The sequence below is a fragment of the Schistocerca serialis genome, chromosome 1, assembly GCF_023864345.2.
Source record: "Schistocerca serialis cubense isolate TAMUIC-IGC-003099 chromosome 1, iqSchSeri2.2, whole genome shotgun sequence".
Taxonomy (NCBI): Eukaryota; Metazoa; Arthropoda; class Insecta; order Orthoptera; family Acrididae; genus Schistocerca; species Schistocerca serialis.
The window spans coordinates 759,275,361-759,347,449 of NC_064638.1; positions in this window are offsets into that span (position 1 = coordinate 759,275,361).

Here is a 72,089-nt window from a genome sequence, read left to right on the forward strand (position 1 = left end):
AAATCGCCACGGCACGCCGCCAGAAACCACGTGCCGCCAAATGTGCGCCGTGCTCTTTGTCTGCCCTCTGCCTTGCTCACGTCACTGACTAGTTTAGAAAAAGATATCTACAAAACGTGAAGCACCTAGAAGACATGGTCAGATGTCAAAGTAACTTTGTACACTGTTACATCTTCAGTTGCCATGCAAGGAAAAGTAAAGGACTCCCTGTAATTTCAGTGTCGTCCTGCACCATTGGTCAGAGACTAGTAGCAGATGGACTAGCGACTTACGGTCCCATGCGTAGGCTGCCATTAACACCAAAACAACATCGGCTGCGTTTGGACTGGTGCCTGACCCAGTTGCGGGACAATTTATCCAGAAACAGTGTCAATAGACTTGAAAATCAGTAATGAAGCCACTATTTGATCAGAATACGTGACTTACATCGATAAAAATGATAAGCCACAATACTAGCTGTCGGTAAATAACTAACACAGCCTTGTTATTCTCTTACTGTCAGTTCACATTTGCAAGCAATGTAGCTCTGTGAAAATGTTGGAAGCGCCCTGAGTAACTCTGTAAAATGTCTGGGCATCTGTAAGTGAGGGCAAACGCCCGTGATAAATGCCTGTGCAAATGCCCAAAATTCATAAATGCCCTGGCATTTATACATTTTAAAGATTAATTGATAAGCGGCGGTTATAAAAATTTTAAGCTGATATTTTCTATTGGAACAGGTGTTTTGCAAGACTGCTTGTTTAGCGGTTCGATACCCTAGTTGAAAAAAATGCTTGAAAGGTAGGAGAGACTTATTAGGGGAAATAAATTGGACTGTAAACATGACTTTTTACATCTTTAATGGAGTCAGTTTTTAGGGTAGTGCATAATGAAATGAAGAAATAGAACTCAACTTTAAAATTAATTTTTGAAATAAAGTGTAATTTATATTAAGTAGCTTAACTGTGCTAAGTATTTTTACTTATACTATACAACTGAAAAAAACTAGAAAACTCTTCTCAATCAGTTTCTTGATCTTTACGAGTTGAAGAAGAGTCATGAAGTTCCGACTCTGCTTCAAATCTCCTGAATCTGATTCCTCACGGACTACTGGGTTCCCTTCCATTTTATCTTTGGTAGGACTGTTCAGTATGGCGTTTTCCTTGGGATCAACAGGCTTATGTCGTGTTCCTGTACCACTCATCAACTTCCAGTTATAGGACACGTAGGTTAGATTTGCAGCTCTCTCTGAAGTGTCTCAGTTACCTTTTATTACTGTGGATCCGTCCAAAAGTTCTGAAGGAATGCTCTGTAGCAGTAGATGTAACTGGTGCGTCTAGAATTTTTACACCAACTGCTGCCAATTCACAAGTTGCTCTTAAACTACGCTACCACAAAAAAGGATATACAGGATGAATTTTATTTTCCTGAGGCTTAAGACGTATTTCTTCCCACACAAACTGTCTGAACCAAATTGCTTGTTTGTCCCTATAATCACCCAAGTTCTCTCTAATCTTAATAACATTTAGTCCAGTGTTTTTTGCTGCGCACAAACAAAGCTTATTGCAGCGAGCATCTTGATAGGCTTCAGGTTACCACCTTGTACTGCTGGACCAAGAATATTAGCTGCAAGGTGCATCGATTCTTTCTTATTAAATCATTTTTGTGTTGCTCTTCTCATTTTATCTTTACAGCAGTGCAGTCATACAAAAGTAGCTAAACAAAGAAGCAGAATAGAAAACAATAGCCTGTCTCAAATATCGCTACATCTGATAATAATGCTTTTTTTGTTGTTGTTTTTTTTAATTGAAAACAGTTAAACATTTAAGAATAAATGTATCATCACTAACAATTTTGTTACCAATAGTCATTCTTCAATAATGTTCATTGATTTGAGACGGATTATAAAGTGTGTTACATTACAAAGCAATGACTTAAGGATAATGATTTTTATACCGGCTTATCACAACCTAGCAGTTCAACACTGTGTGTGTGTGTGTGTGTGTGTGTGTGTGTGTGTGTGTGTGTGTGTGTGTGCGTGTGTGCGTGCGTGTGACTGAGCGAATGCTACAGAGACTGAGAGTGAAGAGTAGAACTAGTAACATTATAGATGATAAGTAGCTTTCAGCAAAACGCGCCTTTCCTTGGTACAGCAAGTTGGAATGCTAGTATAAAAAAGCACATACTTCTTTCTTCTTTCCTTTCATTCATGGTAATAACGTCGCTGAGTGGTATAGGTAGGCTTAAGTGTAAACATTTACTAACTTTTAATATTGAGAGTATCGTCCCATCCCGTCCCAACCCTTATTTTAATTAGTAATTTATGCATTCCAGCAATAAAAAACTTTAAAAAGTACTTTTGTTATAAACTATAAGTAATGTTCCAGTGTCACTGCGTATAACATTTATTGATTATTACGACAGCTGTTCCGGAAGATTTCCACTTTCAAGTACGTCTACGTTGTCCTGTGGTATACACAGGGTGAGTCACTAACTGTTGCCCGCAAGAATAATTCCGAAAGTATGATAGGAGCTGAAAAGTTTGTGGGACAAAAGTTGCATGGGGTCATAATATGGAGTTGGTTTTTTGTTCGTAGGTGGGATCGCTTCAGAGATATGAAGGTCAACTTTGTTTCTTTTTTTATGGAATGCTATAGTTTGGTACCTATTTTCTGATACCGGCTATCCAGACGAATCCAATTATGTGTAACAGTAAGGTCTTTGAAGGCCAACGAAGGTCAACGAAGGTCAAAAAGGTGGCATGAACGTCCATTTACAGAAGGTGTTCGAAGTGATGACCACTGGTACTGCAAACTTCTTATCATGGATTGAGTGGTATTCCTTATCACAGCGGCACTTATCGAAGCACATGTTCTGACAATTCTCTCTCGCATATTTTCAGGTGTAGTTGGTACGTCTTTATAAACAATGCCTTTTAACGAATTCCCACGAGAAAAAATCCAGAGGCGTCAAGTCTGGCGAACGAGCTGGCCACAACACATCTCCTCCGCGTCCAGTCCAACGAGTTGAGAATTGTCTCTGCAAGTCGTTTCTACCCATCAGCGGAAATGTGCCAGACACCCATCGTGTTGATACCACATTCTGTTCCTTGTTCCTAAAGGTTTATTGCAGGAATGTGGTGTACTTCCTACCATTAGGATATCTTTCGATGAAATAGAGGCCCATAATTCGTCCTCCAGAATCTCACACCATACATTCACTAACCACTGTTTTTGGTGTGCAACTTGCCACACCCAAGATGGATTTTCAGTTGCCCAGTAATGCATATTAAGCAAATTAACATTTCCATGGTTCGTGAATGTAGCCTCATCAGTAAATAAAATCAAATTAATAACTGTGTCATCCCTCTGAATCTGAAGTTGAGCCCATCAGCAGAATTCAATGCTATGTATACAATCCGTACCAGTTAATTCTTAGTGGAGAAATATGGTAAGGATGATATTTATGGCGATGCAGAACACTAACAACACTGCTCTGGCTCATGCCAGATTCCCTTGCGATTTGACGCGAACTACTACAAGGATCTCGAACCACAGTGGCAAGAGTACCAATTTCTGTTTCCTCGTTAGTAACTTTCCTTTGCCACGTAACGCATGCTTCCGATGCGTTAAAGATCCAGTTGTGCTCAATTATCATACACATATTTAAATGTACGACGCGTAGGGTGAGTACGTTGAGGATATCTTTCAGCGTATAAGTCTCCAGCTCTCATTGAATTTCGTTGGCATTATTCGTAAATGAGAAGCATATCGACTTGTTCTTCGACGGAATACATCATTCATATTCGCTTGATTCGACGATACTAGTTTTACAGTTCCTATTAATGCTGTATTACGAACCCGTCTAATGGTGTTTACATGTCAATGGCACGTTAGATGGCAACACTGTATTCGGCGAATACTTACTATTTGCACGATATACGAGAGAGAATTGTCAGAGCATGTGCTTCGATAAGTGCCAAAGTGCTAAGGAATACCACTCAATCCATGACAAGAAGATTGCAGCACTGCATTGATACCAATGGTCATCACTACGAACACTTTCTGTAAATGGACGTTCATGCCACCTTTTTGACCTTCGTTGACCTTCAAAGACCTTACTGTTACACATCATTGGATTCGTCTCGATAGCCGCTATCAGAAAAGAAGTACCAATCTATAGCATCCCATTAAAAAAAAAAAAAAAAAAAACCAAAGTTGACCATATCTCTGACGCGACCCCACCACCAAGATGCTACTCCAAGCGGGTGTAAAATGAATGTACGCAACGGAAAATACTGAACGCGAAAATGAAGATTTGGCTTTGTCTGACTACCCCCTGTAGCAGATCTTAGGATGTGTTAATGGTGATATTATCTCCTTCTTTTTGCTCTTTAACGTATAAATTACAACATAAACATAAATCAATGATTAAAAGAACTAGTAACTACAAAATGATAAATGCTGATTCTGCTTATACATTTATTGTAGATTAAAACCCCTTTATATATTACAAATATTTGCATAACAATGTCCAATGGACATAAAGAGATATAAATGAATTTCCCAACTAATATGATTGATCCGTTGCCCAAATCTGCCCTATCTATGGCTACGCAATCTAATATAAATAACGCGATATGACCGACATCATCCTCGTACCTAACATTAGAAGGCACTACTTTCAAAGATGATCTACAGTGGTGTGCAACCTCAGTGGAAATAAAATTTACGTGATCACAGCTGTTTAGCTTTATACTCCTAATAAGCTGAAGCAATTGGCAATAGCACCGCATGTACTGCGTTCGGTGCGTTGGTGTGATGGTTCTCGTACACGTCTGTGACGACGGAAGAACTCCAGCCACAAAATATATAAAAAAAAACCTCATTCAAATACTAGGACGGCAGAAGACCTCTGATTAGTATTATCCAATACTGTCTTCTCCTCTCTGTGTTCTACAGACCAGAAACGCGAACACCCAGCCACAAGGACAGAATTCTGATAACGTCTCAACGTGGGGATAGATTGAAGAAGTGCTCTCAATCACTGAACGCTGCGTACTCATCGACGACTCCCAACCCGGAGGCGAAGTCCAGAATGGTATAAGTTCGCAACGGTACAGTCCTTAACTGTTCTAACTATAAAATCTCCTGAGAGCAAAGACAGCAAGCAACAAATCTGATACTGAACGACTGTCAGTCACGGGCGCTCAAAACTTAAGACCTCTTTTTCTTCACCACTGGCTTCCCAGAAAAGCTCGGCTCCCATCCCTTGTAAATGCAGAAGTCGAATCATATTCTCGAAACCACGGAATTTTTTCCCTCTCTACAGATTCTTCCAAATGTGACCAACCATATTTTAGACTTTTGTCATCCAGCGTGGAAATTTTGCGAGGAAATACCTATACCTGTTAATTTGGAATTCATACAATGGTACTTTTCTCAGAGTAAAAATCCTCGGAAATAACCCAACTTGCGGGATTTCCAAGGTAACGCTTCCTCATTCCTCTCTGTGGCGTCCAAGATTTTCAGAATTTCTGAAGTATTATCCGGTTATCCTTCTGGCCCCGCTACAACAGTGGGCGGCCGCTGCTATATTGTGCTTCAGAGCTCAGGTGCCCCAACCGTCCGTCTTGGGTTACTTCCTGTGTTAAGCAGGACCAACACACTTGTGCGGGCTTTTCCACCCAGGGCCTGAGTTACACCTGCCGTTTCATTTCCACTGGCGTTCCAACCTCTGCTAGTATAGGCAATCATTCATTACCCTTTTTTGATAATAAAGACAATCCATCACCTTTACATCTACACCTATACTCCGCTAGTCACCAAGCGGTGTGTGGCGGAGGGCACAATTCGCGCCATATTCCCCCACCTCTGTTCCACTCGCGGATCGCGCGAGGGAAAATCGACTGTCCGAACGCCTCTGTACGAGCTTTAATTTCCCTTATCTTTGAATGGTGATCATTGCGCGATTTCAAAATTGATGGTAACAATATATGCTCTACATCCTCGGCGAAAATCGTATTTCGGAATTTAGTGAGCAGCTCCTTCCGTCTGCAAGTGTGTCCCACTTCAAACTTTCTATGAGATCTGTAACGTTCTCGCAATGGCTAAATGTACCAGTCACGAATCTTGCCGCTCTTCTTTGGACCTTCATGCAGTAAGCCTTAACAACTATTTACAAGGTGTATCTGACAATGCCAGTCTTCTTTAAATATTCGTATATACAATGTACAACCTATCAAATGATACCTGTATAACATCTGCAAAACTATTTAGAAAAAATATCTGAATGGTGCGAAAAGTGTGAGGTCATCCACATGAGTACTAAAAAGAACTCGTTAAACTTCGGCTACACGATAAATCAGTCTAATCTAAAAGCCGTAAATTCACTAAATACCTAGGTATTACAATTACGAACAACTTAAATTGGGAAAAGCTAGCCAAGGCTGAGTTTTATTGGCAGGACACTTAGAAAATGTAACAGACCTACTAAGGAGACTGCCTACACTATGCTTGTCCGTCCTCTTTTAGAATACTGCTGCGCGGTGTGGGATCCTTACCAGATCGGACTGACGGAGTACATCGAAAAGGTTCAAAGATAGGCAGCACGTTTTGTATTATCGCGAAATACGGGAGAGAGTGTCACAAAAATGATACAGGATTTGGGCTGGAAATCATTAAAAGAAAGGCGTTTTTCGTTGCGACGAAATCTTCCAATCACTAACTTTCTCTCCCGAATGCAAAAATATTTTGTTGACACCGACCTACGTAGGGCGGAACGATCACCACAATAAAATAAGGGAAATCAGAGCTCGTACGGAAAGATATAGGTGTTCATTCTTTCCGCGCGCAGTACGAGATTGGAATAATAGAGAATTGTGGAGGTGGCTCGATGAACCCTCTGCCAGGCACTTAAATGTGATTTGCAGAGTATCCATGTAGATGTAGATGTAGATGTAGATAGTGTGATTGTATCTGGTGACTGTTCTAGTTATAGTTCATGCGAAATTCCAAAATATCGATTTCACGTCAATGTTGTGGTTTTGTACGGTTTGGCGTAATATTTTGATATAATATTGGATTTATTCCCTGTAATTTTTGACAACTCACACCATAGTTTTTTTTTTATTAATGTGCAGATTTGCCGGCCGGTGTGGCCGAGCGGTTCTAGGCGCTTCAGTCTGGAACCGCGCAGCCGCGAAGGTCGCAGGTTCGAATCCTGTCTCGGGCATGGATGTGTGTGATGCCCTTAGGTTAGTTAGGTTTAAGTAGTTCTAAGTTCTAGGGGACTGATGACCTCAAAAGTTAAGTCCCATAGTGCTCAGAGCCATTTGAAACAATCTTTTTCTTTTCTTTTTTTTCAGATTTAGAAGTGCTTTGGGCAAGTTTCCAGTCAGATGCTTTGGGCGATGAGAAGGGGCACAGACCCTCTAGAGCCCATAAGAGACAGTGACTCTCAGCACCAGATTCTTGGAAGGCCGTACGGGAAGGGCCGACGGTCACTGGCCACCAACCAGCAGCTTTTGCTGTGTGGAACTGCAGTGGGGTATCAGGCCGTTGTATAGACACACAGATGCAGCTTCCCACAGAGCAAATTCCTGGTGAAAACATTTTATGACCAGGGAATGGAGTGAGGAGACTTGCCTTTTTAGCAGGCAGGCACCTTTGTACTCGTGACGCAGAAAGCTGGCTCACAGAAAAGCACAGTAAACTAAAGACAATCATCTAAATGACTGATAGGGGACACTCGGTCCTGGGCCTCTGAAAACATGAGGAATCACCAAACGCTTTGAGTTTGCAAAAAAAGGAAAAAAAGTTATTCAATGTAAAATGTAAAACCCACCATTATTGTCTAATGCAAATAAACTGTAAGACAGCAAGAGACACCAGACGGTCATGAGGAAGAGCCCCTCATTGGCTGAAAAAAGAGACGGAGAGAGTGTGCTGTGACTTTTCCAGTAGAGGATGGTAGGACGCAAGTCGATGGTTGATCATTCAGAGGAAAGAGCGAAGTGCTTTTGTAAGGAGCAGTTTGATCGTTCTGCACTCGAAGATCCGGGGCCCAGCCGATTAAAATTCGGTGACAGACGAAAAATGTTGCAATGCAACGTTTCCTTTCAACTGACATTCGGTTGGAAGTCAGATCAAGATCAAGATCCGGAGACTTCGCCACCAGACCCTGACAGTGAGAGCCGCTGCAGAGCCGCCTGAGCAGATGCATTGGGAACTTGGAAACATTTCGGGCTAATGCGGACTCAGCCGCTGACGAGGGTCGTTGGTTTCACCAGTGATGATTTCTGAAGCCACCACAAGCAATATTATTGTGAGATCATGCCACAACTGCGAGACAAGGCGCAGGGAAAGTAGAGTCACTTTTTCATAATACAGTTACTTCAAGCTTCAGTCTGAGGATGCATTTTACAGCAATAAACAGTTTGCTATCCAATTCACCCACAAGTGCGACGTATTCTCTCCTGTAGTACTTTCTACATCCATTAACTTTACCACAATCACTAGGCATTCCATGATTATAAGTAATTTTGCTGCACAATGAGCCTCTGTGTCAGACATGCCAAGTATTTCATGTTGCCACAAATAGCTATTTCTTTATCTATGAGTTTATCATTTTAATGTTGCCACAGGTCCTCACATGTTTAATAATTGTTTGTATTGTAATAAATCAAAGTTAATATAACCATTGTTTCGTTTAATAGTCGTAAGTTTCCCTATCCAGAACTTTGGAGGGTAAATTTGCATATGTTTATCGACACCTCCCATAATTCCTCTGCATTTTCAACACCTTTCCCCAGCACATTTTTGGTCGAAGCCTGCCAGGATTCTGTTCACTGACATTGAGCGTCCAGTCTGCAAACTCCAGCGCCCTTCTGCAACCGGAATGAATTGTGTCACATAGCGCTCAGCGATGAATCACGATTCTACTCTACCCCGGATGACCACAGCAAGAGAGTTTGATGGCGACCTGGGGAGGGATCCCATACTCCCAACGTTTTAGAAAAGCTCAAGTGTGTCACACCTTGTGTCATCCTGCATTGGAGCCTTTACTTATGACTGCAGATCACAAGGCTTGTACAAACTGAGAGAAAAAATAGCACAGTGGCATGCCATGGACATCTTGCGTCGTAATGTATTACTACTAATGCAACAATACCATGGTACCATTAATTCACAGCACAATACTTGTCCGTAGAGGGACACTTCTCTGTGAACTGTTGCATGAGGTCGAGATACGTATATGGCGAGCATGACACCCCACCCCCACTCCATTTCCAACAGTTGTGAATCAGGTTGCCTCAGGAGAGGATGCAACAGCTTTATGACAACCTTCCAAAGGAATCAGTGCACGCATCCGGGCGAGATGGGGTGCAATGTCATTTGGACAAGTGGGGTCGTACTGCCAAGTTCTTTGTAAATTTGACCTAATTCCATAATCACTGCAAAACCACATACCCTTTCGACTGGTGAAGTCACCTTCCATTTTCTTCTCCCCTTTTGGTTGGCTTCAGTTTTTTTCTTTTTTTTTCAGGCAGTGTACTTAACACTGAGGTGTATGATTGAGTGGTGTCGGTCCTGTCGTACGTAACATATTTCTGTAAGAGCGCGACGGCTCCTTGACGTTTGTTTCAGCGCAGATGCTCTATTATCATCCAAACTCCCACAGGAAACAGTAATTTAGGAGGGATAATGGATGAAGGAAGCTGCATTGCTGCTTGCGATAAGTTGGAAATTAGAGGCGTTCATGGACCGCGTCCAGATAGCAGAAGCGGTGACTCCAGAGATGGCACAGTGAATGCAGTCGTTCTTAGGTTACATCGTAAGTAATGGACAGCTCTTCAAGATACGATACCCTCACCCTTCCCCTCGCAGCAGAGGACTGGGACTTATTCACCGTTCGAGCGCGTGCAGCGGCTCTTTACATCAGCACCACGCTCAAGATGTCGACCCATCGTCGACACAGTTTCACCGGTCTCGTTACTGAACTGGCGCGTCTGTGCTACCTGCTCCCTGTTGCACTCGGTCACATCGCGCCTGTGCTCTCCCACATCAAATCATTCTTCCTCGATTACATCAATATGCACACGAATCTTCCCAGTAGGAGGGCACTTACGGCGCGTGATGTGTACTGCCAGCTGATGTCGAATCACCTTCGGAATGGGGTTGAAAAACGCCACCCAGGAGTGGCATGGCCTGCAGTGTGGCCAGCGACGGAGATCCGACCCACCTGGTACCTCGTGGTCAACGATAAGTTCAAAAATGGTTCAAATGGCTCTGAGCACTATGGGACTCAACTGCTGAGGTCATTAGTCCCCTAGAACTTAGAACTACTTAAACCTAACTAACCTAAGGACATCACAAACATCCATGCCCGAGGCAGGATTCGAACCTGCGACCGTAGCGGTCTTGCGGTTTCAGACTGCAGCGCCTTTAACCGCACGGCCACTTCGGCCGGCAATGATAAGTTTCCGACAAGACTACACAACATTGCTCTAGCTGATTTCGCAGTGTGCATGCAGTGTCGTGGAGTACACACCGATGGACATCGCCTGGAATGTGGAACTTCTGTGGATCGGGGCTTCTAATTCTGAACATGCTTCCCTGCTATCTCTGAGTGCCGCCCCACATGGTTGAGCCCGGAATGCTCCTACATCCGGTTGAGACCTACTCACCGCAATTAAAGATACAAGTGATGAACTGGTGATAGGACTTTCTATGTACTACTGTTTTTAGGATGGTCTCAAAGATGCGTTTCACTGTTGGACTTTCTTACAGGAACGACACGACCAATGGCAGTGCAATTCGAGATATCGTCAGACTTTTGCTAACTACTTAAACAATGTATGGTATTCAAGAACCTCTGCCCCACAGCGTGGGTGTACAGCATAAGAGACGTTGATTCTGGTGAACAGTCATTCGAATTCGAAGTGGACCAATGAACAAGACTGTATTCCGAGAAGACTTAGCCAGGTCCCCAGTGTGTAGAGTTCGGCCCAGAGAGTTTGAAAAAAATGGCTCTGAGCACTGCTGAGGTCATCAGTCCCCTAGAACTTAGAACTACTTAAACCTAACTAACCTAAGGACATCACACACATCCATGCCCGAGGCAGGATTCGAACCGACGCGGCTCAACACCGAAAAGGATTTTGTTCAAGTAGTATTTAATGAGTTTTAATTGGGAATATAGGGTATCAGCGGTGGCCCTGAAAGCGATTTTCCTCGATAAACTATTTGAGATATTGAAACTTCCTGGCAGATTAAAACTGTGTGCCGGACCGAGACTCGAACTCGGGACCTTTGCCATTCGCGGGCAAGTGCTCTGCCAAACTTTTTTTTAATTTTTTAATCTTATTTTGTTCGCTTTTGTTCGTTGCATCTGCTTGGGGCGGACGTCGTAAGACAACCGTTTTAAGTTCGTTATTGATCGAGTAACTGAGTTTTTTTTTATTACAGAGGGCACGTAACCCTCTGACCGAACACGCTGAGCTACCGTGCCGGCTATGAGCTACCCAAGCACGACTCACGCCCCGTCCTCACAGCTTTACTACTGCCAGTACCTCGTCTCCTACCTTCCAAACTTTACAGAAGCTCTCCTTGCCCGCGAAAGGCAAAGGTCCCGAGTTCGAGTCTCGGTCGGGCACACAGTTTTAATCTGCCAGGAAGATTCATATCAGCGTACACTCCGCTGCAGAGTGAAAATCTCATTCTATTTGCGATATTACCCAGTTATTGAGCTGACTGCGTAGCAGTTAAGCTTGCGTTGCTGCCAGCAGGTGTGTAATGTAATGGGCCGGATGTTAACCTGAGCAGCTCTTGGGAGTGACCCTCGCGGAGGCCGGCCGGAGCGCAGCCGACCGCTGTACTCGCACGGCAGCCGTGGACCCCGGCAGTGGGCGCGTCGGCGGCGGCCGCTTTCCCCGCTCATTAGCATCCCGCCGGCTTTCGCCCGCCTGCCGCCAGACAACGGCTACGCGTCTCCCCCTCCGCCGCCTCCTCCTGCGGCGTCGCTTCCCTGTGGCCCACGCCCTTTGCTTTCCTTCACTTACGGCCGCTCTCTCGTTAACACGCACGTGCGCGCATTGAGGAGAGGGCGCTAGCGTACAGACAGACACACCCAGAACCAGAGGTGGGAACTGTATCCGTGGCGGCAGCTTCTAAGCTCCTTTATACTAGAGTGACGCCTGCCTTCGCTGCGTTTAGCTCATTATCACAACAAAGCGTCGCTAGGAACTTTTTTACGTTTCGTCAGTCCTTATTAGGAATGAGTAAGTGCTGGATTTTGAAAACACTGATAATTGTGAGCTAACAAGGGTGATGTCTCAAACTCAGTCAGCTACACCTCTGATACTTCTTGTTTAACCAAACGAACCTAAATGGTTCCAGAGACCTTTCAAGTTCCAAACATCTGTGATATATATATCTTGTAGTAGAACCAGTAAAACATTAATTAAGAAATCGGCATACATTACACCATTTAGATTGCCATCGACAAAATAAGGGCCAACTAGATGTCCTTAAAAAGAAGAAGTCCTATTCGTTGTAATAATGAAGGTTCTTGTAAATTTACACTGAGGTCATAAAAGTCATGGGATACCTCCAATATCGTGTCGGACCTGCTTTTGCCCGGCGTAGTACAGCTACTGGACGTGGTATGGACTCTAAAAGTCGTTCGAAGTCGCCTGCAGAAATATTGAGCCATGCTCCATCTATAATCGTCTACAACTGCTAAAGTGATGCCTGTGCAAGAACAGACCTCTCCATTATGTCTCATAAAGGATTCGTGTCGGGCGGTCCGAATGCCAAAATCATTCGCTCGAACTCCCCAGAATGTTCTTCAAACCACACGCAAACAACTATGGCCATCTGACATTGAGCATGGTCATCCATAAAAATTTCATCGTCGTTTGCGAACATGAAGTCCACGAATGGCTGCAAATATACTAAAGCTTTAACTACGTTATTTTATAGATATGGGTTTATATAATTATGGAATTATGGTAATTTATGCTTCGGCTAGCGTAAATTGTAATGGACGTAAAATAAGCTTAAGTATATTCATATATTTGTAATAATTCGGCAATTGAATAAATATTTCAAACTAATTATGTCTCTAAATAGCAGATTGACGAAATCTCAAGTTCTTATCGTAATTGGTACAAATTAGCATTTTGTGATCATTAAGCAGAATCTTTTCAGCCTAATGTGTCCCAATTATTCTTAATTTTTTTTATTTTTAAATATGAGCATGAGACTGGTTATTTTTATTACTTAAATATCACACACAACTATTGGAACGTGGATTAATTAGAGGTATCACTTCTTATCATTAACTAAAAGTAAGTTCAAAATGGTTCAAAGGGCTCTGATCACTATGGGACTTAACATCTGAGGTCATCAGTCCCCTAGAACTTAGAACTACTTAAACCTAACTAACCTAAGGACATCACACACATCCATGCCCGATGCAGGATTCGAACCTGCGACCGTAGCGGTCGCGCGGTTCCAGACTAAAGCGCGTAGAACCGCTCGGCCACACAGGCTGGCAAAAGTAAGTGAATTAAGTATTTCACACACGCCACTTTTTAGCTTTTAGAACAGAATTATTTTTATCAGAAAATTCACACAATACTATCGAATGCATAAGATGATCATTTCACTTCTTAGTTTATTCTACTCTTTTTGATCTTTTATTGCTTTAAGTGAAGGTCAATAGACTTGTAGCGTGCTGTAAAGTGTTTAATTTGTGTTTTTGTAATCTCAAGGAAATTTCTAACTAGCTTCTCGCCTCGCAAGAGATTCAGAATGATTTAATTTAATCTCGTGGGTATCGCGTTGGCATCGTAAGAAAAAATGTAGTAAAAAAACATCCATAACATTTATACATTGGAAATTCGTGATTGCTACTACGAAATGGGGAAACGTTAAATTAAACAATTATTATTTAACAAAATAAGTTTTTTGTACTGAAATCTAACATTTTGTGAATAATTCTCACAGTTTTGAACATAACAAAGAATTGTGCCGTATTTCGGCGAAATACTTGGAAGTTACAATAATCTTAGCTCAACTCTGCAGAGAAAGAAGAAAGTATTCATAATAAGATCCTATCAGCAGTCGCAAATGGCGACAATAATGGAATGATTAAATAAATTCCTAACAGGAATACAAGTTTAGTTCATTTAAACAAAATGGAAGAAAATAGGAGCCTGTTAGCATAAGACGCTGTCGGAAAGGCGCGAGATTAAAGAAGGAGAAGAAGAGCAAGAAAAGACGGGCGCTAATTCTTATATAGAACAAAACACAGATAATAATGATACGACGCTCACATTATTCTAGGCGTACATATTCGCTGACTGCCAGCGCAGTTCATTGACTTAGTGCTTAAATTATGTCGTTAAATCTTAATACTTCGATAGAAAACGAAAATAGTATGAAATTACGTCGTGGGCAGGGCACAATATTATAAAATGGTCTCCAAGTAGCCCAAAATAACTATTTCCAGTCAATGATCAGTTCAATTGGACCAGAGCACCCAAACCATTCCATGTAAATACAGCCCACACCATTATGGGGCCACCACCACATTACACGGAGTCGATGTTTTCGGTCTATTGTTTCGTGGGGTCTGCGCTACGCTCAAAAACTACCATCAGCTGTTATCAACGGAACTCGGAAATCGTGTGACTAGGTCACAGTTTTTTAGTCGGCTAGTCAACCGATGCGGTCACGAGCCCAGGAGAGGCGCTGCAGGCGGTGTCGCGCTGCCAGCGAAGGCACTCGCGTCGGTCGTCTGCTGCCATAGACCACTAACGCCGAATTTCACCGCACTGTCATAACGGATACATTTGTCATACGCCCCACATTGATTTCTCCTGTTTATTTCATGCAGTGTTGCTTCTCCGTTAGCAGTGACAACTCTACACAAATGCCGCTGCTCTCGATCGTTAAGTGAAGGCAGTCTGTCCTTGCGTTGTCCGTGGTGAGAGATAATGCGTGAAATGAGGTGTTCTCGGCACACCTTTGAGACTGTCGATCTCGAAATATTGAATTCCTTTACGACTTCCGAAATGCAATGTCTTATGCGTCAATCCACAACTACCATTCCGCGTTCAACGTCTGTCATTTTCCGTCAGAAATGGTTCAAATGGCTCTGAGCACTATGAGAATTAACTTCTGTGGTCATCAGTCCCCTAGAACTTAGAACTACTTAAACCTAACTAACCTAAGGACATCACACACATCCATGCCCGAGGCAGGATTCGAACCTGCGACCGTAGCACCGTCAGAAATCTTTTCACATGAATCACCCGAGTGTAATTTCAGTGAGCCGTCCTGCGACTCGCGTTAGTGCTGTTTGTAGGTTTCCGCCCTCTCTTGGAGGCCAGACAGTATCGTTTAGCTGGAAGAGTTGCGGTCGTTTTTCTTCTTCTCGTGTTGAGAGGTGGTTATAGATATGTAGTAACTGTTACCGTGTCTTTGGGGACGATGTCGTTGCTTTTCCGGGTCGTGTGAGTAGGCCAATTTGGTTGGGGGGACAGTAGGAGTCAGGTCGTGCAGTGCCAGAACACGCCAGGACCGCTGGCGGCGCGTATGGACTGCTGGGTGGAAGGGCTGTGGTCACGAGGGTGCACGACCTCGTCGTAAACCGGATACAGCTAGCGTTAAGATGAGTGCATTTCAATCCAAGTAGAGAAACATCCTCCATTGTGATATTTCGCGATTCTCCAGTGACTTGGGTTCGTGTTGCTGCTCGTAGTGTCGGCGAGGCGAAGAGCAGCGATTGGAGTGCTTGGGGAAGGTGTATCTGATTAGCTTTCCGCGACTTCTTGTTACTACAGTACTGGCCATTAAAATTGCTACACCAAGAAGAGATGCATATGATAAACGGGTATTCATTGGACAAATATATTATACTAGAACTTACATGTGATTACATTTTCACGCAATTTGCGTGCATAGATCCTGAGAAATCAGTACCCAGAACAACCACCTCTCGCCGTAATAACGGCCTTGATACGCCTGGACATTGAGTCAAACAGAGCATGGATAGCGTGTACAGGTACAGCTGCCCATGCAGCTTCAACACGATACCACAGATCATCAAGAGTAGTGACTGGCGTCTTGTGTCGAGCCAGTTGCTCGGCCACCATTGCCCAGACATTTACAATTGGTGAGAGATCTGGAGAATGTGCTGGCCAGGGCAACAGTCGACGATTTTCTGTATCCAGAAAGGCCCGTACAGGGCCTGCAACATACGGATCAAATGAAGGGTAGAGCCACGGGTCGTAACACATCTGAAATGTAACGTCCACTGTACAAAGTGCCGTCAATGCGAACAAGGGGTGACCGAGACGTGTAACCAATGGCACCCCACACCATCACGCCGGGTGATACGCCAGTATGGCGATGACGAATAAAGGCTTCCAATGTGCGTTTACAGCGATGCCGCCAAACACGGATGCGACCATCATGATGCTGTAAACAGAACATGGATTCATCCGAAAAAAAGACGTTTTGCCATTCGTGCACCCACGTTCGTCGTCGAGTACACCATCACAGGCGCTCCTGTCTGTAATGCAGCGTCAAGGGTTGAGAGGTGGCACGAGCCCCCTCTCATATTTCTATCTTACGATTTTCCTCTCTAATTGCATGCGGTGGAAAGTTGCTATTCCTTCACACGCGGACTTCCCACGCAGCGTCTCTCGTCACCCAGGTGGTCCGGTGACAGGCGGGCTCTGCTGACTTTGAAAGGGTGTGAGGGAGTCGAGTGAATGCTTTCCAGACGCCGTCATTGTCAAAAGACACGCCCGGAGAGGCCAGAAGTAGCGGCTGGGCTAGAGGTTCCGTTACTTCGCAGAAACTTAGCGAAAATACTTTCTGGCGGGCTACCAGCGAGGCGTGGGAATGACTTGTGTACCCAGGCAGTTGTGGCGGGAAAATTCCCGCGCTTTCTGCAAAATAGTAACTGTGATTGGCTTGCTCAGGGCATAGCTCCGTGACGTAGCAAAATCAGCGCAGAAATTGGCGCCAAGGATCTCCATTGGTGGAATGATAGTGCTCCGGCAATGAAGTGGAATTTTCCGCCGGTTTTCGAGTTGCTGATTGAAACGTTTAACCACGGCCACTGTCGTGGGGGCGGGAATGTTCGGTGTTCGGCATTGTACAGGTGCTCTAGGGTAGTCGGCTCTCGCCTGTCGGTCGAGGACTTCGAAGCAACCAGCCATCGCCTCCGGTACGCCAGATTCTGTTCTGGCAGTTAAGAAGACAGTTTGGTAATGTATGTCCGCAGCACCGGCAGATAGGGATTTTCCTAGGTGATAATCAGAGCTCAGCAGAGCGCGCCTGTTCGTCTTTTTCTAACTTTGTTCTGTCTTGAGTAGCACCAATTAATGTTGGGTTAGCTGTGTGTCCCTCTTAAGATTTGAGTGGCAAGGAATTGGCTCCACATACCACTTCGTCTTACACCTCACAATCTAGTTTAGGGACAACTTCACCTTCACAGCGTTTGTTTGAGTATCCAATTTGAGCCAATTTGATGTATTATAAATGTATCATTTGGTTTTGTTTATTATTTTGTGTTTAGTCTTAATAAATCATATTGTTATTTTGGACACAACTTTCATTCTGTTAATCGGTAGAGCAACCCTATCATTCCTCACTATATTAATGAAACCTTCGTTTATTTAACTTATTTATCAAATTAAATTATTGCAGGTGCCAAACTCTCTTCTACTCCACTGGCAGGGTTGATTAGAGTCAGTTCGCGTATTTTTTTTAATCCTTGTGCAACAGCAAAAGTCGGAGTTAGAATAGGGGGGGGGGGGGGGCTTAGAGCATCATTTACATATGTAGATTCTAGAAGAATTTAGTGTTAAATACACTGCTATCCCCGGCACCTCGCAGGGTAACCGCAGCCACGGTCTACGAGCTGATAGTCCATGCTGCTGCAAACGTCGTCGAACTGTCCGTGCAGATGGTTGTTGTCTTGCAAACGTCCCCATCTGTTGACTCAGCTATCGAGACGTGGCTGCACGATCCGTTACAGCCATGCGGATAAGATGCCTGTCGTCTCGACTGCTAGTGATACGAGGCCGTTGGGATCCAGCACGGCGTTCCGTATTACCCTCCCGAACCCACAGATTCCATATTCTGCTAACAGTCATTGGATATCAATCGACGTGAGCAGCAATGTCGCTATACGATAAACCGCAATCGCGATAGGCTACAATCCGCGCTTTATCAAAGTCGGAAACGTGATGGTACGCATTTCTCCTCCTTACACGAGGCATCACAACAACGTTTCACCAGGTAACTCCGGTCAACTGCTGTTTGTGTATGAGAAATCGGTTGGAAACTTTCCTCATATCAGCACGTTGTAGGTGTCGCCACCGGCGCCAACCTTGTGTGAATGCTCTGAAAAGCTAATCATTCGCATATCACAGCATCTTCTTCCTGTCGGTTAAATTTCACGTTTGTAGCACGTCATCTTCGTGGTGTAGCAATTTTAATGGCCAGTAGTGTATTTACTGCGTTCAACTTGTTACAAAAAGATGGTTCAAATGGCTCTGAGCACTATGGGACTTGACATCTGAGGTCATCAGTCCCCTAGAACTTAGAACTACTTAAACCTAACTAACCTAAGGACATCACACATATCCATGCCCGAGGCAGGATTCGAACCTGCGACCGTAGGGGTCGCGCGGCTCCAGACTGAAGCGCCTAGAACGGCTCGGCCACAACGACCGGCTCAACTTGTTACAATTTGTTCAACAAGCGGAAATTTTTCTTGCCTGGTGGCCGCTAACACCCCAGTTACTTGGCCTGGGGGTTCGTGTATGTAACGGCAGTGTATGTTTCCTCGCCTTGCCGTTGGTGTCCGGTAAGGCGTGTAGTTTTGACAGCTTTCTTTATTGTAGGCCGGTTGGTGATTCTTCTACTCTGGTGGTAGTGACTCCTTTCTCGTTCTGGGCGCTCTAAACACAGTATTCTGGGGACGTGGTGCAGACCGCCAGTTCCGGCTTTGGCGTATTGTTCCATCGTTGCATTTGGTTTATCGGACGTCAGGTAGCTTCAGCAAGATTATCATTAGTCATTCGTTAGACTGCCACTAGTCTGAGTTACCATTATGTGAAGTGAATGCGACTCTTGCCTGCCTGTCTCATCGCTCGTGAAAGTGTTTGTTGCCGGACCTTCTCAGAGGTCGATTCTTGGAGCACCGTCTGTGGTCCCTTGGCTCTTGTAAGACATGTGTGTTCTAAAAGGAGGTCTGGTGGCCAGTAGTTCAGTGTAACGCTCCTTCAGCCCACGCCTTCTGCGGGTATAATCTGCCTCAGTACCCTTTAGGGAACTAATGTACTGGTAGGGTTATATATTTTTAGTTAATAGTTCTGGTCGCCTTCTGGAATAAATCTAGCAGTGTCGTGTTCAGGTTAATGGTTGTGTTACAAAGTTTACCGTCATCTTATTTCACTCGTTTGGTGATCAGTTGCTTGTTTTTTTTCTTTTCTTTTCTTTTTTTTAATTAACCTTTGCTATTGTATTTACTGTTTTACAGTAGGTTTCTGAATTTTTTATATTATTGCCGTTCCTGACGTGTAAGGCCTTCAGCCGTGATTGTGGTCATTTGCTTTAAAATTCTAATTTGGTATTGGTATTTCAGCAGTAAGCCTTAAAACCTTATTTACTTCCATTCCTGGCGTCTGTTGCCTTCTGCTGTGTCGCCGGCCGCTAGGCGCTCAGTCCGGAACCGCGCGACTGCTACGGTCGCAGGTTCAAATCCTGCCTCGTGCATGGATGTGTGTGATGTCCTTAGGTTAGTTAGGTTGAAGTAGTTCTAAGTTCTAGGGGACTGATGACCTCAGATGTTAAGTCCCATAGTGCTCAGAGCCATTTTTGAACCTTCTGCTGTGAATGTGGCGACTGACCTCTAATATTTCAATACCGGTAAGTTGTAAATTGCAAAGAGTTTTATGCATTTCTTAATTTATTGCCATTCATGTCGTGTAAGGCCTTCTGACCAGATCACAGTGGCTTGCTTTTAAAACATTATCTGCTGTACCTGTATTTACTAGTGATTTGCTAAATTGTAACTCACTGCAAACACTATTATTTACACAGTTCTTTATTCCTTCATTAATAACATGTGGCATTTTTATTTATTGTTCAGTCTGGAATTACTGGTTTAAAATAAATTGTGTGTAACCGGAAAAGGCAACCAATAGTAACTGATTACGGCCCCGACCACAACCATAACCGAATCAGTCAATACATTGTACCGTGTGCGCGCTATACTATCGGCATCTGTATATGCGCAAGTCGCTATCCCATGACTTCTGTCACCTCATTTTAATAATATTTTAAGGTACTTATTCAACCAGTATTATCACTGAACTATTTCTCGACTGGCTGAAATGTCTTAAAGGTAAATATTTGTACATAAAGAAATACTACAAATTTCCATCTTAATTGATTTACCTTACTTTTTCCAAACGTCATATCTAAGTGGGGTTTTAAGCACTTGACCGCAACTCCCAATAACACACATGTTGAGGTGTCTCAATATTAGAACCCTTGAGGAATTTAAAAATCTAAATTTATTAGAATGTACACTATTTGCTGCCATATGGTTCAAAAGCGATTTCTGTGTGTGTATGTGTACATCTGGGTTGTGCAATCAACTCATCAACTCTACTGCTTTACTTGTAATTTTGTGTGAACATAATTAAAATGTCTGTCTCAAACATTGATTTTTTGTTGTTTAGAAAATATTCAAAATATCAAGACGACAGTTATTTATATGACGTCACTGCAATAAATGTCCTTCTTCAAGTTTAAGCAGCCAACTGGCTCATCCAACCTCATTGTTAACGGTACAATCTAGATGCATAAGATAAATGACGACAAAAAATGTATACGCATATCTCTGTATTTTCAATCGTCTGACAGCAAACAGATAAAAAAATCAACAAGACATGAATTGGAGAAAGGTATATGGAGATCGCTCCCAACCATTTGTTGAATCAATTCATTCATTCGTCCGGGACACTTGTCAAGTAGGGTTAACTGACGCGATAGAGAAGATTATTAGAAGAGCTGAACAGTTAGACTCTTCTTTGATTAGTCAAGCGCTCGAAGTACTCCTGCGAAAGACGCTAAATAAAGGCTTTGAAGGTCGCCGAAAAATTGGTGCCAAATTCCCAAGAAACCAAATGCGACTTAAGAAACGGACTGGTTCCTCCATACAAAAAGGGCTGTGCTATGAACCCTTCGGCACACTACACGGCAGGGTTCAAAGTACAGAATATGAAGAGGAAGAACGTGCTAATGCATGCCCGCGTCATTTTTGTGTTATTTAGGAAGGCCTGAGAATACCGAAAGCCACACTGAACAATATCTTTAAAAACGTAGTTCTTAGAGGAAACCACTGCGAGTTGTAAACATCGCGTCAAATGAAAGGCTTATTTAAGCGAGACAAGTTTCGGCCCGAAATCCATCTAAAGACGTTGGCATAAATTTTTCACACAAGCTATGGGATGTTTTTCCCACAGAGATAACTTGACTTTAATTCGTGCAGAAGAATTACAGCCCATTTAACTCGAGAGACGGTAAACTATGGCAAATGTCTAGTATTTTAGTCTCCGTGTGAAGACGGGGTTACGCTTGAAACTACACCAACGAAAAAAAACTTAACACCTCGTCTCTCACCTTCCAAATGAAGGATGTGTATGGGGCTGAACGTCTGTCGAAAACCGCCCGTGTGGCATGGTGCGCCAAGTTGCGTGCTGGTCGTGGTTGACACGCACGTCCCCATATCGCAGACCATAACGCAGAATACTCCAATTCGACTGAGAGGTAATAGAACAACCGTCCTATGCCATGACTCTCCCCATGCAATTATCAAGCCTTCGGTCCCTTATAAAAGGCCTTGAAGGGTCGACGATTCCTGTCGGAAGAGGGCGTGCAGCAGGTAGCTGCGGAATTCTTCACCATGCAGGACACGGTGTTTCACCAAACTTGTATTTTCAAGCTGGTTTGTCTGTGGGTAGGATGGTTGCCTCAATGCTGACGGCGATTTTTCCTGATTAGCATACCGTTTCTGGATTGTACGGCCTTCGAATGGAACCGTTTTGATAGCCTCTTATGATTATTTACGTCCTTTATTCGACAAAGTTTCTGCTGACAGCTTTTCTCATAAGTGTAATTACAGTACGAAGTTTTCCAGGCACCACGGAAAAATTTAGTTTTAGTATTGGGCCGATTAGAATCAGAAAGGGAAAATCACCAGGCCGAGTGAAGTGGATGTCATTGCTCTCCAGCGTTCAGTATACGGAATAAAAGAAAAGGAAGAAAAAGAATCGAAGAAGAGGTCATTAGAGATGTCTTCCATACCTATTTGTGCAAGTGACAGAGTAAATCATTAATGATAAAGAATAGAAGAAACAGGAAGAAGTTGTACCTCACAATACGGTGTGGGCGATGCTCTGAACAATAAAGGCCTGCAATTACCGTCTACAGTAGAGAACTACGTCCATGAGCAGTACTCGCAGTGCTATAAAACAGTTCCGCTGATGTAAGACGGCGGAGGTACAGTAATTAAATGCAACAATGTGCCTGAGCAGCATGCGCAACGGTGCACAGTGTTTCCGCTGATGCAAGTTCGCGAAAGTACAGCGAGTACTTACGTGTCGTCTACGTATCAGACGTGCAGCATTGTGTTGCTGCAGGATGTGTGTCAAGGCGGAGTGTGACAGACGTTACGCTGCCATTGTTCCAGAGGAGCGCCTCATCAGCATCACGAAGAGTTGGTTCCTGACAAGCAGTTCAGTGCAGACAGATCACGTCTTCGTTGACGAATACCGACTGGCACTGAGTGCAGTTCTTTCACTGTACTGCATGCGTAGCGTGATGTTATCCGTAATTTAGAGTAGAAAGTTTCGAACTGTATTTTTCACTTTTCAATATTCGCTTAAAAACATTGAGCTGAGATCTCGGCGCGACTTTTTCGTTTTCTAATTGCAACGTGACAATGAAATCTTACGAAAACTGTGCTGTTAAGTTCCATATGCTTGTAAGCCGCCATTCTGTTGCGATTAGGTGTGAGTGTTTATGCAAAGTGATGAACGCCGGAGTACCAACTTAAATTGTTTGCTGTAAATCGTTTATAAAACAAGAAATTGTAATAGGGAATGCACGTGCTTTGTGACCACGATTTAAGTCCAACATAAATGCAACAGGCACTCTACCCCAAGAAAGTACGCGTGAATTCTGATAGGGAGGCGAACACAAGTGGCTGAAATTGTGATACCAAAAAAAGGTGTGGGTTAATGAATTCGAGAAATCTAAGAGCAAGGCGAGCGGTTCTAGGCGCTTCAGTCCGGAACCGCGCTGCTGGTACGGTCGCAGGTACCAATCCTGCCTCGGTCATTTATGTGTGTATGATGTCCTTAGGTTAGTTAGGTTTAAGTAGTTCTAAGTCTAGGGGACTGATGACCTCAGATGTGTGCAGGCCGGTGTGGCAGAGCGGTTCTAGGCGCTTCAGTCTGGAACCGCGCGACCGCTAAGGTCGCAAGTTCGAGTCCTGCCTCGGCCATGGATGTGTTTGATGTCCTTAGGTTAGTTAGGTTTAAGTAGTTCTAAGTTCTAGGGGACTGATGACCTCAGATATTCTCATAGTGCTTAGAGCCATTTGAACCATTTTGAGATCTAAATGCTGTTGATAAACAGTATTAGTACCACCAGATTAGTTATGCAATTTCGCGACGAATAAACTTCGTGTAAGAGTTAGAGACCCGAAACAACCTCTGCATATTCGCCTTAAACCCACCACCGAGGCCTAACACGTCATCTCCTTGTGCTCGGACGCTCGATTGGCCCCTCGTCACTTAAGTCTGTTGACGGGTATGAGCGAACTCGTTCCGCGTAGAAAGGAGAGTGAGTCTAATCTCAGACTCGCCGCATTCCCGCGAAGTACGCAACCATTTTGGAAGAAATTTCCGCCATTAGACTATAAATTACATTTCATTTATTTCATTTTTATGATTTCGCCTTCACAACCACTCTCAAGGGCAAGTTGAAATGTCACAAAATGTCCTGCCGACCAAAATGACATAAGCATCATTGAACATTACGATTATTATACATCGATATAATGGCTGAGCGGTTAGCACTGAATTACGTAAACAACAAACACACACTTTCGAGACGTTACCGATTGTGCAACGACACTCCCAGAAAACATGACATGAGAATGAAGAGCAGACTCTCAGTAATGAATAATTACGAAAATAAATTTATAATAGCCTTCGAGAAAATTACAGAAACGAATGATAATCTACACAATTCGTTGTTAGCACATAAAGACAAGTTGCCATGACCAAAAGAAGACAGAAATAGCTTGCCTTTTTCCTTAGGCAGACAGCAATGAAGTGACTTTGTGCCCAGTTTTCGTTTGACACATCACATACGTCATGAGGTGCAATAAACAACATACAACCATTTTGCTTTCAGTGGACGAATTCTGCACGTTTTTCTTCTGAAACGTGGACTAGAGCGTGAAACTTACACCAGACGTCGAATGGTTAAAATGGCTCAGAGCACTATGGGACTTAACATCTATGGTCATCAGTCCCCTAGAACTTAGAACTACTTAAACCTAACTAACCTAAGGACATCACACAACACCCAGTCATCACGAGGCAGAGAAAATCCCTGACCCCGCCGGGAATCGAACCCGGGAACCCGGGCGCGGGAAGCGAGAACGCTGCCGCAAGACCACGAGCTGCGGACAACTTACTCCAGACGTCACTCCTCATATAACGTAACGCGTTTGTAAGAGTCTACACTGCATCAATTAATTTCCGTCTTAACACCCTTCACAGATTCCCAAAATCCTGCTTCGTTAAAAGCTATCTGATCCCAAGAACAGATCATTTCGCCTTGTCAGTATTAATTCACAACAGTAAGGTCGTGTACTCATCTTTCGTACTAACAATAAGTCACGACTACCCTCACACTCGTGCGTGGTTCAGGAACAGAGAACGAATCTATGTGTAAGAAGTGACCACAGCGACACGGTTCTCAGACTAGTCATACTCGCTGAACTACAGCGGGTGCAAAGGAAACCCTTTAGCACTGATGTTACAGGGCGCCCTGTTTGTATAGTATGCAGCCCGCAACATTAGACTCGTACTTGCCCCGTTTTCATCTCTAATAAGAGAATCTCACACTTATTCAGAACAACATCTCAGATTTACACAAGAAATAATAAAACGGTTCTCTAGCAATATCCCCTCGTACACTAATATTTCACAGTGTAGTCACGACCCCGTAGAAAGTGCTACAGGCGATGTGCAGTAAAATTGACCGTTCCTGCCCCCTCGAGAGTGCAAAATTAAAACTAATCCTTTCCTACACTGCTTTGTGAATCGGCATTTAGAATTTCCTTCTGCAGTCTCCCCTAGCGCATTGTATCAGTTCGGAGTTGCTGATAGTCTATATGGCAGTGCGTGCATCTAATCTACACTGAAGCGCCAAACTGGTATAGGCATGCGTATTCAAATACAGAGATATGTAAACAGGCAGAATACGGTGCTGCGGTAGTCAACGCCTATGTAAGACAACAAGTGTGTCGCGCAGTTGTTAGATCGGTTACTAGTGCTACAGTGGCAGTTTAAAAAGATTTAAATGAGTTTGAACTTGGTATTGTAGTCTGCGCATGAGCGATGGGACACGGAATCTCCGAGGTAGCAATGATGTGGGGTTTTTCCCATACGACCATTTCACTAGTGTACCGTGAATATCAGGAATCCGGTAAATCATCAAATCCCTGACATCGCTGCAGCCGGAGAAAGATCCTGCAAGAACAGGACCAACGACGACTGAAGAGAATCGTTCAAGGTGACCGAAGTGCAACCCTCCCGAAAATTGCTGTAGATTTCAGTGCTGGGCCGTCAACAACTGTCAGCAGGCGAACCATTCAACTAAACATCATCGATATGGGCTTTCGGAGCCGAAGGCTCATCGTGTACCCATGATGACTGCACGAAACAAAACTTTAGGCCTCACGTGGGCCCATCTGCATCGACATTGTACTGTTGATGCTGGAAACACATCGCAGTGGACGGACGAGTCTCGTTTCAAATTGTATGGACGTGTACGGGTATAGAGACAACCTCATTAATCCTGCGTATCAGCATGGGTCTGTTCAAGCTGGTGGAGGCTATGTAATAGCGTGGTGCGTGTGCAGCTCGAGTGATACGGGACCCCTGATACGTCTAGATACGATTCTGACACGTACGTAAGCATCCTGTCTGATCACCTGCATCCATTCGTGTCCATTGTGCATTCCGACGGGCTTTGGCAATTCCAGCAGGACAATGCGACACCCCACACGTCCAGAATTGCTACAGAATGACTCCAGAAATACTCTTCTTACGCTAAAGACTTCCGCTGGCTACGAAACTCCCCCGACTTGAACATTATTGAGCATATCTGGGATGCCTTGTAACGTGCTGTTCTCCATCCCCCCATACTCTTACGGATTTATGGACAGCCCTACAGGATTCATGGTCTCAGTTTCCTCCAGCACTACTTCAGACATTTTCTACGTGTACTGATTCTACTCATCCAAGGACCACTTTCACACAGCGCCGGCACATACAAAATCCTTGAAAGCATGGCGCTGTTGACCATTCAGTTCTTCGTCCATTGCAGATAGATATCTCGCTATTGCCCCAGGGGGACGAGTCTTTGAGAAATACCTTCAATGGTTTGCTTTGAAGCGCCCTGTTTTTGAGTCTTTTGTCTGTCTGTGGCTGATTTCTGCAGACCAGAAAGAGATATCACTGCCAGCAGATGGATCTCTTTGTGTACCATCAGCGACAGGTTAGAAAATGTCTGGAAAACTGGTATCCCTACCTATGGAGGGCGGTGAGGGAGGAAGGAGGGGAGATAGGAGAGGAGGCAAGACTGGTTCTAAGCTTCTTAGTCCATATCCGCACATCGAGGTGAACAGACATGCAGTGGCCGCCACTCTCACCCGCCAATATATTTTGAGCCAGTTTTTGTGGTGGTTGTGTTCTTGCAATGATTTTTCTCGATTTCCAGTGCGCGTGTTGCATTATGATCCATTGTTTGCAAGTGGTGATTTTTTCACGACGATTTTGATGTGTAATTAGAGCAGTGAAGCATTTTCCGTCAGTTGTATTGACCTTCCTGGACTTAAGTGACTGTTTACCGTCCTATTTCTTCTTACCATTTATCTGTGTACAAGTTCCTCAGCAGCTAAACATTCTTAGATCGGCAGGAGGCAATTCTTCCGGCAATGGCTGTAGGACAGTTTACCACCAATTTAGAGTTGTATTGTGGACTAAGGCACACTGTAAGGTGAACATATACACAAACAATGTGATCAGAAATGGGAGAAAACGTGTTGCAGGCGTCCTCAGTCGAGCCCCATACACCAAGGCGAGCACCTCTGGTTCATTCAGTCATCCATGATGTTGACTGACCAGCCACTTCAAAAGATGCGGACAACTCAAGCATAAGCAGTAGTCGTCATGAGTTGCAAAATGCATCTTTAGTCCAGTCTGCTGCATCACCTTTATTTGTTGAAAAACACTGGCCATATGCTTATCCATTAGCAGCTCCTTCCATAGCTCATATAGGAGGCTATGGATGCAAGTCCTCAACTGTATGCCTACAGTTTATTAAACCCATTCCTGTCATCATTTCGTCAATTAAGCACTTTTCCCGCCAAACATAAGTAAACAAATACCTTACGTCCTTCCTCTCCAACCTTTTCCCCGCCAATTTACGACTGGAGAAGGGGAGACAGCCCTAGGACAATCTGATTCGTCCTTCCTCTCCATCAGCTCAGCACAGACTGAGTCTCTTTCCCGCCAATTCCCAAGTGAGGGAGGAGAAATACGGATGATTATGTCAACAATTTGACATTGTCACATCTACCCACACGGGGAGGAGGTGGTGAGGGTGAGAGTACCCTCTGTTGAGAGCTGTTATCTTGAATAAATTTGGCAAAAATGTACACTGCATTCACAAGTACATTACCCCACTACTACTACTACTACTACTACTACTACACCCCCCCCCCCCTACTACCACCACCCAAAAAAACGCTGAAAAAGTCGCCTTTGATAATCAGACAACTTCCTACTACTCTCGACTACCATGCATTTCCAGTTTGTTCACGTATTTACTGGTAATTGACTGTGTAGCATGAAAGTCAGCTAGTCATAAAACAGTTCGAATCTTGTTGGTAGCAACATTTCTTTTTTACCTTTATTTAAATTTAATACTTACTAACAAATAGAAATTTTAATTCACTGATAATGAATCGCATTTTAATCAAAATAGCTTATTTTATTTATTACTACGTTCATCAACATAAATTAAAATTTTGAGGATACGCGAATTGGCTCAATGTGAAATGAAAAATTATGTGAATTACTCTCAATTCCTCAGTATAAGAAAGTATTTTATTTTCCGTAGATCTGATATAATTAAATTTTACTTGAGACATCCGAGTCCCAGCACTATTTACGATAATGACAGAAGCTGAAAAAATGAATTAAAGTTTACCCACCAGCCAGCACTTGAACCCACTTACTTAGTAGACATGTGTGCTACCTGTTACACCACCGTAGCAGTTCAGCTAACACAGCTGCACAGACTATGCACTCCCTAACACAAAGCGGAAGACGTGAATCACTGTTAAGGACGGCATTGGAATGTTAGCTACACTGCTAGGGTGGTGTAATGGCTAGCACACCTCCCTAGCAACTAAAGAAATCTGGGTTCCAGTACCGGCTGTAGCACAGATTTTTATCCATTTCTTCAGCTTCTGTCATTATCGAAGACAAAATTTTATTTTCTATTTGATGTTTCACTTGTTTATCAAATTTTAATTTATTGTGAATATTTGTATTTTCAAAAGTTAGTAATTAAAAACAGAAATATATAATTTTTATTAAAAATTATATAGTATTTGTTAATATTTCCTTCTATTAATAAATATGGAATGCAAACAAAAGTAAAAAAAAAAGCTGCTGACAAAATTCGCACCAACGGCTAGAGATCAATCATACGAATTCATCTTGAATGTCGCGAGCTCTATCTTCTTATTTCGTGTTTTCTACTGAAAATCCCGTGCTTGTACTCTTGTTAGCTTTACTATAACAAAGATCGCCTAAACTTTATTATTTTTTTAATTGGTCCTGTGCGCAACAAATAACTTACTTGATCTTTCTACTGCCACTGCTTCATCTGCTGCATTCCACTATTTAACAAAAACAAAAACATAAAAAAACCTATTATTCATGCTGAGTGCAATGCATGTTCTGTATGGCGGCTCCTGCTGCGGCTGCTGCTGCTTACTACAACTACATGTAATTCAAGAGAAAGGGTTTGGTCAAATCTAAACTCGATAAATGATAACCCAAACAAGTAATTCCTTTTTTTTTAAAAAAAAAAACTATATTCTGAAAGCGATTCTTTCTCATTCAGTTAACAAAACGCTAGAAGCTCTTTGAACAATCGCTTCGTATGTAAATCTGCCTCCAGTGGCAGTATTAAAGCAATATTACAAATTAATCAAACTCTTGAGGCAGACTGAAATACTTCTTAGTTAAATACATAGTGAAACAATTCCCTGCCAATTACAAAAGAAATCAATGACAAAAATCAATACTTAATCTATTCGCCTGACAATGGTTTCCCTTAAGAATTCAACTCCTATAATTACCAAAATTACCGTCTGCTGCTACGCACACACACAAACAATATCAACTAAATACCAAATCCTGTGTCGCTGCTGGCGGACACGGCAGTACGGCAGCTCGGCGACGACCCCTCGCCCAACACACGTGCGCACCACAGCAGGCGGGCTCCTGCACTGGCTTCCAAACTGCCACTAATTAATCCGTGCGCTGCGAAGCGCGACAACAATATCTTAGATTCCAGAGCTTGTGTATGCGCGCTGTAGCCAACCTTTAAATCCTAAGAGAGTATTGCCAACTCTCAATCTATCTTTCAACAAATGAATGATCTTGAAATGTTCAGTACTTCACATCAATTTCGTTTTTACGTTCTTTTACTTTGAAAATTACATCGTACTGCTTTCGAAACTCGATGTTTCGGCACTGAACCCTCGGATCCTGTAATTATGAAGGGGGCAGGAAGGCTATGACGGTCCTCCAGTAAGTCCTGCCATGAGAGGTCATCTGGTTCACGCCAACATCAGTATTAGGGCGTCATTCGATATCCATTTTAACTCCATGCCCTACTTGTTCTACGATACTACTGTCAGCCAGCTCTAGACTGCTTGTCTGTTTGTACATTTCCACCTCTTCTATATTGTGGAATACTCTCTCATCCCCTGAGATGCTGTTTCTAATTGGTCCACAGATTTGTCTGAGGAGCTTCCTTTCAAGTGGTGGAAAGTTGTTTCTCGCTTTCTTGTACTCAAAGTCCGACATCCGAGACAGCAGCAGGAAATATTAGGGTCTTTCGCAGTCTTAACTTTCTTACCTTCGTACCTGATGCTGATTTTGTTTCTAAACTGTCTCTGATGTTGGATTCTTTCCACAGGCTGTGCCTTTTTTGGTGTTTCATTTGTAAGTTGAACTACAGGGTGATTCAAAAAGAATACCACAACTTTAAAAATGTGTATTTAATGAAAGAAACATAATATAACCTTCTGTTATACATCATTACAAAGAGTATTTAAAAAGGTTTTTTTTCACTTAAAAACAAGTTCAGAGATGTTCAATATGGCCCCCTCCAGACACACGAGCAATATCAACCCGATACTCCAACTCGTTCCACACTCTCTGTAGCATAACAGGCGTAACAGTTTGGATAGCTGCTGTTATTTCTCGTTTCAAATCATCAATGGTGGCTGGGAGAGGTGGCCGAAACAACATATCCTTAACATACCCCCATAAGAAAAAATCTCAGGGGGTAAGATCAGGGCTTCTTGGAGGCCAGTGATGAAGTGCTCTGTCACGGGCTGCCTGGCGACCGATCCATCGCCTCGGTTAGTTGACGTTCAGGTAGTTACGGACAGATAAGTGCCAATGTGGTGGCGCTCCATCCTGCTGAAATATGAATTGTTGTGCTTCTTGTTCGAGCTGAGGGAACAGCCAATTCTCTAACATCTCCAGATACTGTAGTCCAGTTACAGTAGCACCTTCGAAGAAAAAGGGACGAAAAACTTTATTGGCTGAAATGGCGAACAAATGTACAACTAAATGAAACTTTATAGCTCCCTTAATTCGCCGACAGATAGTGCTTAGCTCTGCCTTTTGTCGTTGCAGAGTTTTAAATTCCTAAAGTTGTGGTATTCTTTTTGAATCACCCTGTATTTTTCCAGTCACCCATGGCTCATTTATCTCTTCCATTTCTGTACATGTTCTTGCTATCATTACCTTCAGTATGTGTTTTTCGTGTTCCATTCCTTTTCTACCAAACTAATTCGTTGTTTTTGCTAGCAACGTGAACACTATGACTATCGAATTTGTCACGTCATCTTCCACTTTGTCAGTGTCACATTTTACTGCTCTTCAACATTTGCCCAAAATAATCACAGTTATTAAGAAATTAATTGAGCCCAGGAGTAAGAAATACAGCCTAGTCTTATACATTTGCGGGTTTAAGGCATTTAGATTTAGTACCTGCGTTCTTATGAAGCAGCCAATTGTCCACTCGAGATCACAACTTCTTCTCTTGAAGATCGTAATTTGTCTTACGCAGGAGACTCCTCACACCTTGAGCATCCGCAAAAAAAGCTATGACTAACGCCTCCCAACCTTCCACAAAGAGGAAGTACAACTACCGATTAAAGTTTAGGCGACACATTTGTTACGGTCTGACGTCCTTTTATGACAAGCTGGAAAACTGCTGTTAGATTATATGTCTTGCAACAGCGAGAAATCAAGGTAATCGTCAAGATTATGAACTGTCACTGTGAAAACAGTCTCCTTTCATGGAGCGTACTGTGTAAGATAAATGATCAGAACAGAGATGCAGTCATTCTTCCACGTGGTTTCGTAATACAAGATGTCGTAAGAAACGGTTGTGCTCTTACGTAATTCAAGTGAAAACTGTAATTTCCCTGTTACTTTAATAAAGAATAAAATGAAAGACAGAGGAACTTCTGTGTGAGAAGCTTCTTTGGTGGTGGAAAATGTTTCCCCTGCAATGTCGATAACTGTAGCTCTGTTTGCAAAAGTCAGACAATATATTTACATGATCGAATGAAATGGAGACTCGTCCGAATTTAGTGTTGGTATTTTAATTTCATAACTCTTTAATAACCAGCTTGGGTAACTAACAGACTTAACTCAAGACTTTACAAAGTCAGAAACTGAAGTTGTTGTAATCTAAGTCCCCAGCACAGAAATTTAAAGTTTACTGAACGCTAAGAGGTAAATAAAAGCGTTTATAGGAAAGAGAGCATCTTTATACAATATTGTTCAGCAGCCAGAAGAGACGGCAACTACCGACTTGTGCACAGGTCCCTCTGTTTCAAAGAGCAGAGAAAGTGATTACCACCTCCCTGAAAACGTAATTCTCTCGTTTTGGGTACGCAAACTGTTTTACCTCATAAAGGCAATGAAAACTCAATAAAGATGACACAATTCTTAGATATCATAACGAAACTAAGCTAACCTGCTCTTCAGTGATCATGGGCTTAATTCACTAAATATCTAACTTTCACCGGCCGGGGTGACCGAGCGGTTCTAGGCGCTACAGTCTGGAACCGAGCGACCGCTACGGTCGCAGGTTCGAATCCTGCCTCGGGCATGGATGTGTGTGATATCCTTAGGTTAGTTAAGTTTAAGTAGTTCTAAGTTCAAGGGGACTGATGACCTCAGAAGTTAAGTCCCACAGTGCTGAGAGCCATTTGAACCATCTAACTTTCGTAACAACTCTGATCGGTCACGGTAATCAGCGCTTCCCTCATTCACCTTTTGCTCTGGTCCAGCCGCAGCACTGCCTCTTCAGGTTCTCGAATCATCCATTTATTTACATAGCGGGCTGTCTAATCCAAACCATGAAGGAGATTCTTCACGGATGTGGAACAAATTATACACTGAGCTGACGAATGTCATGGGATACCTCCTAATACCTTGTCGTACCTCCTTTTGCCCGGCAGAGAGGAGAAACTTGACGTAGTATGGTCTCTACAGGTGATTGGAAGTCCCCAGCAGGAATACTGAGCCGTGTTGCGTCTATAGCCGTCCATAATTGCAGAAATTTACCGGTGCAGGATTTTGTGCACGAACTGAACTCTCGATTATGTCTCATAAATGTGCGGTAGGAGTTTTGTCGGGCGATCAGGGTGGCCAAATCACTCCCTCGAATAGTCAAGAATGTTCTCCGAAACAGTCGCAAACAATTGAGGCCCGATGATAATTCGATTGCTGTTTGGGAACATGACGTCCATGAATGACTGCAAATGGTCTGTTTGTAACCGACCATAGCCATTTCGAGTCAATGATCTGTTCAGTTGGCCCAGTCCATTCCATGCAAAAAGAGCCCACACCGTTATGGATCCAGCACCAGCTTGCATTGTACCTTATTGATAACTTGGATCCATTGCTTCGTGGGATCTGCGCCACACTGGAATCCTACCGTCAGCTCTTACCAACTGAAACAGGGAGTCATCAAGCCAGGCCACAGTTTTGCAGTCGTCTAGGACTCAACCGATAAGGTCACGGGCCCAGGAGAGGCGCTGCAGGCGATGTCGTGCTGTTAGCAAAGGCTCTCGGGTCGCTCGTCTGCTGCCATGGCCCATTAACGGCAGATTTCACCTCACTGTCCTAACGGATACATTCCTAGTATGTCCCACATTGATTTCTGCGGTTATTTTACACAGTGTTGTTTGTCTATTAGCACTGACAACTCTACACAAACGCCGCTGCTCTCGGTCGTTACGTGGAGGCTACTGCGTTGTACGTGGGGAGAGGTAACGGAATGTCCCATGTGCCTAGCTCCAACAACCATTCCATGTTGAAAGTCTGTTGACTCCCGTTGTGCGGCCATAATCACATCGGAAACATTTTCAAATGCAAACGAAAGCTCCGCCAATGCACTGCCCTTTTATACTTTGCGTGTGCGATCCGCAATCTATAAATTTTCATATCGCTATCCCATGACTTTTGTCACCTCACTATAAGTATATTTAAAAGCCATAAGCAGCCACTGCAGCGTAGTTGTGTAAGATACGTCGTAAAACTAAGCGGCTACTCGTGTAACACACACTAAGCATAAATTACGAATACCGATAATTTATTGATACTGATCATTATGAGAATTATTTCAAAATCACTTTATACATGTTTAAGTACACTACAAGCAAAAACTTCTTTAAAAAAAAGGCTCTACTCGTCCTCTTTCACTGGTATTCTTATCTAATACATGAAACAAAGCATTTGAGATCTACCAAGTGTATCAAAATTTATCTCGGTTCTGCAATCTCTATCGATGATCAGTTTACAGACGAGCTCAACGTAAGGACGCAGGCAGCCTGGATTAAGTGGCGGACGACAACAGCCGTTACCTGCGATCGTCGAATTAAGTACCACCTGTTACTCTCTACGGCACGGAGTGTTGGCCAGCTACAAAAGACTAAGATGGTCAGTTGGAGACGTGTCATCACTCGTTTGGATCTTGTTTGGAACGACACGATCAGGAAACGTTTCAGGGTCGCACTGATCCAGAAGAAAATTCGAGAAATCCGTCTGCTATGGTTTGGACACGTGCTGCATGCTAAGGACGATACCACTGCAAAGGCAGCATACACTGTACAAGTCATGGGAAAGAGACCAAGGGACGACCAAGATAGTGATGGGCCGACACTTTGCACAACGACATGAAGGACGTTAAATCTTCAACCAGATATGGCCTAGATCTAACAAAATCGAGACAGCGAATCCACGCAGCGGACCCTGCTCAAGGAGGGACAAACGTTAATGGAAAAAAAGAAGAAGAAGAATATTCACTATCTACAAGGGCTAGTTTGTTTTCAGCCTGCAATCGGTCGCGAAATGGAAACCAAAGGGAAAACGAAAGCCGTTCTCTTTGTAACATTTAGCTACAGCTTCCAGCTACTTCTCTACGTAGTCGCTGCTCCGCCTTATTCATCTGTCGTAGCGTTTTACCAACTTTCCAATACCCTTGTCATAGACGGCAGCCGCCTGTAATTCCCTATTCTGGTATGCAGCTCGTTGTATGTGCCAAAATTCTGTCACCATAGATACAGCGTGTGAGCGAAAAGATGAAAATCAGAAGGGACCAAGTCCAGGCTGTATGGTGGGTGATCAAACACTTCCCGTAGATAACACTGGAGGAGCTTCTTCGTTGCAATTGCTGTATGCCGCCGAGCAATTGTCATGAAGAAGGAAATGCATGAGAGTTGCTTTATGTGAGCTGCATAAAATCAGGCGAAACCCCTCAGCAGGATTTCTCACGTTGCGGGAGACACTTTGATCTGTGGGACCTTTACGTGCTCACTGAGCGCTCTCAACTGAAGAGTGCGGCATGACGCGACGACGCTGCATACTAGAGACACTGCGCAACACATCTGCGCAAACCTTCGCCGGATTTTCACTGTGGTTTTAATTTCGCGGCCGATCGAAGGTTGGAAAACAAATATCCCTCATATATACCTGGAATGTGAAGATCTGTTTAATACTAACTTTAGAGGTATGTAGACATTACATCTCTGAACCCATATAGGCCTATTCTGAATTATAGATTTTTGCACCAGAATGTGAAATTCCATTCTGAACCATAGATAGGTATGCACAGTCTATATGGAAATTATTGTTATAGTATTGTGCTTGTGAACTGCTTGACTCATCTTAACTTACCCTACTAATGCCATCAGCAAAAATATGTATTGCCATGTAAGTTTAGGAATCTGGAGGTTCCTGAAGAGAAGTTCATTTATTAGCTTTACACAATATCTTTACTGCAAGCTTCTGTACAGCAAACACATTTTCTTTCGTTAGCTACTTTACCTAGAAGATTATGCCGTAGGACAATAACGAGTACTCTGCTCATAACAAATCCGCCTGACTGTCATGTTGTTGTGCTCCTCAGTCCAAAGACTAGTTTCACGCAGCTCTCCATCCTACTCTACACAGTCCAAGCCTCTTCATCTGCGAACTTTCCTAAAAAAAAAAAAAAAAAAAAAAAAAAAAAAAATCTGGAGGACTGTACGTTCACTTAATATCTGAAGGACCTGCGTTGGGTGAGACGCATTGTGGCATTGTGGAGGGAGAGAATATGCTTCACAGAGATTGAAGTCGGGGCTGGGGCTGGCATGGTTTAAGCTTATACAGGGTGGTCCATCTCCTGATGTCTCTCGGTCCCTCTGCGGGCCGGTGCTGCTATTAGCTGTTCAAAGGAACATCCGCACATGCGTTGTTTCGGCTTTCTCTGATTGACGCCAGAGGCTGCGGTCACACCTATACAGGGTGGTCCATTGATCGTGACCGGGCCAAATATCTCACGAAACAAGCGTCAAACGAAAAAACTACAAAGAACGAAACTTGTCTAGCTTGAAGGTGGAAACCAGATGGCGCTATGGTTGGCCCGCTAGATGGCGCTGCCATAGGTCAAACGGATATCAACTGCGTTTTCTTAGAATAGGAACCCTAATTTTTATTACATATTCGTGTAGTACGTAAAGAAATATGAATGTTTTAGTTGGACCACTTTTTTCGCTTTGTGATAGATGGCGCCGTAATAGTCACAAACGTATAAGTACGTGGTATCACGTAACATTCCGCCAGTACGGACGGTACTTGCTTCGTGATACATTACCCGTGTTAAAATGGAGCGTTTAGCAATTGCGAAAAAGGTCGATATCATGTTGATGTATGGCTATCGTGATCAAAATGCCCAACGGGCGTGTGCTATGTATGCTGCTCGGTATCCTGGACGACACCATCCACGTGTCCGGACCGTTCGCCAGATAGTTACTTTCATTAAGGAAACAGGAAGTGTTCAGCCACATGTGAAACGTCAGCCACGACCTGCAACAAATGATGATGCCCAAGTAGGTGTTTTAGCTGCTGTCGCGGCTAATCCGCACATCAGTAGCAGACAAATTGCGCGAGAATTGGGAATCTCAAAAACATGGGTGTTCAGAATGCTACATCAACATCGACTGCACCCATACCATACTTCTATGCACCAGGAAGTGCATGGCAACAACTTTGAACGTCGTGTACAGTTCTGCCACGGGGCACAAGAGAAATTATGGGACGATGACAGATTTTTTGCACGCGTTGTATTTAGCGACGAAGCGCCATTCGCCAACAGCGGTAACGTAATCCGGCATAATATGCACTATTGGGCAATGGAAAATCCACGATGGCTGCGACAAGTGGAACATCAGCGACCTTGGCGGGTTAATGTATGGTGCGGCATTAGGGGTGGAAGGATAATTGGCCCACGTTTTATCGATGGCAATCTAAATGGTGCAATGTGTATTGATTTCCTACGTTATGTTCTACCGATGTTACTACAAGATGTTTCACTGCATGACAGAATGGCCATGTATTTCCAAAATGATGGACGTCCGGCACATAGTTCGCGTGCGGTTGAAGCGGTATTGAATAGCATATTTCATGACAAGTGGATTGGTCGTCGACGCATCATACCATGGCCCGCATGTTCACCGGATCTCACGTCCCCAGATTTCTTTCTGTGGGGAAAGTTGAAAGATATTTGCCATCGTGATCCACCGACAATGCCTGACAACATGCGTCAGCGCATTGTCAATGTATGTGCGAGCATTACGGATGGCGAACTAGTCGCTGTTGAGAGGAATTTCGTTACACGTATTACCAAATGCATTGAGGTTGACGGACATCATTTTGACCATTTATTGCATTAATGTGGTATTTACAGGTAACGACGCTGTAACATTATGAGTTCTCGGAAATGATAAGTTCACAAAGGTACATGTATCACATTGGAACAGCCGAAATAAAATGTTCAAACGTACCTACGTTCTGTATTTTAATTTAAAAAACCTACCTGTTACCAACTGTTTGTCTAAAATTGTGAGCCATATGTTTGTGACTATTACAGCGCCAGCTATCACAAAGCGAAAAAAGTGGTCCAACTAAAACATTAATATTTCTTTACGTACTACAGGAATAAGTAATAAAAATGGGGGTTCCTATTTAAAAAACGCAGTTGATATCCGTTTTACCTATGGCAGCGCCATCTATCGGGCCAACCACAGCGCCATCTGGTTTCCCCTTTCAAGCTACACAACTTTCGTTCTTTGTAGTTTTTTCGTTCTACGAGTCGGGGCGCGGAATGTCAGAGGCTTGAACGTGGTAGGGAAACTAGAAAATCTGAAAAGGGAAATGCAAAGGCTCAATCTAGATATAGTAGGGGTCAGTGAAGTGAAGTGGACGGAAGACAAGGATTTCTGGTCAGATGAGTATCGGGTAATATCAACAGCAGCAGAAAATGGTGTAGGATTCGTTATGAATAGGAAGATAGGGCAGAGGGTGTGTTACTGTGAACAGTTCAGTGACCAGGTTGTTCTAATCAGAATCGACAGCAGACCAACACCGACGACGATAGTTCAGGTATACATGCCGACGTCGCAAGCTGAAGACGAACAGATAGAGAAAGTGTAAGAGGATATTGAAAGGGTAATGCAGTATGTAAAGGGGGACGAAAATCTAATAGTCATAGGCGACTGGAATGCAGTTGTAGGGGAAGGAGTAGAAGAAAAGGTTACAGGAGAATATGGGCTTGGGACAAGGAATGAAAGAGGAGAAAGATTAATTGAGTTCTGTAACAAGTTTCAGCTAGTAATAGCGAATACCCTGTTCAAGAATCACAAGAGGAGGTGGTATACTTGGAAAAGGCCGGGAGATACGGGAAGATTTCAATTAGATTACATCATGGTCAGACAGAGATTCCGAAATCAGATACTGGATTGTAAGGCGTACCCAGGAGCAGATATAGACTCAGATCACAATGTAGTAGTGATGAAGAATAGGCTGAAGTTTAAGACGTTAGTCAGGAAGAATCAATACCCAAAGAAGTGGGATACGGACGTACTAAGGAATGACGAGATACGTTTGAAGTTCTCTAACGCTATAGATACAGCAATAAGGAATAGCGCAGTAGGCAGTACAGTTGAAGAGGAATGGACATCTCTAAAAAGGGCCGTCACAGAAGTTGGGAAGGAAAATATAGGTACAAAGAAGGTAGCTGCGAAGAAACCATGGGTAACAGAAGAAATACTTCAGTTGGTTGATGAAAGGAGGAAGTACAAACATGTTCCGGGAAAATCAGGAATACAGAAATACAAGTCGCTGAGGAATGAAATAAATAGGAAGTGCAGGGAAGCTAAGACGAAATGGCTGCAGGAAAAATGTGAAGACATCGAAAAAGATATGATTGTCGGAAGGACAGACTCAGCATACAGGAAAGTCAAAACAACCTTTGGTAACATTAAAAGCAACGGTAGTAACATTAAGAGTGCAACGGGAATTCCACTGTTAAATGCAGAGGAGAGAGCAGATAGGTGGAAAGAATACATTGAAAGCCTCTATGAGGGTGAAGATTTGGCGGATGTGATAGAAGAAGAAACAGGAGTCGATTTAGAAGAGATAGGGGATTCAGTATTAGAATCGGCATTTAAAAGAGCTTTGGAAGACTTACGGTCAAATAAGGCAGAAGGGGTAGATAACATTCCATCAGAATTTCTAAAATCATTGGGGGAAGTGGCAACAAAACGACTATTCACGTTGGTGTGTAGAATATATGAGTCTGGCGACATATCATCTGACTTTCGGAAAAGCATCATCCACACAATTCCGAAGACGGCAAGAGCTGACAAGTGCGAGAATTATCGCACAATCAGCTTAGCAGCTCATGTATCGAAGCTGCTTACAAGAATAATACACAGAAGAATGGAAAAGAAAATTGAGAATGAGCTAGGTGACGATCAGTTTGGCTTTAGAAAAAGTAAAGGGACGAGAGAGGCAATTCTGACATTACGGCTAATAATGGAAGCAAAGCTAAAGAAAAATCAAGACACTTTCATAGGATTTGTCGACCTGGAAAAAGGGTTCGACAATACACGAGGTGCATTCAAGTTCTAAGGCCTCCGATTTTTTTTCTAATTAACTACTCACCCGACATCGATGAAACTGGCGTTACTTCTCGACGTAATCGCCCTGCAGACGTACACAGTTTTCACAACGCTGACGCCATGATTCCATGGGAGCGGCGAAGGCTTCTTTAGGAATCTGTTTTGACCACTGGAAAATCACTGACGCAATAGCAGCACGGCTGGTGAATGTGCGGCCACAGAGAGTGTCTTTCATTGTTGGAAAAAGCCAAAAGTCACTAGGGGCCAGGTCAGGTGAGTAGGAAGCATGAGGAATCACTTCAATGTTGTTATCACAAAGAAACTGTTGCGTAACGTTAGCTCGATGTGCGGGTACGTTGTCTTGGTGAAACAGCACATGCGCAGCCCTTCCCGGACGTTTTTGTTGCAGTGCAGGAAGGAATTTGTTCTTCAAAACATTTTCGTTGGATGCACCTGTTACCGTAGTGCCCTTTTGAACGCAATGGGTAAGGATTACGCCCTCGCTGTCCCAGAACATGGACACCATCGTTTTTTCAGCACTGGCGGTTACCCGAAATTTTTGGTGGCGGTGAATCTGTGTGCTTCCATTGAGCTGACTGGCGCTTTGTTTCTGGATTGAAAAATAGCATCCACGTCTCATCCATTGTCACAACCGACGAAAAGAAAGTCCCATTCATGCTGTCGTTGCGCGTCAACATTGCTTGGCAACATGCCACACGGGCAGCCATGTGGTCGTCCGTCAGCATTCGTGGCACCCACCTGGATGACACTTTTCGCATTTTCAGGTCGTCATGCAGGATTGTGTGCACAGAACCCACAGAAATGCCAACTCTGGAGGCGATCTGTTCAACAGTCATTCGGCGATCCCCCAAAACAATTCTCTCCACTTTCTCGATCATGTCGTCAGACCGGCTTGTGTGAGCCCGAGGTTGTTTCGGTTTGTTGTCACACGATGTTCTGCCTTCATTAAACTATCGCACCCATGAACACACTTTCGACACATCCATAACTCCAACTGTCGATGAATTTCAATTGGTTTCACACCACGAAAATTCAGAAAACGAATGATTGCACACTGTTCAAGTAAGGAAAACGTCGCCAGTTTAAGTATTTAAAACAGTTCTCATTCTCGCCGCTGGCGGTAAAATTCCATCTGCCGTACGGTGCTGCCATCTCTGGGACGTATTGACAATGAACCGGGCCTCATTTTAAAACAATGCGCATGTTTCTATCTCTTTCCAGTCCGGAGAAAAAAAATCGGAGGCCTTAGAACTTCAATGCACCTCGTAAAATGGTGCAAGCTATTCGAGATTCTGAAAAAAGTTGGGGTAAGCTATAGGGAGAGACGGGTCATATACAATATGTACAACAACCAAGAGGGAATAATAAGAGTGGACGATCAAGAACGAAGCGCTTGTATTAAGAAGGGTGTAAGACAAGGCTGTAGCCTTTCGCCCCTACTCTTCAATCTGTACATCGAGGAAGCAATGATGGAAATAAAAGAAAGGTTCAGGAGTGGAATTAAAATACAAGGTGAAAGGATATCAATGATACGATTCGCTGATGATATTGCTATCCTGAGTGAAAGTGAAGAAGAATTAAATGATCTGCTGAACGGAATGAACAGTCTAATGAGTACACAGTATGGTTTGAGAGTAAATCGGAGAAAGACGAAGGTAATGAGAAGTAGTAGAAATGAGAACAGCGAGAAACTTAACATCAGGATTGATGGTCACGAAGTCAATGAAGTTAAGGAATTCTGCTACCTAGGCAGTAAAATAACCAATGATGGACGGAGCAAGGAGGACATCAAAAGCAGACTCGCTATGGCAAAAAAGGCATTTCTGGCCAAGAGAAGTCTACTAATATCAAATACCGCCCTTAATTTGAGGAAGAAATTTCGGAGAACGTACGTCTGGAGTACAGCATTGTATGGTAGTGGAACATGGACTGTGGGAAAACCGGAACAGAAGAGAATCGAAGCATTTGAGATGTGGTGCTATAGACGAATGTTGAAAATTAGGTGGACTGATAAGGTAAGGAATGAGGTGGTTCCACGCAGAATCGGAGACGAAAGGAATATGTGGAAAACACTGATAAGGAGAAGGGACAGGATGATAGGACATCTGCTAAGACATGAGGGAATGACTTCCATGGTATGAGACGGAACTGTATAGGGCAAAAACTCTAGTGGAAGACAGAGATTGGAATACGTCAAGCAAATAATTGAGGACGTAGGTTGCAAGTGCTACTCTGAGATGAAGAGGCTAGCACAGGAAAGGAATTCGTGGCGGGCCGCATCAAACCAGTCAGTAGACTGATGACCAAAAAAAAAAAAAAAAGGTTTTTTCGTTTGACGCTTGTTTCGTGAGATATTTGGCCCGGTCACGATCAATGGACCACCCTGTATAGGTGTGACCGCATCCTCTGGCGTCAATCAGAGAAGGCCGAAACAACGCATGTGCGGATGTTCCTTTGAACAGCTAATAGCAGCACCGGCCCGCAGAGGGACCGAGAGACGTCAGGAGATGCGAGGGGCTGGCGCCGTATTTGAAACTACCGTTTCCGCCTCCCTACAAACGTCAAGCATCCGAATTTGCTTCCTTTCGATATCCACTACAACCTCCATCCATTTAAACCTGCTTAGCGTATTCATCTCTTGGTCTCCCTCTACAGTTTTTACCACCCACATTTCACTCCGGTACTAAACTGATGATTCCCTGATGTCAGAATGTGTCCTATCAACTGAACCCTTCTTTTAGTCAAATTGTGCAACAAATTTCTGTTCTCCCCAGTTGTATTCAGTACTTCCTCATTATTTACGCGATGTATCGATTTCATTTTAAAAGCATTGTTCATTTCAATAGTTTGTCAGAACTGTTTATCGTCAACTTCTAGTTCCATTCAAAGCTGCACTCCAGACAAATCCGCCCAGATACGACTTCCTAACACTTAAATTTATACTAGATATTAAGAAATTTTTCTTCTTCAAAAACGCTGTTCTTTCATTGGCAGTTTGCATTTTATTTTCTCTGTACGTTGCTCATCATCATTATTTTACTACCCAAATAAGAAATATCATCTACTACTTTTAGTGCCGCATTTCCTAATCTAGTTCCCTCATCATCGCCGCATTTCATTCGACTACATTCCATTGTCCTTGTTTCGCTTTTGTTGATGTTCATCTTATATGCTCCTTTCAAGACACTGTTCTTTCCGTTAAACATCTCTTCCACGTCCTTTCCTGTCTTAGACATAATTCAGATGTCATTGGCAAACCTCAGATGTTTTATTTCTTCTCCCTGAACTTTTATTCCTTCTCAATTTTTTTTCTTTGGTATTCGTTACTGGTTGCTCGACGTACAGATTGAATAACATCGAGGACGGTCTTCAACCCAGTTTAATTTCCTTCTTAAACAACGCTTCCCTTTCATGCCCTTAGACATTCGTAACTGTCGTCCGAGTGACATATCCTACCAATATTTATACATACTCCCAACATCCTGTATAACGTCCCGTATCCGTTTTCTCCCTTGCCTCTACTGTTGCATATCTCATCCCAGGTACAAGTTATTCACTACTTTCTCCAATTCTCATTAACAGGAGTAATTTTGTCTACGTTCAGAATCATCAGACGATCCGTAATCAACATGAATGATGCCTAACGACATCTGATAACTTTATACTTCCGTTATCTCAGCTTGCTGGTTTGTGTCAAAGATGAGTCACTCGTGATGAGTACATTGTTCTGACTATTTGGCTCATGTGTGACAGACAGAACTGACTAAGTATTCGTTACATGCCGGATATTTCAAGAGGTCCATATCCTTACGATCCCCGGGACTGATATAACTTTCAGGGTTGGGCAGAATATGCATCCCACCTAACGCTTCTCCACAGAAATTTTTGTCTCATCAACGATTATTATGATGCGTTCTGACACGGAAAGATCAATTTATGAACAGAACTGCGGTGAAAAAGTGTCACACAGATGCTACCGCTGTTCGTACAATCACACTGCGAAACCAGAAGGGGCCCCGAAATTTGTTGGTTACATACAAGATCTTACATATACTTTAACTTGTCTCCTGAGGTAATATATTCTTTTTGTGTGCAGCTCCTCTGTATAAATACACTGTAGGAAATGGCATGAAGAACCAGTCCGATGTTTATCAGACTTGATGGAGATACCGCTCACATGACTTCAATTGTGATGCGCAAAATTGCATATTGCCAAAAATACATCCCGACAATGTTGTCCAGCAACGCTGTGTCCTCACGAGTTACAGCCACATTTACGACAACGTTACCGGGTACTATTTCCCGGTAATGTTTAGGCAGTATATTTCCTGTCCAGAAGCGTTTACACGAGGCCACACTATTGCCACAAAATGGACTAACGCGAATTAGTCAAAGTGAGTGCGACTCTACTGCTTTTACATCAGGCAGGTAATAAAGTTAGATGGACCAAGAGAAATCTGACTTTGTCGATACGTTTATTTCTTAAGTATGAGAGCGTGAGTACCATTACAATCAGGGGCTTCTGGAAGTCGGTCAAAGGAGGGGGGGGGGGATTGCTAATGACGTGACGGGGGGGGGGGGGGTAGTATATCGCTTGACAAAAGGAGATTTCGGGTATTCCAACGACAGACTGGTAAAATTTGGTGTTGCTTAAGTCGTTTTTGGTAACTGTTTTGGAGTTCAGGAAAAAAACGTGTCTACAGAATGTGTGTACCCGGGAAACTAATACTATTTGACCCAGATGTCCGGCGTCTTCGAAGTTTTTGTCTGGGATTGTCTGGTGATGGTAGACATACCTGGGATATTTAGCTTTCTTGATTATTGTAAGTAGTACTCGTACATTAATATACATCCGATGTATATTAATGAATAATAAGACGCCCACTTCAAGTTAAATGATATTTATTGGTTTGGATAGTAAGCCATTTGCCGCTGTTATTATTTTGTTAAAATGTGTTTGAAATACATTGCAACCTATATTGCTACATAATTATAAAAAAAACTGATTGAATCTGTTGAAGTAATATATTCGCTTGTTTCTGAAGTCTTTTATCCAGTGTTATAAGATACTCCATTGGGGGGGGGGGACTATAGCCTCCACAAGGCCCCCCCTCCCCCCCATTGCCACCGCCACTGATTACAATCCGACTGGCGACCGCCCTTCGGTTTTTATCTCCCTGTGATTCGTACGGAAGTTAAAAGTGCACTATTCATCAATAAGCCTCTTGGTACCAGAAGTATGGAATGCTATGCTAAAAAGACTGAAGAATTTCATAAATGTCAGTTTTATTGTTGAAACTTCCTGGCAGATTAAAACTGTGTGCCGGACCGAGACTCGAACTCGGGACCTTTGCCTTTCGCGGGTAAGTGCTCTACTGACTGAGCTACCCAAGCACGACTGACGCCCCGTCCTCACAGCTTTACTTCTGCCAGTACCTCGTCTCCTACCTTCCAAACTTTACAGACGCTCTCCTGCGAAGGGGGCCTGAGTCGTGCTTGGGTAGCTCAGTCGGTAGAGCACTTGCCCGCGAAAGGCAAAGGTCCCGAGTTCGAGTCTCGGTCCGGCACACAGTTTTAATCTGCTAGGAAGTTTCATATCAGCGCACACTCCGCTGCAGAATGAAAATCTCATTCTGGAAACATCCCCCAGGCTGTGGCTAAGCAATATCCTTTCTTTCAGGAGTGCTAGTTCTGCTAGGTTCGCAGGAGAGCTTCTCTAAAGTTTGGAAGGTAGGAGACGAGGTACTGGCAGAAGTAAAGCTGTGACGACGGGGCGTGAGTCGTGTTTGGGTAGCTCAGTCGGTGCTATATATGGAAGCACGAAAAATAAGGCTCCAGGGGCAGATGGAATTCCGGCAGAATTTTATCGCAGATTCAGTGGCCTCGTAAAAGGCAAGTTAACTCTCATCTGCAACGAACTGCTAAACTCTGAAAATGACATCCCGAAAGAATTTCGTGAGGGACTCGTAGTGTTAGTGCCAAAAACTACCAATACGAAATCTGTAAGCGCTGTGAGGCTAATTACGCTTTTAAACAGCTATTACAAGACCTTTGGCCGCATCGTCTCTCGCAGGCTGAAAACCACAATGACCAGCGTCACTGGCCCTTATCAAACAAGTGTGGGCAAAGACAGAAGAATTCTTCAGACCCTCTGTGACTACAAGGATCTAATTTCAACGGTCGACGTCTGCAAAATAAAATGTGCACTCATCTCACTCGACTTTGATAAAGCCTTCGACAGAGTTAATCATAGTTTCCTCCTTCGGACCATGGGTGCAATGGGCTTCCCACCTCGATTCATTGCGGCCGTAAGAAATACATTAACAAACAACTCAGCCAGATTTTTCATCAATGGACACATTAGCCGCCCGATTGTCGTCACCAGCTCCATTAGGCAAGGGTGTCCAATGTCAATGGCACTCTTCGCCATCGCCATCGAGCCCCTGCTTGCCTCCCTTATGAAACATCTACATGGACTACAAACACATGGAGAAAAGATCGTGTGCAAGGCATACGCTGATGATGTTGGCTTCCTAGTCGTGAATGGCGCTGAAGTACAGAGCGCACTACGAACAGTAACAAAATATGAACAGGCATCTGGTGCAAAACTTAATAGAACAAAGTCGGGGATTTTCAACATCGGCCGTGGAATTGGGCCGCAAACACAGGATCTGTTACGCGAGCTTGTAACCATGAAATGTCTCGGCATAGATTTTAAAAGAAATATCAAGCACACTATTGCTGCGAATTACCGAAAATTACTTAACAGCATACGGGCCTCTGTACAAGCACATAGTATTAGGATACTCGATGAACTTCAAAAAGTAACAGTGGCAAATGTATATATCACATGCAAAGTTAATTATGTAGCACAAGTTCTGCCACCACCTGCGACTTTGTTGAAAAGCATCGCATCTGCACTAGGACACTTCGTGAGCCGCGGACGTATATTCAAAGTCAAATATGACATTCTGATGCTCCCTTCGAAATATGGTGGGTTAAATCTCACCGATGTCAGCAAAAAAGCGCAAGCCTTACTCCTTGCTACCACATACGAACAATGGAAAGAGCCAAGTGGTACCCTTGCTGCACATTTGTTAAACGAAATTGCTCCTGCTGACGTCAGTGCACCTATAAATGTCCAACACATACCCAACGGACTATACCACTTGAAATACTTTTTCGTAGACTACAGCTACATACAGGCAAGGATTCCTGAAAAAGACATCACGAAAGTAAAAGAACTTTACAATAACTTGATGAAAGACAAACCCAGAAACGACGTAGAACAAAAGTATCCTTGTTATAACTGGGAAACAATATGGGAAAATATTCACTGCCGGAACCTGCCAACGTATGTCAAATCGACCTGGTACTTTGCTGTAAACAGAAAAATTACGACGAACTCTAAACTTCACTGTATTCGATTGGCCGAGTCACCGCTGTGTACATCATGTAATATACCAGATACCGAAGAGTATAGATTGCTGTGTGACAGGGTAAAAGAAATATGGCTCTACATAAGACAAAAGATAGCGAGCGTCAACAGAACTACGCCCAATGCCGTTACGACTGCTGAATTTTTAAACCCTGACGGTATACCTTACCCTAAAACAAAACGAAATGCAATTCACTGGTTGAAAGGCCAAACGATGTATTACATCCTAACAAAAGAATCCAGCAATAGGGAGGACTTCTGGGTATACCTTACAACTGGGCACCACAAGTTGATGTGTACTAAAAAACACAAAGAAAATTTCGCAAATTTTTTAACTAAAACAATCCTGTAACCAATAGAAAGGCGTAATTTACATTACACATCCAAGTATTTCGTATATTAGACGAATGATTTTTGGTTAAAGTTTGTACTTCACGTAGCAGGAAGAGGATTTCCATCAGAAAGCAATCAGAGAAGATCATCAGTATAGACCAGTTAAGCCTATGTGTATCTATTACTTTGTTTTCGGGGAAGCACAGTGATGCAACTGGTATACACCCTTTATTTAGTTTCTGTCTTTCTTTCCTTTTTTTTCACAAGAAGACACATTTATGTTAACTATGTGTAAAATCAAGCAGAAGAAGCCTATTTTACTTCATTACCTGCCGAAAAAGGAAATTTTACTTATCAGCAATAATGAGTTTTCTTCTTTCCGTTTTTCCATGCATGGAGAAGGAAATTTACAGAGGCAGTTACATTTCCATAACAATTATGTGACTGCCTTCTCAATGGAATTTACATTTATTTTTATTCAAGCCATGTTGCAAACAATGGCAACAGAAGGGGCATACTTCGTTTGTCGTTCAGAAGAAGCGCGTTTCCACGTCATCAAGTTACATTCATTCTTTAAAGGCGGAGAAGCCGGGCCGAGAAGGCAACTCCTGGCGAGCGTAAAGGACGGGTTGAAGGGGAGGAAGGAGACCCAAAAAAAAAAAAGGCGGAGAAGCCGGGCCGAGAAGGCAACTCCTGGCGAGCGTAAAGGACGGGTTGAAGGGGAGGAAGGAGACCCAAAAAAAAAAGAAAAAAAAAGTCGGTAGAGCACTTGCCCGCGAAAGGCGAAGGTCCCGAGTTCGAGTCGCGGTCCGGCACACGGTTTTAATCTGCCAAACAAGTTTCGAATCAGCGCACACTCCGCTGCAGAGTGGAAATCTCATTCTGGAGTTTTATTTTTATTTAATTTATGTTCAGGCACACACCATTGTTTATATTGTCAATTTCTGCATTAGATACGGCTCAAGATGGTACGAAACTCATGGTATCAAATGCAAACCATGTGGACGGAGAGCCATCAGTGCTTCTATTCCTCCCACGCATCTTTTTTGCCTCGCTTTTGGCATTGGTCCGAAAATACCAGTTGTGGTTCCCACTTTATCGACAACAGCTTGTCAACTGTCCTTTTTAACATCGCGATCTTTCTATTCGTTACTTTCGACGTCCTGTAGATCTGGTCGTAGATGAATCGCCTTTATGAAATTCATAGTTCTCTCGTTTGTCCACTTCACCATTGCTGTACGCAACAACAAACAACTAACAAAGCAGATGGGTTTACGTACACGCGTAAACTTTAGAACTGAAACGAAACGACAGTGAATTCGCTCAGATGCGTGACTGGCGCATTGGTGGTAAGAGAAGTGGGAAAACAAAGGTGACGCGAGAGGGAAGCATTTACAGAGAAGGACAGAGAGAGGTATTTCGCTGCAGTACAAAATATTTGGACTCTTGGTGGACAACAGAGGCAACCCCCACGGTAACACGTCGGCAACTGCCGCCAGCAGCCTGCAGCATCATTAACATTGGCCTGCCATAGTGTAAAATTGTTTTTATTGGAGCCACATTTCAGCAGCTTTGACGGGAATGCTAACGTGGTCGAATATTGGCGTAAAATTTGGCCGGTGTAAACGCACCTTAACAAACCACTGGAGGCTGCGGTTCTCTTCATACCAGTATACTCAGAAGTTATTCCTGAACAACCTCAGGAACTTTGTAGGTGAAGTTCGGGTTCAAGCTGTATACTCTGTAGGCCGCCGTACATCGCCGCGGAGGGGTGCTGGGACAGAGTCACACTAACCACGGGACCACGGCGCTCCTGATATCACACTCTCCTTCATGTTGCCTATCTTGCCATGGACTACTCAGTTTGTGTATTTTGCTTATTTTTTTCATAGTTCCACACATCTTCTTCCTGTTTTCTCGATTGATCTGTGTTCAGTTTTTCAAGGCCTATCCACTGTGCCAGTTTATAACTAAATCTGAGGGGGGTGCGTTGGGGGGGATTCCCTTGTTAGAACTACTTAAACCTAACTAACCTAAGGACATCACACACATCCATGCCCGAGGCAGGATTCGAACCTGCGACCGTAGCAGTCGCGCGGTTCCGGACTGAGCGGGGCAGAAAACGTTGCACAAATAAAATATGTCTAGAAACGAACATATACTGCGGATATGTGATGGACGGAAATTCCATGCGTAGTAAGAGAAACTGATGAAGGTAGGTGCCGTTCTTCACAGTTTCTGTTTTGATCAGTTTCTGCTTTTATAATTATCGCATTATGGTACACAAGATTGTCGCAACGTGGATATGAGTTACGCTTTGTGAACAGGATCATTCCACACATCGATAGAAACAGTGGCTGGACGGATGTTGCACCATGATTGCGTAGCGCCACACGTTGTCGAATCTGTCATCGCACACTCAAGGGCATAAACGCCAATGCGATTCGCGATACCGATATCGTTAGTTTCTATGAGTAAGTTACATTTCCTGAAATGCAGTCATAAATATGAGGTAATGCGTTTCAGTTGCAAGGAGTGGCTCTTAAATTAGCATAGTCAGTGGGCAGCACGTCCCAGCAGGCAGGTTTAGTCACGTTTAAAAGACTTGCAGACGTGTAACAAGGACATAAAGCTATAATTATATCGCTACAAGTTTACGTCGCTTGTTTTCAGTATCAACGAAAACAGTTTTTACTATCATTTGAGTGTAAATTCTTTTCATATTTCGTCAGTAGCTGACAAATCCAGTATTACCCGGGTATTCATTTTGCAAATTTTCTATTAGAAACGAAGACAAAAAATGAACTGCATTGTAGTGAAATATCGGAAAAATTTTATATCCATATATTCGTGAAAATACCTTTCAAGTGATGAAACAGTCGTATAAAGATACATGTATAATGTACAAATGGATAAGTACTCGATCCAAATTAAGTTTTTTTTTACGCTGGACGCAGCTGCTTCCTGTATCTACAACGGAATTTGGTAAACGTTTCTTCGACAACGCCCTTTCATAGCTCTATAAGCGGCTATCGTTTTCGCCTAGAGCGATTGTGCGTCGCAGTTGAAAGCTGTCAAAAGCGCTGCCACGTGTCAGAGATTTCCGTAATTTGACTCAACTGTACGAGTGCCTTAGTAGTAAAGAATAAAAGAATTAAAACTTCACAATGCGTCATTTTTTAACGGAGCTCAGTGTTTATGATATCATGTAGACAGTGATTTGCCTCTTGTCTTGAAGGTAAAGTGTGCAAAATTTCATCCAAATCGGAATAAAATAGTAGACTGTCACGAATTATAAATGATATATATATATAATCACAATCATTTAAAAATCACTTATAATTCAGACAAATCTACAATTTTATTTAGATCTTGATGAAATTTTGCACACTTTACCTTCAAGACAAGAGGCAAATCACTGTCTACATAAGATTTCGTAAACTGACTTGAAACGTATATGTATGTAATAAAGGGAAAAGCTTGTTACCAAAAATCTCTTTGAAGTTCTTGGCCGATTAACTCCAGATAGCTACGTGATCCCCTGACGGACATTTGAGGAAACATAGATTACACATGTTTTAATATACACAGTATATAAATATGTATATAAAATACATACAGGAGAAACACTGTTGCCATACATCTCGAAAAGTACTTGATCGATATGCTGTAAAGTTCTGGGTCTATTTACTTCAAATTTCTACATTCAGGTGAAATAATAAAGAAAATTAATAAAAAATTAAATGCCTAACCAGCATCGCAGGCAACGCCAGGCATTGTAGGTAGTTTAAACAATTTTTACATCATATAACTTTCCACAACAGAAAATATATCCACAAACAATTGACACCTTTGCGAAAAAAAAGTATTGAGCCATGAGGTAATCTTGAATATGACTGTACGATTATCAACCGAGGTACCGGAAGAAGAACAGATAAGAATAAATGTAATCTGTGCTTTTAACTAAGAGAAAGGATGATGACAGTTGATAATTGGAATGGAAGTATGCTGTTGTGCACGTTTCAGGAAATTTTGTAAGGCGAAAATGTTGTAAAGCGATATTTTGGCGGTGACTTGTGGAAAAGAAGGTGAATGAAAAGACAAACTTACTGTTACCAGTCAGTATTTATTTATTTCCGCAACTGGGTTTCATAGGTTCAAATCACCATCTTCACGTGGATTTATGTGTGTCGATATTGCATGTGTTACGACATTAGGGTAATGTGTGGAACTATCTGGTAGGGAAAGAATATGGCTCTATGGAGGTCTATTACTAAAGGCTGAACGTAAATGTAAGTGTTAATACAAAATACCTAAATACCGGAACTGTACAATACCTCCATTTGTCAAAGGCTCGTTTCTCTGTTGAAATACATCAAATATGTATTTGTAATCTAAGATGGTGTCTAGAAACTAAGAGACACAAAGAACATATTGAAGAAATAGGAACAATATTTCAAAGTACAAAGGACACAGAGCAAAACAAGCCCATTATTTCAGAGCAAGTCTTAAGGCATTGTGGAGTTCATTGGTTGATATTCAAGTGGAACATAAATCTTTTTCTGCCAAGTTAAACTTGTAATCATTGATTCCATCAGGTGACACGTTGAAAATGTTAAGTGTAATAATTATGTTGCCAACAGTGGCAAATTTATACATAAATAATAATGTATGCTGGAACTCAGAGATAGAGGATGAAAGGAGTTACAGAAGGACAGAAAAGTTTTGGCTTGTCAGAGCTGTGGGTTTGTTAGGCTTACAGCTCTTACGTGTTATAACTAAGTAAATGTGAAGTACCATATGCAGATACATATACAGTCTAAATAATATACAGAGATATACGTAATATCAGGCTGACATGGGGTGCGAACTATTAGTTTTTTGGATGGGTCTATTGGGTTTTGTGAGTTAGGCAAGTTTATTGTTCATTTAGAAAATATTAAAGAAACATGCAAATATCTAAAAGAACTTATGGTAAATCTGGAGGGGAGTTACAAATTTAATAATGTAGGCTCCTGTTGAAAACAGAGATGATGCTATTGTATATGTTGTCATTTAGGGTGGACTCAGATGGATTTCTAGGTGTTTTCCATATTTGGAGTGTTTCCAGGATCTAGTTCCTTGTCTTTATATTGGATATGTAGGACATTGATACTTGTGTTGTTGATATAGTTTTAAGTTTCATGCATGTGGGTTGCTATTGCTGATGTGAGGTATTTTCTGTTTATTAGCGTTGCCATATGTTCTTTGAACCTAACTTCGAATGATCTACCTGTCTGACCAAAGTAGAAATGGTCACAGCCAAAGCATTCAACTTTTTATTCATCCATATGCTGCAGTGAGTTTCCCGTGTTGCTGTTATGGGGTAACTGCTGCCCAACGTTGTTGTTAATATTGAAAGATGTTTTCATATGTTTTCGTTAGAATGTAATAACAATCTGATATGAAATATCATCCATAAATGAGAGTGTATATATATTTTTTGGCCTTTAATTATTTTGCCGTCGTCGAGTGTCTCAGACTGTCTACTATGGAGCTATTACAGCCGTTTCTAATGACTGTTTGTTTTGTTATTTCAATTTCTTTTTTACTTTTATCTTCAGACAGTGCTATTTAGATTGCTGGCATTTTGGCGGTTGTGGGGTGGCAAGAGGATTTGTGGATGGTAGTGTGTGTTGTGGTAGGTTTCTGATAAATTTCAAATTACTGTCTGTTATTCCTTACTCATAAGCTACAAGCTCTTTGGTAATTATCTTGTTTTATAGTTCCACCTGTAAATAAACTTCTAAGCTTCTCAGTCGTAAGTAAATGATCTTCGAGTAAAAACGATTCATTGCACACATACTCATACAGGAGTATACCCTTCTGATTGACTAACTTAAACTCAGGATCATCTGGAAAATACATCCTCGTTATTTTTAGTACATCTGATTTAAAGTATGATTGACACTTTTTGAGAGAACACGTCAAAAAATTAAATGAATCTATAGCTAGGAAATTTATATTGCATCTCCAGTCTCGGAGCATTACTGCAAAACTCTTTGTAAATGATAAGTATTTCTCTATATTCGATGGCAGCAGAAAAAAACATGACTTGAATTTAGTTTAACCTCTTTGCCACCATCTGACATCGATTGTTCACATATTTTTCTAATCAAGAAACGGCCATAGCAACTGCTCAGATTGTGAAATACAGGTAGGACCTTAAAACAAGTTGCACCTGGCAAATGAAGCACCCCCACAAGCAACAGTAAAATGGTAATGGTCCCTCCTTCCTTAAACGATTCTCAGAGAATATGACAGATCTCTGGTGAATGAAATGCTGACCCTTCTTCAGGACTTACGTCCATGTTTTTATTTTGCAGTAATAACCCATTCACATTCTTGGCGTTTACATGTATATATGTTTGTGAACCATTGCGTAAAATCACTGTCCCTGTACGACTTAAACTCTCAGTATCCTTCATCGTAGCTACACTGTGTGTTACAGACGATACCGAATGTCGTGTGTTACTCTACTTTATCCGAATATAAAGCAGGTGTACTACTTCGATTGCAAGCAGTAACACACAAATTGCATGACCATACATTATAAAAGTCAGTTTTAGCTTGTTGCCAAATTTTATAAATCCATTCGCGCCAATAGGCATGACAGTGTTGAATCGGTAAACAGGATGCAGTCAACCAAGTGCGCATCTAACATCTCCTTGCGATGAAAAAAAACATAGGACCTATGATAAGAAATAATGCTATATGTGAACCTCGAAAGGTTTTTTCGTAGTAGAAATGCTGTGTATCTGTATTAGCATATTGGAGCGTTAATAGATTGGCAAGCTTCTTGCGATGACGCTTTGTTACACATAAATGTAAAACTTTAACTTCTTTTTCACCTGTCTCATCTTCCATGTCCAACCACTCATAATCAATATTGGATGCCATATGCATTAACAGAGACGATGCCGTTTTACTTTTCGAAAATGTATACTCGTACGTGCTTCATCTGTGTATGAAATGGCATGTTAACTAAGTTTAATTTATTTCATGTGACAAATACTTAGACAAGTTCCTCATACGTGTTTACAGGATAAAAACCAGCTAAAATTGGCCGCTTAAAAACAGGCATTGTGTTCTGAGCAAATGTTTAGCTGTGCAGCTTCATATATTACCACTATGGGTAATTTTGGGTACGCTCCTGCAAAATCCCTTTATTTTCGTTAACATTAACATGCAGATGAACTATTTATTTTAACCATAGAATGAAGGCTTTCACGACCAGATGACATAGCTGCTGGTAAACCTTTCGGGATGTGGGATCGTGGTCCAAGAAACTCCTCCGTTCCTGACGTTTCGTCCAGGACTGCGGTGGACATCTTCAGAGGCGCTCCTCCGCTGAGTCTTGCCGACTGGCTGGGCGGACTTTTTTTTATTGTTATTTTGAAACCTTTACAATAAAGGTAGGTCGGCAGCGGCTATGTGCGCCGCCCTCCGGCCACAGTGTACTCATACAGGAAAGAGAAAGACAGAAAAACAAACAAACATTGTGGACAAAAACGGGAGACAGACATAGTAAAATAATTGAGGCCGTTCACGGGCGCACTGCTTGAATAAAAAACGTTCATCACTAAACACAACGGGGAAGAACGAGTTTACATATGTGAACGGAGGAGCACAAACGGAGAAAACACTGAAGCACTGACGCGAAGACACACACGAGCGCTGGCGACGATCTCCGGCGCACGAAGATGCACTGCTGGTCGAACGTCCGAGAGCCACATATATACTGTAGCAAAGGGGACGTGGTCGAAGTAACAGGTGATAAGCAGAGATGATCCTTGTCAAAGATAAAATTTAACTATCGATTGTCGTCTTGTCAAAGATAAAATTGTCTAGCGATTCTGTAGAGCTACTGTCCATATATCTCTAAGTTTCGTTACCTCCTCTTTTCTATTAAAATTATTCTCATGCTTATAATTTTCAATGGCTTCTCCACATAGCCATGGGTAATAATTTGATGTTGTAGATAAAATTTCTGTTTCAGAAAACTTCACTTCGTGGTTTCCTGACTGAAGAGCATGCTCTGCTACAGCTGATTTCTCTATTTTTTCAAGTCGGCAAAGACTTTTGTGCTCTTTTAGCCGTGTATTTACGCTCCTCTTGGTTGTTCCAATATAAACTTTAGCACACGTTCACAGAATTTTGCCGGCCGGGGTGGCCGAGCGGTTCTAGCCGCTGCAGTCTGGAGCCGCGCGACCGCTGCGTTCGCAGATGCGAATCCTGCCTCGGGCATGGATGTGTGTGATGTTCTTAGGTTAGTTAGGTTTAAGTAGTCCTAAGTTCTAGGGGACTGATGACCTTAGAAGTTAAGCCCCATAGTGCTCAGATCCATTTGAACGGAATTTTGTATACACTACATGTCAGCAGAGGAGGGCGTTTATCCTTCACAGATCGGAGCACTTGACTTATTTTCTTTATTGGTCTAAAGACCTGTCTGATGTCATGTTTCTGTAAAATCTTGCCTATCTGACCCGTCTTCAAAAAGAAGATAAAAGAGTTTTGTTGAAGAGTGAAGCTATGTTTCCTAGACTGTATGGTGTAATTCATAAAATAGATTTTCCTTTGAGACCAATAATTAGTGCCATCAGTTCTCCCACGTACGAAATAGCGAGATATCTAGCAACTCGTTTACAACCATATACAGGGAAAACTGACTCATATATAAAAGACTCGCGCCATTTTATTGAGAAACTTGAAGGACTAATTCTGGCTCCTGAAGATATTCTTGCAAGTTTTGACATTGGGTCCTTATTCACTATGATTCCAGTTAACGAAGTTATGATTTTCATGACGGATGTTTTTCCAGAAGATTTGACTGCTCATTTTAGACCTTACACCGAGTCAGTACCAGTGGGACGATGAATTTTAGGAGCAACTTGACGGAGTAGCAATGGGTAGCCCACTAGGTCCTGCGATCGCTGATCTCTATATGAAGAAATTCGAACAGTCGGCTCTGGACAAAGCAAATAAGAAACCATCTCGCTGGTATCGGTTTGTAGATGATACATTTGTGGTTTGGCCCCACGGTAGAAAGGCTTTGGACGAATTCTTTGATCATTTAAAAAAATTAATCCAAAAATCCAGTTCACCATGAAAATGGAAAAGATAATAAAATTTCTTTCTTGGATGTTTTGGTTATATGACGATTCGATGGAAGTTTGAAACATAAAGTTTTTCGGAAAGTGACACATATCGACAGATATTTGCATAAAAACTCCAATTACCATCCACAACAAAAGAGAGGTGTCATTAACAGTCTTTTCGATAGAGCCGAGCGGATATGCACATCGGAACACCTGGACGCTGAAATAAAACATTTGAAGCAAGCCTTCGAGAAATATGGCTTCTCAGGGAAAGAGGTAAAGAGAATTTTACGACCAAGGAACAAAAGACCAAAGGACAAAGAAGAACCACAACGACGGAAAAATATAGTTTCTCTCCCTTTTATTAAAAAAGTGACGGGTCAGATCGGTAAGATTTTTACAGAAACATGACATCAGACAGGTCTTTGGACCAACAAAGAAAATAAGTCAAGTACTCCGATCTGTGAAGGATAAATGCCCTATGTATCAAGACAAACTCAGTGAAGAGGAATTATTTCACAACTCAGAAAAAAAAAATTAATCCAAAAATCCAGTTCACAATGAAAATGGAAAAGATAATAAAATATCTTTCTTGGATGTTTTGGTTATATGACGATTCGATGGAAATTTGAAACAAAGTTTTTCGGAAAGTAACACTTATCGACAGATATTTGCATAAAAACTCCAGTTACCATCCACATCAAAAGAGAGGTGTCATTAACAGTCTTTTGATAGAGCCGAGCGGATATGCACATCGGAACACCTGGACGCTGAAATAAAACATTTGAAGCAAGCCTTCGAGAAATATGGCTTCTCAGGGAAAGAGGTAAAGAGAATTTTACGACCAAGGAACAAAAGACCGAAGGACAAAGAAGAACCACAACGACGGAAAAATATAGTTTCTCTCCCTTTTATTAAAAAAGTAACGGGTCAGATCTGTAAGATTTTTACAGAAACATGACATCAGACCGGTCTTTGGACCAACAAAGAAAATAAGTCAAGTACTCCGATCTGTGAAGGATAAATGCCCTATGTATCAAGACAAACTCAGTGAAGAGGAATTATTTCACAACTCAAAAAAAACAAAATTAATCCAAAAATCCAGTTCACCATGAAAATGGAAAAGATAATAAAATATCTTTCTTGGATGTTTTGGTTATATGACGATTCGATGGAAATTTGAAACATAAAGTTTTTCGGAAAGTAACACTTATCGACAGATATTTGCATAAAAACTCCAATTACCATCCACAACAAAAGAGAGGTGTCATTAACAGTCTTTTGATAGAGCCGAGCGGATATGCACATCGGAACACCTGGACGCTGAAATAAAACATTTGAAGCAAGCCTTCGAGAAATATGGCTTCTCAGGAAAAGAGGTAAAGAGAATTTTACGACCAAGGAACAAAAGACCGAAGGACATAGAAGAACCACAACGACGGAAAAATATAGTTTCTCTCCCTTTTATTAAAAAAGTAACGGGTCAGATCGGTAAGATTTTTACAGAAACATGACATCAGACCGGTCTTTGGACCAACAAAGAAAATAAGTCAAGTACTCCGATCTGTGAAGGATAAATGCCCTATATCAAGACAAACTCAGTGAAGAGGAATTATTTCACGACTCAAAAAAAAAAAAAAAAAAAAAAAAAATAAACTGAGCCTTAACTATGGAGTCACCCACCTCAAGTGTTGTTTTCGAGTGACAACGGATCATGAAACATTGAAATCGTTGCTGGGACTGAAGGACCTATCCACTGGGCTGACAGAATGGGCAGTATGACTGATTTATTCTGAGGTCAAACTTAAACCTGGAAAGAAACATGGGATTGCAGACATGTGAGTAAGAAAGTAGCAGTGTTGCAAATACACTGCCGGAAAAAAATAGCACATCTGTAAAGACCACGTTGATGTTGATCCGGTCACAGCATATACCACCTGGGGGTCATTAGTTATACTGATAACGATTTCAACGTCGCCCGCCAACAGACTATTGGCATAACTACCAGAGCGCCACTTGTGTCTAATAGGGAATGCTCACAGCCAGAAGGGTCAGTGTGGTGCAAACTTGTGAAGAAAGCAGCCAACCGTGCCACAGAGGCGCACTCGTGCTTTCTACAGCCAACTGAATGAATTTTAAAGGCGTGAGATTGTGGTCTTCCTAGCGGCGGGATGGTCCTTTCGGAGCATTGTCAGATAATTTGTACACGTTACGTCAGTTGTGCAATAATACTGGTATCAGTCGTCACATGAACATTCTCATACCCGTAGACGAGGTTCTGGGCGTCCGCTGTGCACAGAGAGCGGAGTTTTATCCGGGAACAGTACACTTGCAGAGGTTGCCCGAAGCATTAACGTCATTTCAGTTGATGTTTTAGGTCCTCTCAACAAAACACCTGCGGGAATAAGTATGTATTCAGGTTATAGACCTGCAGTGCCCAACCAACAGGCAGCAGCAGTGGTGCAAGGGTTAGTAAACAATTGGTTACTGAAGTTCGTAGAACCCAAAACGATAGTGGCAGATCTGTGAACCAACTTTGTGTTGTATTTCTTCAAGGGACTGTGTAATCTGTTATGTGTAAAGAAACTGAGAACGAGTCGTCTACATCTTCAAGCTAATGGGAGAACAGAAGAGTGCACAAAACTATACAGAAGATGCTAGGACACTGTATGGACACACACCGTACCATTTGGGATGTTTATTTAAGGTATATGGTCTCAGCGTACAAGTCGAAGCAGCACACGAATGTAGGACTGTCACCATATGAGGTAGTGGATGGACATAAGAAGCTGCCGCCGTTCCATACGTTAAAAAACAATTCAGAGGCGGGCTGCTAGATTTGTTACTGGTAGGTTTGATCATCACGCGAGTGTTACGGAAATGCTTCAGGAACTCGGGTGGGAGTCTCTGGAGGAAAGCAGGCGTTCTTTTCGTGAATCGCTACTGAGGAAATTTAGAGAACCAGCTTTTGAGGCTGACTGCAGTACAATTTTACTGCCGCCAACTTATATTTCGCGGAAAGACCACAAAGATAAAATAATAGAGATTATGGCTCGTACAGAGGCATATAGGCAGTCATTTTTCCCTCGTTCTGTTTGGGAGTGGAACAGGGAGACAAGATGCTAGTTGTGGTACGAGGTACCCTCCGCCACGCACCGTATGGTGGAATGCGGAGTATGTATGTAGATGTAGATGTAAAAACCAAGACGGTTAAGACAGGAAAATCGGTTAAAGAGTTTGCGAGAGTGATAAAGGCAGTATGGAAAAGGGTGCACAAGGCTAATACAAAAATAGAAAAGCAAGAGGAAGCAGTGTGACATACAGCAAGGTTGCCGCAATGCAACTTTGGTGAATGGATAATGTTATCGAACTTCTTACACTCCAAAGAGGAAGACAAAGAAATTTTTTGAAAGGTATCAGGGGTCGTTGTACGTTGTGAAAACTAGTCACCAGTGAACGTGAAGATTCAGTGGCCAAAATAGGCAACAATTGTGCATGTGGAACGTTTGAAACCATTTCGGGGAAGACCGGAAGTTATCCCAAGAACTGAGGAGTCGGACCGGAAAGGGAAAGTGAAAGAGAAGGTCGGAGAGCGAGCAAGAGGTTGTAGAGGAGCCAATGATAAGAAGTCCGCGTGTGTTAAGATACAGTAGATTTATGTTTTGCGTATTTTAGGTACATGTATAGCACGATGTATAGGGTTGGCAAGATGAACTGCTGTGGGGCAGCAGGGGACTTTAGGGGAGGAAAGGTAACAGATGTCTTTGCTCTCAGGAGACATGATGATGCGGATCGTAGGTGTGCTACTGGTCGTCACCGGAGTGGAAGCATTTCAGAACGAGTACCTGGAAGGGGGAGTGCTGTTCACGAAGCAAGAAGATGCGGTTATCACTGGTGATAATTAATGCATTGGAGATGCGAACGACGTGGGACGACTAGAGAGTTTCCCGCAGGATGTGGAGAATGAGTGCTTATAGGCGTTACAAGGGCACGTATGAGGATACATGGAACTCACGAGAGGTCGAGGGACGAGATGACGCAGGTTCTGGAGATTATATCGTATACAAGAAGGAGAGGTTGGGACGATGCGAGGGTCGACTTCTGAAAACTGTGTGTGGGGCGGCTGATTGGAGGAGTGGGGAATGAAACACAAGGCATAATAACACTAATAAAAGACTTTTCTGAAAAATAAAAACAACACAAAAACCAAAAGTAAAAGTCAGCTGTTCAAAAGTTGAAATGTGAAATAAAGAGTGTGTTGAAACCCAGATCACCAGTGAACATGTTCCGATGTATACTAACAGACGATGGTGTTCTAGCCTACAGTGTATGTAGCCACGCAATCTTTACGATGAGTGATCAAAATGGTTGTTTAGCAATGTAAACTAGAAATCAGTTGTAATGTATTTTTGCGGTCAAGATAATTAAAATATTTTTAAAAGTTCTTAAAAGTTTTAAAATAGAAGACAAACACAATTAAAATCGCAAGTTATCCACATTGTAGAGCACTTGTTCCTGATGAAGCCCTTCCCACTATCTAATGAGTTCATTATTAGAGTCATCTAGTGTGTGAGAAGGCTTCCTGCCACGAAACCAGTTCTACCTGCCCAAACACGCTCCGTCGAGTTCACGTCAGCAGATACTGCACGCTATTCCTACTCCTTGGAACGGAACTCATGCGCTGCAATATCGTATTGAACCCATCGCCGAAATGTTGCCTTATTGTCCATTCAGTGACACCGCAGGATTCTGTACCAGTGTTACACGTCCCACAAATTACATTCGACAGTGATAAAAGGCATCCTGTCATTCGTATTGGCCCAAAAAGATACTGACCCACCACCTTGCTGAACGTATGTCAATGCATACCTGAGGCGCGCGTTCCTATTTGGCCACTTCCACTTTGCTCTACGACGATCATCAGCAGTTGACCCCATTTAGAATCCGGAATTATTTTCCGTACCTTCAATGCAAACTACAAAGCTGAGGAACTGGTACTGTTTGTAATGGACGCCAAGTGTCAAGTTGAATGCGTAGAAATGGCTGCGCAAAGTCGACACAGCCCTCCTAGAAGCGTACAAGAAAGCTCACAGTTCCATTGCTCTCTCATCAGAGAAGCTACAAGCCGTAGCAGTCATCAGTTGGTTCGTGTAGTGCAGGTATCCACTATAGTGCATATCTTCAATGTTTTGTAATTCCCCACATAACTGGGCCGGCCGAAGTGGCCGTGCGGTTAAAGGCGCTGCAGTCTGGAACCGCAAGACCACTACGGTCGCAGGTTCGAATCCTGCCTCGGGCATGGATGTTTGTGATGTCCTTAGGTTAGTTAGGTTTAACTAGTTCTACGTTCTAGGGGACTAATGACCTCAGCAGTTGAGTCACATAGTGCTCAGAGCCATTTGAACCATTTTTTGAACCACATAACTGGTGCTATGTTAGATGATGGTGTGAGGTCGTCGATGTCATGATGAGGCTGGGCCATCTACCCTTGGGCATGTGTGACCCATAGCTGGATGGCAGATTGCCTGCAAACAACATTTATTGCTTCAGAATACACCGTTGCCTTCATTCACGAGTGCCAGCAGCAGCGACAGCCAAGCTGGAATGTACTGATACACACACCGTCCATGCAGTCTTGGCTGTTGCAGTGGTGGAAGTGCATACTCCACGCGCTGCGACATCACGGCATTTTGTCCGCAGATTGGTCGGTGTTGCCGCGCTACATTTGGTATCAGAAGCTCAGGGGACTAGGTTACAAGAGCTCTCTAGTTAAAATCGTAAACAGCGACTCAGCAAGCACCAACTGGTTCTGCATAGACTGTGCGACCTCGGGCTGGACCACACAACAGCCTTCGACAAGAGTGAGCCCACAGCGTCATAGCACATCTACAGGATTGGAGGGCTGGCAACAGCTATCGTGCACAACTCTGCAGTGACGATTCTTGACTGCTCCCTGGACCCACCATAAGGCGTGATGACGGATGCCGTCCACAGCTGCCCATCAGTCTTGACTCAAACGGCGTCACTGCGACTTACAGTCGCAATGTCCTCCTAGCAGCACTCACTGATCCATCAGAGTTCGAAGACGGTCTCCACGAGCAGAGGACAGACTGACACAAGTCCAGCGCATAGGTTGGCTGGCTTCAAGCTGAGTACAAGTTGATCAGTCTACTGGACACGAGTAATATTTATACAGCAATCTCGTACGTGTTGCTGTTGCAAGAGATGATAACTTCACTTGGGCTGCTTTCTCTGACTGCCCAGCTTTTGGGCCCTCCGACTGTACCCAAAAGGTGTCTTAACTTTGCCTTTCAGAAGCAGTGCTGGACTTATTCTGCAGTGTTAGTGCTCTGAGTAACAATTCTTACATCCGACTTACACCTTGTTACATCAGCCTGTGTAGTCAACACAATGATGGCATCCTCGTCTCCGTGTGATGTCATTCTCCTATGTTGGAACTTCGGACATCCATCTCTATGGTCTGCAGCAATTAATTCTGTCTTGTAGCCGTGTTACATGTAACATCAACAGTCAGTCCTTCTTCATTAGCATTTCGCCTGGTTGCTGCATACCGACCTATGTTCGCCGCTTGCGTTACCAAGGGAAGACTTTTATAGTTCTACTCCACTTCCAGGCCTGTTACTTTGGGGCGCTTTAGTCTTGGGTCTCGAGATAGTGTTTCAAATTTCCAAAGACGATGCTGTTGTGTACGCCAATTTAGAGACTAAATTCCTGTGCTGACAACCCGTCCTGCCGTAAGTGACAACGTGTGCTTAGTTTAACGCTTCAGTGATCCTTGCAGGCATATTATCGGATTGAATAACTTTAACGACACACACAACCTGATGTTGGTGGTAGAAAGCGCTTCTCTGTGTTTTAGATCTGTAGGTGGTCTAATTCTGCCGAAACCGGTAATTGCAATAAGAAGTGATGTAGACTGCATGTAGTTCGTAAGACTGGACAGTGTACAAAAGCTGCATTGTTCTATTCATGGCTGAAGAGACAGCACAGTCTATCCAGCTGCACTGAGAATGGAAGCCGGCCAGAGTGGCCGAGCGGTTTTGGGCAATTCAGTCTGGTACTGCGCGACCGCTTTGGTCGCAGGTTCGAATCCTGCCTCGGGCATGGATGTGTGTGATGTCCTTAGGTTAGTTAGTTTAAGTAGTTCTAAGTTCTAGGGGACTGATGACCTCAGCTGTAAGTCCCATAGAGCTCAGAGCCATTGAGAATGGAAGATGACTGTTAATTCCATTACACAGATAGCGATTTGCTGTCGTCAAAAACTAAGCGCAAGGCTTCCTATAAACAATAAGTAAATAAATAATTAAAAACAGAAAATCTATGGTGAGGGTGGTCTAAAGAATTATTATGGATTTTGGATGTCGAATTTTGCTAAGCCGCGAGGTTAGCCGAGAGCGCTAACGCGCTGCTTCCTGGACTCAGGCAGGTGCGCCGGCCCCGGATCGAACCTGCCAAGAGGGTTAACGACGAGGGCCGGCGTGCTGGCCAGCCTGGATGGGGATTTTACGCGGTTTTCCACATCCCCCTAGGTGAATACCGGGTTGGTCCGCACGTCCCGTGTCAGTTACACGACTCGCAGACATTTACAACACGTCCGCACTATTTCATTATTTACACTAGATGTAGACAGCTGGGGTACACTGATTCCATCCCAGGGGTACGGGGTGGCGGTAGGAAGGGCATCCGGCCACCCCTTCAACTTAACCTTGCCAAATCCGATTGTTACCACGCCAACCCTGCGAAAACTGTGGAACAAAGGCGTAAGCAAAAGAAGATGTCGAATTTTGCTAAATGGGGGAAAACTCAGGTCATTTGATATCTGGTCAGAAATGCGTTACACGGGAGGTACATCCACTTGAAGGCGAAGATAAAGCTCTATGACACTGTCCCGAGCAGGTGGCTAGCCAGACGATCGTGTGAAACGTTATTCACAGCAACTGCCACTTTCTGTATCAGTTACAAACCACGCAGGCCTTATTCCTATGAATTGGCCTCCTAGCGACAGTTTTGTTGCTGGTTCGTCGCACAGTCGTCCACGGTGCTGGGATTCCTGTCATCCGCTCTAATCGCAAACGAGACGAACTTTAGAAAGGGCAGCATAGTCACCCGTCACGACACCCCAGAACATCTAAGGCATGGTGGCAGCAAACCATCAGTGCCGGTTCAGCCTCAAAGCGATGGCGGGGATTTTTGGACACCACCTCGTGGGGCCAGTCACATCAAGAATAGGAGAAAACGATCGACTAAACTGGTATTTTTCGGTATTTGTTTGGTCTCTGTTATAACAAGTGGTTTTTTATTTTGTACTAACAACAAGAAAAACGAACAAAAAAACACGAAATGTCAATTAGTGATAGCAGCAGGGCTAAAATTTTTCGCTTTTAAATAAATCCTTCCGGAAAAGGCGTAATTTTTACTCGTAAAATTTGTATTGGTTTGAAACAGAGCGTTATTACATAAAAAGGGAGAAGCGATCAGTGCTATTTTAATAACAATGCCGACTGAAAGGAGCATCACACACACGGCACAAAAACTGCTGCAGCATTACTGAGACCATTATGTCCCCGCTGCTGTGTGTCGTGGCTTTAAGTACGCGTGTACCTGGAGTGTGCAAGACTTGCCCCCACCTGGTCTACACGGCAGATTTTCGCTCTCCGGACACCCGTTGTACCACAGAGTGTCACCAGTCATAGTCTGGAAATACATTTACGAATGCAGCAATGAAATACAATCCTCCATTTGCTTTAAAAATTAAATATCTGCCTGCCATTTCTAGGAAATAATACCCACGACCTTGAACCTTGCTGTTGGTGGGGAGGCTTACCTGCCTTAGCAATACAGATAGCCGTAGCGCAAGTGCAACCACACCGGAGGGGTATCAGTTGAGAGGCCAGACAAATGTGGGTTCCTGAAGAGGGCAGCAGCCTTTTCAGTAGTTGCAGGGGCAACAGTCTGAATGATTGACTGATCTGGCCTTGTAATACTAACCAAAACGGCCTTGCTGTGCTGGCACTTCGAACGGTTGAAAGCAAGGCGAAACTACAGTCCTAATTCCTCCCGAGGGCATGCAGCTCTACTGTATGGCCGGCCGGTGCGGCTGAGCGGTTCTAGGCGCTTCAGTCTGGAACCGCGCGACAGCTACGGTCGCAGGTTCGAATCCTGCCTCGGGCATCGATGTGTGTGATGTCCTTAGGTTAGTTAGGTTTAAGTAGTTCTGAGTTCTAGGGGACTGATGTTAAGTCCCATAGTGCTCAGAGCCATTTGAACCATTTCCACTGTATGGTTAAATGATGATGGCGTCCTCTTGGGTAAAATATTCCGGAGGTGAAATAGTCTCTCATTCGGATCTCCGGGTGGAGACTACTCAGGACGACGACGTCATCAGGAGAAACAAAACTGGCGTTCTATGGATCAGAGAGTGGAATGTCAGATCCCTTAATCACACAGGTAGGTTAGAAAATTAAAAAATGGAAGTGGAGAGCTCTCAGTTATATACAGTGGGAATTAGTGAAGTTCGATGGCAGGAGGAATAGGACTTCTGGTCAGGTTAATACAGAGCTATAAACACAATATCAAACAGGCATAATGCAGAAGTGGATTTGGTAAGGAGTAAAAAAATAGGAACGCGGATAAGTTACTATGAAAAGCATTGTGAACGGATTATTCTAGCCAAAGCCAAAGCCCAAACCTACCACAATAGTACGAGTTTACATACCAATTAGCTCCACAGACGAGGAGGACATTGAGAAAATGTATGATGAAATAAAAGAAATTATTCTGATAGTGAAGGAGCCGAAAATTTAATAGTCATGGGAAACTGGAATTTGACAGCAGGGAAATGAAGAGAAGAAAAAGTAGTAGGGGAATATGGACTTGCGGGAAGGAATGAAAGAGGAAGCCGCCTGGTAGAATTCCGCGCAAAGAATAATTTAATCATAGCTAACACTTGGTTTAAGAATCATGAGAAAAAACTGAATACGTGGAAGAGACCTGGAGACATCTGAAGGTTTCAGATTCATAATATAATGGTTAGACAGAGATTTAGGAACCAGATTTTAAATTGTAAGACATTTCCAGGGGTAGATGTGGACCATGACCACAATTTATTGGTTGTGAACTGCAGATTAAAACTGAAGACACTGCAGAAAGGTGGGAATTTAAGGAGATGAGACCTGTAACTGAAAGAACTAGAGCATGTAGAGGGTTTCGGAGTAATCATTATGGAACGATTGACAAGAACAGGGGAAAGAAATACAATAGAAGGAGAATGGGTAGCTTTGAGAGATGAAATAGTGAAAGCAGCAGAGGATAAAATAAGCAAAACGACGAGGGCTAGTAGAAATCCTTGATTAACACAAGGGATATTGAATTTAATCGAGGAGAGGAGAAAATATAAAAATACTATAAATGAAGCAGGCGAAAGGGAATACAAATGTCTAAAAAATTAAATCGACAGGAAGTGCAAAATGGCTAAGCAGGAATGGCTAGAGGACAAATGTAAGACTGTAGAAGCATATATCACTAGGGGTAAGATAGATACAGGCAAACTATAGAGACCTTTGGAGAAAAGAGATCCACCTGTATGAATATCAAGAGCTCAGATGGGAAACCAATCTAAGCAAAGAAGGGAAAGCGGAAAGGTAGAAGGAGTATATAGAGAGGCTATACAAGGGAAATGGGTTTGGGGGCAACGTTATGGAAATGGAAGAGGGGGTAGATGAAGACGAGAAGGGAGATATGATACTGCGTGAAGAATTTGCTAAAGCACTGAAAAGTCTTAACAAGACCTCGGGAGTAGACAACATTCCATTAGAGCTGTTGATAGCCTTGGGAAAGCCAGCCATGACAAAACTCTTCCATCTGGTGAGCAAGATGTATGAGACAGGCAAAATACCCTCAGACTTCAAGAAAAATATAATAATCCTAATTCCAAAGAAAGCAGGTGCTCATAGGTGTAAGACATTTCCAGGGGTAGATGTGGAAAAACTGGTAGAAGCCGACCTTGGGGAAGATCATTTTGAATTCCGGGGAACTGTAGGAACCTACCAGGCAATATTGACCCTACGGCTTCTCATACAAAATAGGTTAAGGAAAGGGGAATCTCCGTTTATAGCTTTTGTCGACTGAGAGAAATATTTTGACAATGTTGATTGGAATACTCTCTTTCCAATTCTAAAGGTATCAGGGCTAAAATACATGGAGCGTGGGGCTATTTACATTTGTACAGAAACCACAAGGTAGTTATAGGAGTCGAAAAGCACGAAGGGAATCAGTGGTTTGGAAGGGCGTGAGAGTTGTAGCCTATCCTCGATGTTATTCAATCTGTATATTCATTAAGGAGTAAAGGAAACAAAAGAAAAATTTGGAGAAGGAATTAAAGTCCAGGGAGAAGAAATAAAAACTCTGAGGTATGCCGACGACATTGTAATTCTGTCAAAGCCAGGAAAGGACTTAGAAGAGCAGCTGAACGGAAATGAAGGTTTCTAGAAAGGAGGATATAATATAAATATCAACAAAATCAAAACGACGATAATGGAATGTAGTCGAATTAAATCAGGCGATGCTGAGGTAATTAGATTACAAAATGAGACACTTATAGTAGTAGATGAGTTTTGCTATTTGGGGAGCAAAATAACTGATGATGGTCGAAGTAGAGAGGATATAAAATGTAGACTGGCAATAGCAAGGAAAGCATTTCTGAAGAAGAGAAATTCGTTAAAATCGAGTATAGACTTAAGTGTCAGGTAGTTTTTTCTGAAAGTATTTGTATGGACTGTAGCCATGGATGAAAGTGAAACATGGACGATGAATAGTTTAGACAAGAAGATAATAGAAGCTTTCGAATGTGGCGCTACAGAAGAATGCTGAAGATTAGATGGGTAGATCGCATAACTAATGAGGAGATACTGAATAGTATTGGGGAGAAGAGGACTTTGTGGTACAACCTGACTAAACGAAGGGATCGGTTGATAAGACACATTCTGCAGCATCAACGGATCACCAATTTAGTACTTGGGGGAAGCGTGGGGGGTAAAAATCGTAGAGGGAGGCCAAGAGATGAATACAGTAAGCAGATTCAAAAGGATGTAGTTTGCACTAGTCACTCGGCGATGAAGAGGCTCACAAAGGATAGAGGAGCACGGAGACCTGCATCAAACCAGTCTTTGGACTGAGGGCCACAACAACAACAGCAACAACAATAAAAGAAAGAATAAAATATGGTAACTCTAATAAAAACTTAACAATTCATTCATAGTAGACAACAAAAATAGAAAATAGCTGATCTGCTGTCTTTGTCACCATTATATGGCTTTATCTGCTTCAAGCCCTTGCAAACAGACAAATTAACCCGAAAAACAGAGTTTTTCAACCACAGTTTTCATGCTTTATCATTGACTATTCCTAATACCAAAATGGTGGTATGATTCTCGATTAAAAATATATTTGAGCAGAGTTTCAAAACATTAGAATAAATAGGAGAATACTGCTGACTTTTTTTAAAATAGATAGGGGAATACTGGTGACTTTTCGCAGTATTCAGTGACTTACCACGTTTCGGAAAAAAACATAGAACTGTGGTCAGACTTTCTTTTATTTGCCTGCTTAATTTAATATTTTGATTTATGTATCTTGAAACTGAGAGAGCCAGAATTTCTCAATCTTTGTTAGATTTCTTCATTTATTACAGGAAATAATAGGAGTGAAAAATCGAAAGTCGGTTATTAATAAAAAAAAAACAGGTTGATCGAGCGTGAAAAAAATTATATAACCGCAAACCGTTTGTTTCAGCGGTAACCACCATCCCTGTCTTTCTTCGACAGCACCTCACGGGCGAGACATATCTGCACTTCCTGTTTTCCCTACTCGAAGACATGCCTTTGGAGGAACAAAGAATAATGTGGCTGCTGCACGATGGTGCTCAGCTACTGCCCTCTCGAGTGTGCAGCTAAAACACTAGGACAGAACAGCACGTGCCCACTTGCTTTCAATCATTGAAATCTCGAAGGTTTTTGTCTCCACATTCAAATGGATCGCAGTTTACGGCCATATATCCACATGACCACTTTTCTCCTTGTCCTCTAATGGGCCGTGTCCCGCAGTTTGTCCCCATTTGGCAAAATCTCCATATAATTTGGGCCCGCAGCCGACTGGCACTCCTGAGATGTCTTTCGTGCGTTACGGCAAGAGAGGTATAGATTTGCATAAACTCGTCCGAGACGTGCACCGGCCGCAGAGGATGGAGGGGACGGGATAATGGTAGCTCGAGACGAGAGTAAGCGGCAGGCGCGACCTCTGGGTTCGGGACCGGTCCGTTCTGTTGTGTTCCAGACGGCGCCAGGCCGCGGTGCGGGTCCGATGTATTCCGCCGGCGTGCGGCGAGCGGCGCGCTAACTCAGTGCCGTGTCCGCCGTGGGCGTCGCCCCGGCTGCCCGCCTCTAAATTAGGCGGCCGATCCCCATCTGGACCGCTCCCCCTCCTCCGCCCCCGCACTCTGCCGCCCCGGTCATCCCGGCGCGACTCTTATCTGGTGTCGCAACGCCTTACGCAACTCGCCCATCTCACACGCTCGCCCGCGACTCCACACGAGGTGTCGCCCGTTACTCGCACCACAGCTGCGATGCTATCTCACCGGTCAAACCTCCAGCGTGTGAATCGATTGCCCAGCCAGCCGGTGCTGTAGCAACGCTCCGGCGCTTTTCCTTTTTCCCATGTATGGTAGTCTTCTCGCATACAGCAGTTAAGTCTGGACTTGCGTGACACTATGGTTTGGTCCTAAACGACCATTAGTTCTATTTGCAGTTTGACAGTCGCCAAGCCTTCCGTTTCCTTCGAGAAGTTTGCGATTAGCATTCCACCTGTAATAATGACTACTGTCACTACAACCGAATGTGTACTCGGGATAATCCCGAGTACACATTCGGTTGTAGTTGGTTGGTGGTGTGGGGAAGACCAGACAGCGTGGTCATCGGTCTCATCGGATTATGGAAGGATGCGGAAGGAAGTCGGCTGTGCCCTTTCAGAGGAACCATCCCGCCATTTGCCTGGAGTGATTTAGGGAAATCACGGAAAACCTAAATCGGGATGCGAGTCCAGTGTCTAACCACTGCGCCACCTCGCTCGGTCGTATATATATATATATATATATATATATATATATATATATATACCGGGTGATCAAAAAGTCAATATAAATTTGAAAACTTAATAAACCACGGAATAATTTAGATAGAGAGGTAAAAATTGACACACATGCTTGGAATGACCTGGGGTTTTATTAGAACAAAAAAAAAAACATATTGCTAGACGCGTGAAAGATCTCTTGCGCGCGTCATTTGGTGATGATCGTTTGCTTCATACTTGGTCTCCCAGGTCCCCAGACCTCAGTCCGTGCGATTATTGGCTTTGGGGTTACCTGAAGTCACAAGTGTATCGTGATCGACCGACATCTCTAGGGATGCTGAAAGACAAAATCCGGCGCCAAAGCCTCACCATAACTCCGGACATGTTTTACAGTGCTGTTCACAACATTATTCCTCGACTACAGCTATTGTTCAGGAATGATGGTGGACATATTGAGCATTTCCTCTAACGAACATCATCTTTGCTTTGTCTTACTTTTTTATGCTAATTATTGCTATTCTGATCAGATGAAGCGCCATCTGTCGGACATTTTTTGAACGTTTGTATTTTTTGGTTCTAATAAAACCCCATGTCATACCAAGCATGTATGTCAATTTGTACCTCTCTATCTACATTATTCCGTGATTTATTCAGTTTTCAAATTTATGCTGACTTTTTCATCACCCGGTATATTTTGTCAGCCTCTTCATCTCAGAGTAGGGCTATGTGAGAGGCGTTCAATGAATTCGAAAGTAAAGTTCTATGTACTGACTTGGCAAAAAATCCTAAGAAATTTTGGTCTTATGTCAAAGCGGTAGGTGGATCGAAACAAAATGTCCAGACACTCTGTGACCAAAATGGTACTG